This window comes from Lepus europaeus, chromosome 18 (assembly GCF_033115175.1).
Source record: "Lepus europaeus isolate LE1 chromosome 18, mLepTim1.pri, whole genome shotgun sequence".
NCBI lineage: Eukaryota > Metazoa > Chordata > Mammalia > Lagomorpha > Leporidae > Lepus > Lepus europaeus.
Window position 1 is genome coordinate 65599997 of NC_084844.1, and position 60948 is coordinate 65660944.

A 60948-nucleotide genomic window follows, 5' to 3' on the forward strand; every position below is an offset into this window, starting at 1 on the left:
AACGAGATTTCAGGAAAGATCAATATTTTTAAAATCCACTAGATTACCAAGCACTGGCAAGAAACAAATAGAAGATATTAAAGGTCAGTAGGCAGAGTGGAAAACATATAGTGACAGGAGAAAAAAAAAGGATTCAATTATGTGATGCCTTTAAGCGTTCTTCAAATCCATATTAAAACATGATACAAATGGCCCAACAGAAAAATGAGCAGAAATACAAAGCGAAAGCCCCTAAGCCAAGAAGCAGAATTTTAACTCACCTGAAGCAGGTGACCGCAAGCTGCAGCCAGGATCCGCCTGCGAGAAGCACGGGGTGACCCCGGGGCAACCCTAGCAGGTGGCAGGTGCACCGCGGGGAGAGGAGCCCAGGAGGAGGGCAGGAAGCTGCTTCCCACCTCTCCTGATTCACACTAAGCACAGACCAGTTAGGGAGGCACGCCTTGGAAGATGCTGATTGGCTGAGTCTTTTGTGACACTGTGTGCGCCCCCGTCCAATCAGGCATGCTGATGTCATCACGTGGGATCTTGACGTCACAGTGGTCTTAGAGTTCCTCCACGGAGCGAGGTCCTAGGAGAGGGCTGCACTGCTGCAAAGCTAAAGAGCCAAGTGGGGGGTCTGCGCTCTCCACCTTCACAAGCTGGGGGTCGCCGGGTACCTAGGAGCTGAGGACCGTGACATGGTGAGTGTGTGGGCCCGGAGGCCCGACAGGGGGGAAGCAGAACCGGTGGAAGCCGCCTGGAACCCCTGACCCCCTCCCTGGCACCCGGGACCCACGACGCCCGGCCATACCAGGACACCCGGGACCCACGACGCCCAGCCTCTTCCCTGGCACCCGGGAACATCGATGCCCGGTCCCTCCCTGGCACCGGAGAACCCGGACCCGTTCCCTGGTACCCGTGACCCCCGACATCCGGCCCCCTCCATGGCACCCCGGATCCCCAGAGCCCAGCCCCTTCCCAGATGCCCATCCCCTTTCCTAGCACCCATGACCCCAGACGCCCAGCCCCTCCCTGGCACCCGAGACCCCCGACTCCTTCCCTGGAACCTGTGACCCCCGACGCCCCGCCCCTCCCTGGCACTCTGGACCCCAGACACCCAGCCCCCTCCCTGTTACCTGGGACCTCCAACCCCCTCCCTGGCACCCATGACCCCAGACACCCGGCCTCTTCTCAGCGTCCAAGATAACCTGGCTCCCAAGACCCCGAAGCCCGGCCTCTTCCCTGGCAACCGGGACCCTGACGCCCAGACCCTCCCTGGCACCCAGGACCCTGACTCCCAGCCCCTCCCTTGCACCCGGGACACCCGATGTCCGGCCCCTCCTTTTCACTTGGGACCCATGACGCCTGGCCTCCATCCTTGCACCCAGGACCTTGACGCCCGGCCCTTTCCCTGGCACACAGGACCCTCGACGCCCGGCCCCTCCCTCTCTCAAGACCCTAGATGCCCAGCCCCTCCCTGGCACCCAGGACCCCTGATGCCAGGCCCCTCCCTGGCACCCATGACCCCCGACACCCGGACTCTTCTGGCACCCTGGACCCCAGATGCCCAGCCCCTTCCCTGGTACCCGGGACCCAAATCGCCTGGCTCCTTATTGGGCCCCGGGATCCCTGACGCGTGGACCGCTCTTTGAAGCCCCTGACCCCTGAAGCATGGCCATCCCTGGCACCCAGACCCCTGACGCCCGACCCCTCCCTGGCACCCGGGACACCCAACAACCTCCCTGGCACCTGTGGCCCCGAAGCCAGGCCCCTCCCTGTCTCTCAGGACCCCAGATGCTCAGCCCCCTCCCTGGCAACCGAGATGCCTGACCACTTCCCTGTCACTGGGATCCCTGACGCCTGGCCCCTCTCTGGCACCCAAACCTCAATGCCCAACACCTCCCTGGCACCTGGGACACCTAACAACCTTCTGGCACCTGGGACCCTCGACGCCTGGCCGAACCAGGACACCCGGAACCCACGACACTCAGCCTTTTCCCTGGCACCCAGGACCATCGATGCCCGGTCCCTCCCTGGGACCTGACAACCCCGACCCATTCCCTGGAACCTGTGACCCCCGACGTCTGGCCCCCTCCCTGGCACCTCGGATCCCCAGAGCCCGGCACCTCCCTGGCACCTGGGATCCCTGATGCCCGGCCCCTCCCTGGCACCTGAGACACCCCACCCCCTCCCTGGCACCCTGGACCCCTGATGCCCAGCCCCTCCCTGGCACCCGGGACCCAAATCACCTGGCTCACTCCTGAGCCCAGGGATCCCTGGCGCCTGGACCTCTCCTTGACCCATGAACCCTTACGTCCAGCCGCCTCCATGGAACCCATGACACCTGACGCCCGGCCCTCCCTGGCACGCGGACCCCTGAAGTCCGAGCCCTCCCTGGCATCTGGGACCCCCAACTCTCTCGCTGGCACCCGTGATTCCCGACTCCAGGCCCCTCCCTGTCTCAGGACCCTAGACGCCTGTCCCTCCCTGGCACACAGGACACCTAATGACCGACCCCTCCTTGGCACCCGTGAACCCCGATGCCCGGCCCCTACCTGTCAGTGGGACCGAAGATGCCCAGCCCCTTTCTGATACCCCAGACCCCTGATGCCTGGCCCCTTCCCTGGTACCTGGGACCCCTGATGCCGGTCCCCTTTCCAGGTATCCGGGACCCCCATTGCCCAGCTCCTTCTGGGCCATGGGACACCTGAAAACTTCGCTGACACCCATTACCCGCAATGTCCGGCCCCCTCCCTGGCACCCGTGACCCCTGACACCTGCCCCCCTCCTTGACACCCCGGAACCCTGATGCCTGGCCTCCCCCCAGGCACACTGGAACCCCAACACCCAGCCCCTTCCCTGGTACCTGGGACCCCCATTGCCTGGCTCCCTATTGGGCCCCAGGATCCCTGATGCGTGGACCCCTCCTTGAAACCCGAGACCCCCGAAGCCTAGCCATCCCTGGCACCCGGACCCCTGACGCCCAACACCTCCCTGGCACCCGGGATACCCAACCCCATCCCTGACACCAGTGACCCAGGATGTCCAACCCCCCCCCCCCGTCTCTCAGGACCCCAGACGCCCAGCCCCCTCCCTGGAACCCAGAACATTGACTCCCAGCCTCCTCCCTGGTACCCCGGATCATGACCCCTTCCCTGACACAAGATACCCCCGACGCTCAGCCCCCACTCTGGCACACAAGACCCTCGATGCCCGGCCCCTCCCTGGCACCTGGGAACCCCCGAAGCCCGGCCCCTCCCTGGTACCAGGGACCCCTATCATCTGGCTCCCTGCTGGGCTCTAGGATCCCCAACACCTGGCCTCTCATTGACACCAAGGACTCCTGATGCACGGCCTGACCCCCAAAGCCCAGCCCCTCCCTGTTACTTAGGACCACAGACATGCGGCCCCCTCCCTGACACCCATGACCCCCTATGTACAGCCACCTTCCTAGCACCCAGGACTCCTGCTGCCTGGCCCCTTCCCTGGCACCCAGGACCCCCAACACTCGGCCCCCTCCCTGTACCCAGGACTCCGACACCCAGCACCTCCCTGGCACCTGGGACCCTCGACCCCTTCCTTGTCACTCAGGACCCCTGAGGTCTGGCCCCCTCCCTGGCACCCAGACCCCGACATCCAGTCCTTTCTTGGTGCCTGGGACCCTCGAACCCCTCCTTGGCACCCGTGGCCCCAGACATCCGGCATCCTCCCTGATACCCTAGACGTTGAAACCCCGCCTCTTCCCTGCCACTCGGGACCCTCGACACCCAGCTCCTTCCCTGTTACCCAGGACCCCCATTGCCCAGCACCATCCCTGTCTCTCCAGATCCCTGATGCCTGGCCTCCTCCCTTGCACCCTGGACCCCTGATGCCTGGTGCCTTCCCTGGCACCAAGGAACCGTGATGCCCATCCCCTCCCTGGCACCTGGGACCACTGACATCTGCCCCCTCCCTGACGCCTGGGACCCCCAACCCCTTCCTGGCACCTGGGACCCACGTCACCCAGCCACCTCGCTGGCACTCAGGAACACTGGGCCCAGATCCTTCCCTAGCACCCGGGACCCCGACGCCTGGCCCCTCCCTGGCACCAGGGCCCCCAACCCCTTCCCTGACACCCGGGACACCCAATGTCCGGCCCCCTCCCTGGCACCCAGGACCCTCAACACCCAGTCCCCTCCCTGACACTCAGGAACACAGCCACCGGGCCCCTTCCGTGGCACCCAGGACCCACGAGACTCAGCCACCTCCCTGGCACCCAGGACTCCCACTAGCCGGCCCCTTCCATGCAACCAGGACCCTGACACTGGGTGCCTCCCTGGCACCAGGGACCGCTGACCCTCTCTCCGGCACCTATGACCTCAAAGTCTGGCCTCCACCCTGGCTGCTGTGACCCCCGAAGTCTGGCACCCTCCCTGGCACCCCAGACCCCCAACGCCCAGCCCATTCCCCAATGCACAACCCATTCCCTGGTACCAGGACCCACACCATCCAGCCCCTTACCGGGCACCCGGGACTCCTGATGCCGACCCTTCACTGTCACTGGGGACCCCAGACGCCAGGTCCCCTTACTGGCACCAGGGACCCATGACGCCCGGCCCCTTCCCTGGTACCCAGGACCCTTGATGCCCAGCCCTCCCTGGCACCTGTGACTCCTGATGCCTGGCCCTCTATGTCACTTGGGACCCCCAACTTCCGGCCCCCTCCCAGGCACCCAGGATCCCTGACACCCGGCCCCTTCCATGACGCCCAGCCCTTCCCTGGTACCCTGAACCCCCATCGCCTGGCCCTCTCCCTGTCACTTGGGACCCCAGATGCCCGGCCCCCTCCCTTTTTCCCAGGACGCCAGACCCCCTCCCTGGCGCCCATGACCCCGGACGCCCGATCCCTTCCCGACACCCAGCATCTCCCTGGAACCCAAGAATCTGATGCCAGGCCTCTTCCCTGGCAACCGGTACCCTAGACGCCAGGCCCCTCCCTGGCACCCGGGACCCTGACACCCGGCCTTTTCCCTGGCACCCGGGACGCTCGACACCTAGCCCCTAACTGGCACCTTGGACCCCTGATGCCCAAACCCTCACTATCACCTGAGACCCCTGACCCCCTCCCTGGCACCCGTGACCCCCAATGCCCAGCCCCTTCCCTGGTACCCAGGACCGAATTTGCCCAGTTCCCTTCTGGGCCCCGGGATTCCTGATGCCTGGACGCCTCCTTGAAACACGTGACCCTCGACGTCCAGCCGTCCCTGGCACCCAGACCTGATTCCCGACCCCTCCCTGGCACCCGGGACCCTCAACCCCCTCCCTGGCACCTGGGACCCCCAACCCCCTCCCTGGCACCCGTGGCCCCAATGCCAGGCCCCTCACTGTCTCTCAGGACCCCAGATGCTCAGCCCCCTCCCTGGCAACCAAGATGCCTGATCACTTCCCTGTCACCGGGACCCCTGACGCCCGGCCCCTCTCTGGCACCCGGACCTCAATGCCCGACACCTCCCTGACACCTGGGACCCCCAACAACCTCCCTGGCACCCTTGACCCCCAACTCCCGGCCCCTCCCTGTCACTTGGGACCCCAGACGTTCAGCCCCCTCCCTGACACCTGGAAACTCTGACCCCTTCCCTGGTACCCGGGACCACCAATGCCCGGCCCCCTCCCTGGCACCCAGGATCCTCAATGCCCAGCCCCTCCATGGCACCCGGAACCTCTGACCCCTTCCCTGGTACCCGGGACCCCTGACACCCGGTCCCTTCCTTGGCACCAGAGACCCCCATCACCTGGCTCCCTACTGGGCCCCTGAATCTGCAATGCCTGGCCCTCCTTCTACCCAGGACCCCTGACGCCTGGCCTCCTCCTTGACACCCATGACCCCCCGACATCCGGCCCCCTCCATGGCACCCATGAACTCTGGCACCTGGCCCCCTCCTTGTCACCCAGGAGCCCTGCCACTCGGCCTCCCCCAGCACCCTGGGCCCCCAACGCCCAGCCCCTTCCCTGACACCCAGGACCCCCATCGCCCAGCTCCCAAATGGGCCCCAGGATTCCTGATGCCTGGCCCCCTCCTTGACACCCATGAACGCTGAGGCCAGCCCCCTCCCTGGCACCCAGGACACTCCACAACTGGCCCTTCCCTGGCATCTTGGACCCCCGACGCCTTGCCCCTCCTTGTCACTTGGGACCACAGAACCCCGGCTCTCTCCCTGACTCCCATGACTCCCAATGTCTGGCCCCATTCCTGGCACCCAGGACCCTGCTGCCCGGCCCCTTCCATGGCATCCAGGACCCCCAAGGCCCAGTCGCCTTCTTGGCACCCAGGACTCCCACCGCCCAGCTCCTTCCCTGGAACCCATGACCCCCAATGCCCGGCCCCCAGCCTGCACCCAGGACCCCGATGTCCAGATCCATCCCTGGCACCCTGGACGTTGACACCAGCCTCTTCCCCGGCACCAGGGACCCTCGACACCCTCCCTGGCACCAGTGACCCCATCGCCATGCCCTCCCTGTCATTCGAGGCCCCCGACATCTGGCCCCCTCCCTGGCACCCCTGATCCCCAATGCCTGGCCCCTTCCCCAACGCCCAGCCCTTTCCCTGGTACCTGGGATCCCCATCGCCTGGCCCCCTCACTGTCTCTCAGGACCCCTGATGCCCAGTCTCCTCCCTTGCAGCTGCTACCCCTGATGCCGAGCCCACTCCCTGGCACACAGGACCCTCAACACCTGTCCCCTCCCTGGCACCCTGGACCCCTGATGGCCAGCCCCTCCCTTGCACCCGGGACACCCAATGTCCAGCCCCTCCCATTCACTCGGGACCCATGATGCACGGCCTCCACCATTGTACCCAGGACCCCTGATGCCCGGCCCTTTCCCTGACACCCAGGACCCTCGACACCCCGCCCCTCCCTGGCACCCAGGACCCCTGATGCCCAAACCCTCCCTGGCACCCAAGACCCCCGACCCCTTCCCTGACACCCGTGACCCCCGATGCCTGGCCCCCTCCCTGGCACCCTTGACCCCTGACACCTGCACCCCTCCTTGACACCCAGGAACCCAGATGCCCAGCCAACTCCTTGGAACCCTGGACCCCTGACGCCCAGCCCCTTCCCTGGCACCCAGGACCCAAATCACCCAGCTAACTCCTGGGCCCAGGAATCCCTGATGCCTGGACCTTGCCTTGAAACCCATGAACCCTGATGTCCAGCCGCCTCCCTGGCACCCATGACACCTGAAGTCCGACCCCTCCCTGGCACCTGGGACCCACAACCCCCTCCCTGGCACCTGTAACTCCCAACACCAGGCCCCTCCTTGTCTCTCGGCACCCTAGACACCTGGCCCCTACCTGGCACCCGGGACTCCTGAACCCCCCCTGGCAACCGGGAACCCTGATGCCCAGCCCGTTCCTGTCAGTGGGACCGCAGATGCCAGGCCCCTATCTGGTACCCAGAACCCCCATCGCCCAGTTCCCTCTGGGCCCCGTGACACCTGAAAACTTCCCTGACACCGGTTACCCCCAAGTCCTGCCCCCTCCCTGGCACCCATAACCCCTGACACCTGCCCCCCTCCTTGACAACCAGGAACCCTGAGGCCGGCCAACCCCAGGTACACGAAAAAAAAACCAACACCCAGCCCCTTCCCTGGTTCCCGGTACCCCCATCGCCATGCTCCCTATTGGGCCCCAGGATCCCTGACTCATGGACCCCTCCTTGAAACCAGTGACCCCTATAGCCCGGCCATCCCTGGCACCTGGACCCCTGACGCCCGACAACTCCCTGGAACCTGGGAGCCCCAACCCCCTCCCTGGCACCCATGAACCATCATGCCCAGCCTCTCCCTGTCTCTCAGGACCCCAGACGCCCAGCCCTCTCCCTGGCACCCAGAACAACAACTCCCGGCCTCTTCCCTGGTACCCGGGACCATGACCCCTTCCCTGACACATGGTACCCCTGATGCCTGGGCCCTACCTCACACCCGGGACCCCTGACGCCCAGCCCCTTCCCTGGCACCCAGGACCCTGAGGCCAGGCCCCTTTCCTAGTACCCAGAAACCCTATCAGTGAGCTCCCTCCTGGGCTCCAGGATCCCCAACACCTGGCCCCTCCTTGACACCAAGGACCCCTGATGCCCGGCCTCCTCCCTGGCACCCGTGACCCCCGACACCTGGCCCCCTTCTTGTCACCCGGGAATGCTGACGCTCACCCACCCCCAGCACACTGGACTGCTGATGCCAAGCCCCTTTCCTGGTACCCCAGACCCCAATCACCCAGCTCCCTACTGGGCCCCGGGATCCTCGACACCTGGCCCCCTCCTTGACATTTGTGACCCGTGTCACCCAGCCCACTCCCCGGCACCCAGGACCTTCGAGACTTGGGCCCTTCCTGGCACCTGGAACGTCGACTCCCGGCCTCTTCCCTGGTACCCGGGAAACCTGACCCCTTCCCTGACACTCGGGATCCCTGATGCTAGGCCCCCTCCCTGGCACCCAGGACCCTCTACACATGGTCCTTCCCTGGCACTCGGGACCCCTGAAACCTGACCCCTCCCTGGCACCTGGGACCCCTGACACCCGACCCCTCCCTGGCACCCGGGACACCAGATGTGTGGCCCCTTCTCTGGCACCCAGGACCCCCGAAGCCCGGCCCCTCCTTGTTACTTGGGACCACAGACACCCAGCCCCTTCCCTGACACCCGTGACCGCCTATGTCCGGCCCTTTCCTGGCATCCAGGACTCCCACTGCTCGGCCCCTTCCCTTGCACCCAGAACCCCAAACACCTGGCCCCCTCCCTGCACCTGGGACCCTGAAGCCCAGTGCCTCCCTGGCACCTAGGACCCTCGACCCCTTCCCTGTTACTCGGGACCCCCGAGGTCAGGGCCCCTCCCTGGCAGCTGGACCCTGATGCCCAACCCCTCCCTGGCACCCGGGACCCTTGACCCCCTCCCTGGCACCCGGGACCCCAGACATCCGGCCCTCTCCCTGACACCCTAGACATTGATGCCAAGCACCTCCCTGACCCCTGTGACCCCCGACCCCTCCCTAGAACCCATGACTCCCAATGCCCGGCCCACTCCCTGCACCCGGGACCCCGACATCCAGATCCATCCCTGGCACCCTGGACGTTGACACCCGGCCTCTTCCGGGGACCTGGGATCCTCGACACCCTCCCTGGCACCTGTAACCCAGTCGCCTGGCCCTCCCTGTCATTCGAGACCCCCGACATCCAGCCCCTTCCTGGAACCCCTGATCCCCAATGCCCAGCTCCTTCCCTGGTACCCAGGACCCCCATTGCCCAGCACCCTCCTTGTCTCTGCAGACCCCTGATGCCTGACCTCCCTTGCACCCTAGACCCCTGACACACGACGCCTTCCCTGGCACCAAGGACCTCGATGCCCATTCCCTCTCTGGCTCCTGGGATGCCTGATGCCCATCCCCTCCCTGGAACCCCAGATCCCCGACCACTTCCTGGCACCCAGGACCAACATCACCCGGCCCCCTCGCTGGCACTCAGGAACACTGGGCCCAGATCCTTTCCTGGCACCCGAGACCCCAACACCTGGCCCCTCCCTGGCACCCAGGACCCCCGACCCCTTCCCGGGCACCAGGGATACCTGACGTCCGGACCCTCCCTGGCACCAAGGACCCTCAACACCTGGTCCCCTCCCTGGCACCTAGGAACCCTGCTGCCTGGCTCCCTCCCTGGCACCCAGGAACCCTGCCGCCTGGCCCTCTCCTTGGCACCCCAGACCCCCATCACCCAGCTCCCTACTGGGCCCCGGGATCCCTGATGCCTGGCCCCCTCCTTAACACTTGTGACCCTTGTTGCCCAGTCCGGTCCCCAGTACCCAGGACCTTTGAAGCCCAGAGCCGCCCTGGCACCTGGAACATCGACTCCCGGCCTCTTCCCTGGTACCCGGGAAACCTGACCCCTTCCCTGACACTTGGGATCCCTGATGCAGGGCCCCCATCCCTGGCACCTGGGACCACTGACCTCCTTCCTGGCACCCATGACCTCTAAGTCCAGCCTCCACCCTGGCTCCCGTGAACCCCGAAGTTTGGCTCCCTCCCTGGCACCCCATACTCCCAACACCAGGCCACTTCCCTGATACCCAACACATTCCCTGCTACCCAGGACCCACACCATCCAGCACCATTTCAGGCACCTGGGACTTCCGATGCCTGGTCCCTCACTATCACTGGGGACCCCAGATGCCAGGCCCCCTTACTGGCACCAGGGACCCGTGATGTCCGGCCCTTCCCTGGCACCCGAGACCATTGACGCCCGGCCCTACCTGGCACCTGTGACTTCCGATGCCTGGCCCTCCATGTCACTTGGGACCCCCGACTTCCAGTCCCTTTCCAGGCACCCGGGATCCCAGACACCCAGCCCCCTCCTTGTTACCTGGGATGCCTGACCCCCTCCCTGTTTCCGGGGACACCCGATCCCCTCCCTGGCGCCCATGACCCCAGATGCCCGGCCCCTTCCCCGAAACCCAGCATCTCCCTGGAACCCAAGAATCTGACACCAGTCCTCTTCCCTTGCAACTAGGATCCTTGACGCAAGGCTCCTCCCTGGCACCCAGGACCCTGACACCCTCTTTCCTAGCAACTGGGACCCTCGATGACCAGCCCCTACCTGGTACCTGGGACCCCTGATACTTGGCCCCTCCATGGCACCTGGGACCCCCGATGCCTGGCCTCTTTTCTGGCACCCTGGACCCCAGATGCCCAGTCCTTTCCCTGGTACCCAGGCCCCAAATCGCCCAGCTCCCTATTGGGCCCTGGGATCCCTGACGCGTGGACCCCTCCTTGAAACCCATGACCCCTGAAGCCCAGCCGTCCCTGGCACCCAAACCCCTGATGCCCGACGCTTCCTGGCACCCGGGACCCCCAACTCTCTCCCAGGCACCTGTGACTCCCGACGCCTGGCCCCTCCCTGCCTCTTGGGACCCTAGACACCTGGCCCCTCCCTGGCACCCGGGACACCTAATGCCCAACCCCTCCCTGGCACCCAGGACTCCCGACCCCCTCCCTGGCACCCATGAACCCTGATGCCCAGCCCCTCCCTGTCAGTGGGACCACAGACGCCTGGCCCCTTTCTTATACCCCAGACCCCTGACACCCGGCCCCTTCCTTGGCACCCAGGACCTGTGATGCCAGGCCCCTTTCCAGGTACCCAGGACCACCATCACCCGGCTCCCTATTGGGCCGCAGGTTCCCTGACATGTGGATCCCTGAGTATTCGACCTGAAAACTTCCCTGGCACCAGTTACCCCCATCGCCCAGCCCCCTCCCTTGCACCCTGGACCCCTGATACCTGGTGCCTTTCCTGGCACCAAGGACACTCGATGCCCGTCCCCTCCCTGGCACCTGGGATGCCTCATGGCCATCCTCTCCCTGGCACCTGGGACCCCCGATCACTTCCTGGCACCTGGGACGCATATTGCCCGGCCCCATCCCTGGCACTCAGGAACACTGGGCCCAGATCCTTCTCTGGCACCTGGGACCCCTGACGCCAGGCCCCTTTCCAGGTACCCGGGTCCCCCATCATCCACCTCCCTCTGGGCCAGGGGACACCTGAAAACTTCCCTGGCACCAGTTACCCCCAGTGTCTGTAACCCTCCCTGGCACCCATGACCACTGACACCTGCCCCCTCCTTGACACCCCAGAACCCCGATGCCCAGCCTCCCCAAGGCACACTGGAACCACAATGCCCAGCTCCTACCCTAGTACCCGGAACCCCCATTGCCCAGCCCCCTATTGGGCCCCAGGATCCCTGACGCATGGACCCCTCCTTGAAACCCATGACACCCAAAGCCCAGCCATCCCTGGCACCCATACCCCTGACGCCTGACCTTTCCCTGGCACCCAGAAACCCCAACCCCCTCCCTGGCACCCATAACCCACAATGCCCAGCCCCTCAATGTGTCTCAGGACCCCAGACGCCCAGCCCCCTCCCTGGCACCCTGAATATTGACTCCTGGTCTCTTCCCTGACACTCAGGACCCTCAACCCCTTCCTATTACTCAGGATCCCCGAGGTCTGGACCCCTCCCTGGCACCAGGACACCTACGCCCAGCCCCTCCCAGCAGCTGGGACCCTCGACACCCTCCCTGGCACCTGTGATCCCAGACATCCAGTCCCCTCCCTGACACCCTAGAAGTTGATGCTGCACCTCTTCCCTGGCACCCAGGACCCTTGACGCCCATCCCCTCACTGGCACCCAGGACCTCAAAGTCCAGCCTCCACCCTGGCTCCAGTGACCCCTGAAGTCTGGCCCCCTCCCTGGCACCCCAGACCAGTACCTGGCCACTTCCCCGATGCCCAACACATTCCCTGGTACTCGGGACCCACACCATCTGGCCCCTTACCAGGCACCCGGGACTCCCGATGCCCAGCCCCTCACTATCATTGTGGACCCCAGATGCCAGGCCCCCTTACTGGCACCAAGGACCCGTGATGCCCAGCCCCTTCACTGGCACCTGTGACCATTGATGCCTGGCCCTCCCTGGCACCTGTGACTTCCAACACCTGGCCCTCCATGTCACTTGGGACCCCCGACATCCAGCCCCCTCCCAGGAACACGGGATCCCTGACACCCGGCCCCTTCCTTGATGCCCAGCCCTTCCCTGGTACCTGGGACACCCATTGCCTGGCACTCTGTCTCAGGGGACCCCAGAAGCCCGGGCCCCTCCTTGTTACCTGGGACGCCCGACCCCCTCCCTGGTGCCCATGAGCCCAGATGTCTGGCCCCTTCCCCAAAACACAGCATCTCCCTAGAACCCAAGAATCTGATTCCAGGCCTCTTCCCTGGCAACTGGGACCCTCGATGCCCAGCCCCTCCCTGGCACCCATGACCCCCAACGCCCAGCCTCTTTTCTGGCACCCTGGACCCCAGATGCCCAGCCCTTTCCCTGGTACCTGGGACCCAAATCGCCTGGCTCCTTATTGAGCCCCGGGATCCCTGATGCATGGACACCTCCTTGAACACGTGACCCCCGAAGCCCGGCTGTCCCTGGCACTCAGAAACCCTATGCCCAACTCCTCCCTGGCACCCAGGACCCCCAAATACCTCCCTGGCACCCGAGGCCCCAATGCCAGGCCCCTCACTGTCTCTCAGGACCCCAGACGCCCAGCCCCATCCTGGCAACCGAGATGCCTGACCACTTCCCTGTTACCAGGACCCCTGATGCCCGGCCCCTCTCTGGCACCCAAACCTCAATGCCCGACACCTCCCTGGCACCCGGGACACCCAACAACCTTCCTGGCACCTGGGACCCTCGACGCTAGGCCATACCAGGACACCCGGGACCCATGACGCCCAGCCTCTTCCCTGGCACCCGGAACTGTCGACTCCTGGTCCCTCCCTGGCACCCAAGAACCCTAACCCCGTTCCCTGGTACCCGTGACCCCGGACGTTTGGCCCCATCCCTGAAACCCCAGCTCCTCAGAGCCCAGCCCCTTCCCCGATGCCCAGCCCCTCCCTGGCACCTGTGACCTCCAATGCCTGGCCCCTCCCTGGCACCCTGGACTCCTCATGCCCAGCCCCTTCCCTGGTACCCAAGACCCAAATCACCAGGCTCCCTCCTGAGCCCAGGGATCCCTTGACCCCAGATGTTGACCCTCCCTGTCACTTGAGACACCCATCCAGCCCCTACCTGGCACCTCTGATCCTGGATGCCCAGCCCCTTCCCAATGCCCGGCCCTTTCCCTGGTACCTAGTACCCCCATCACCTAGCCCCCTCCCAGTCTCTTGGGACCCCAGAAGCCCGGGCCAATCCTGGGCACCCAGGACCCCCAAAGTCCAGCCCCACCCTGTCACTTGGGACACCTGATGCCTAGCCTATTCCCTTGCACCAGGACCCCTGACACTTGGACCCTTCCCTGGCACTCAGGACCCTTGATGCCTGTCCCCTCCCTGGCACCCAGAACCACTGATGCCCATCCCCCCTGGCACCCAGGACCCCTGATGTCAACCCCTCCCTGGCACCCAGGATCCCTAACCCCCTCCCTGGCACCTGTGACCCCCGATGCCCGGCCCCTTCCTGTCACTTGGGACTCCAGATGCCCAGCCCCCTCCCTGGTACCCAGGACCCCTGATGCCTGGCCCCTTCACTGGCATCCATGACCCTCGATGCCCGGCCCCTCCCTGGCACCTGGGACCCCCGAACCCCTCCCTGGCACCCATGACCACCGACACCCAGCCCCTCCCTGTCACTTGGGACCAATGACACCCTGCCCCCTCCCTGGTACCTGTGACCCCTGATGCATGGCCCCTTCCCTGGTACCCAGGACCCTCGATGCCCAGCCCCTCCATGGCACCCGGGACCCCTGACGCCTGGCCCCTCCCTGGAACCCAAGACCCCCGACCCCCTCCCTGGCACCAGTGACCTCCGACACCCAGCCCCTCCCTGTCATTCGGGACCCCAGATGCCCAGACTCCTCCCTGGCACCCTGGACCCCCGATGCCCAGCCTCTCCCTGGTACCCAGGACTCAATTCGCCTGGCTCCCTCCTGGGCCCAGGGATCCCTGATGCCTGGACACCACCTTGAAACCCGTGACCCCTGATGTCTGGCCTCCTCCAAGGCACCCGTGACCCCCAACACCTGGCTCCTTCCTTTCTCTCGGGACCCCAGACGTCTGGCCCCTCCCTGGCACCCAGAACACCTGACGCCTGACCATTCCCTGGCACCCAGGACCTCCAACCCCCTCCCTGGCAACCGTGACCCCCGACTCCGGCCCCTTCCTGTCTCTCAGGACCCCAGATGCCCAGCCCTCTCCCTGGTACCAGGGACCCCTGACGCCAGGTTCCTTCCCTGGCACCCAGGACCCCTGATGCCCAGCCTCCTTTCCTGGTACTTCGGACCCCCATTGCCTGGCTCCCTAATGGGCCCTGGGATCCCCGATGCCTGGCCTCCTCCTTGACACCCATCACCCTTGACACCTGGCCCCTCCCTGGCACTCAAGTCCCCAGACGCCTGGCCCCCTCCCTGCTTCCTGGGACCCCTGACACCCTACCCCTTCCCTGGCACTTGGGACCCCTGAAAACTGGCCCCCTCCTTGGCACCCCAGACCCCAGACTCCTTCCCTGGCACCTGGGACCCCCATCGCCCAGCTCCCTTTTGGGCACTGGGATCCCCAATGTCTGGCCCCCTCCTTGGCACCCAGGACCCCTGATGCCTGGCCTCCTCCCTGGCACCTGGGACCCTCGACGCCTGGACGGACCCTCCCTGGCACCTGGACCCCAATGCCCAGCCCCTCCCTGGCACCCATGACCCCCGATTTCCCGCCCCCTTCCTGATGCCCAGGACACCCACTGCCTGGCCCCCTCCCTGGCCCCCAGGAATACTGCCACCTGGCCCCTTCTGTGGCACCCAGGACATCCAAGGCCCAGCCACCTCCCTGGCACCAAGGACTCCCACCGCCCAGCCCCTTCCCTGGCAGCTAGGACCCTTGACCTGTACCTCCCTGAACCCGGGACCTCAATGGCCAGCCCCTCCCTAGCACCTGGGACCCCTGACCCCCTCCCTGGCACCTGTGACCCTGATGTCCGGTCTCCACCCTGGCTTCCTTGACCCCCAAAGTCCAGCCCCCTCCCTGGCACCCCGGACCACTGACTCCCAGCTCCTTCCCCGACACCCAGCCCATTCCCTGGTACCTAGGATCCCCACTGCCCGGCCCCTTCCTGGGCACCCGGGACTTCCAAAGCCTAGCCCCTCCCTGTCTCTTGGGACCCCAGATGCTCGGCCCCCTTACTGGCACCCAGGACTCATGACCCGAGGCCCCTTGCCTGACACCTGGGACCCCAAAGCCCGGCCTCTTCCCTGGCACCCAGGACCCTCGACACCTGGACCCTCCCTGTCAACCAGTCCACAATGCCTGACCCCTCCCTGACACTCAAGACCCCCAACCCCCTCCCTGGCACCCATGACCCCCGATGCCTGGCCCCTTCCTGTCATTCAAGACCTCTGATGCAATGTTCCCTCCCTGTTACCCAGGACCCCTGATGCCTGACCCCTTCCCTGGCACCTGGGATCCCAATATCTGGCCTCCTCCTTGGCACCTGGGACCCCTGACAACTGGCCTCCTCCCTGGCACCCCAGACCCCAGACACCCAGCCTCTTCTCTAGTACGTGGGACCCCCATCGCCCAGCTCCCTCCTGGGCCCTGGGATCCCTGATTTCTGGCCCCATCCTTGACACCTGGGACGCCCATCATTCAGCCCTCTCCCTGGCACCCATGACCCCCGATGCCCAGCTCCAACCCTGGCATCGTGACCCTCACTGCCCAGCCCCCTCATGGCACCCAGGAGCCCTGAAGCCCAGCCCCCACCCTGGCACCTGGGACCCCCACCATCTGGTCCCTTACCTGCTTGCAGTGATTTTGTAGCCCTGGAGCCATCCCTGGGCAGCTGTGTGGAGGCAGCCCCGTGTCCTTCTTCCTCGGCTCCTCCTTCCTTCTATGCCAGGACCTGATTCCCCTGAGGTTCTAAATATGTGGGCAGCAGGGTCTCCTCCAGGACACTAACCTCTCAGCACAGATGTTTCTGGAAGGTCTTGCTCTGTTTTCTGTTTCCAGTAACACAGTAACATAGATTGGGTGAGGTAAAAGCAAAACTTTTATCTGATTCAGGGTTTTTGTCCAGGGATTAGACGGGCAGGAGGATACTGTACTTTGGCACTTGGGTATCACCTTAACCCTTACTGTTCCCTCAACCAACTCCCATCTGTCTTTGTACTTTCAAAATAGAAATTTTGGCTATTCAAATTTATGAGTGTTTTAAAAATTAATTATGTTCCATGAAATCCTTCTCAATCCCAAAGATATATCTAGTTTACTAAGTTATTTGGAGATTATATTTTAATATAGGAGCTTGTTTACTTTTGCTTGTTTTAAAATTTTCAAATACTGTTGGAGTTTGGTTGACAAAATTTGTGCATATTCAAGGTATGCAACCTGATATTTTGATATGTGGGGGCTTTTTGAAAAGTTATGGAGAATTCACATTATCTTTTAATCCCTTTTTGTACTGGAATAAACCCAGCATTTTTTAAAAAAAAGATTTATTTATTTATTGAAGGTCAGAGTTACACAGTGAAGAAGAGGCAGAGAGGGAGAGAGGGAGAGGGAGAGGGAGAGGGAGAGGGAGAGGGAGAGAGAGAGAGAGAGGATCATCTGCTGGTTCACTCCCCAGATGGCTGCAATGGCTGGAGCTGCACCAATCAGAAGCCAGGAGCCAGGAGCCAGGAGCTTCTTCCGGGTCTCCCACATGGGTTCAGGGGCCCAGGGACTTGAGCCATCTTCTACTACTTTCCCAGGCCATATAAAAGAGCTGGATCAAAAGTGGAGCAGCCAGGACTCAATCCGGTGCCCATATGGGATGCTGGTGCTGCAGGCGGTGGCTTAACCTGCTACACCACAATGCCGGCTCCTTAATCCCATTTTATTTTCATGACCTTTTTGGAGTCCTCTTTTACATGTACATTATGAAATGATTAGGATAATCTAACATATGCATCTCCTTTCATCGCTAAGTTTTTAAGAGAATACATAAGATATTACCAAGTTGTGAGTATGTAATAGCATATTCATATAGTAACGGTGTTGCGTATTAAGATATGGAGTGGATAATTTATCTCATAACTGCAAATGTGTGCTCAGCTAACATTTTCCCATTTCCTTTACTCTCAGCCCTGACAGCCACCAACCTGTTCTGTGACTAAGTGTGATTTTCTTAAAATCCACATGAGTGAGATTGTGTGGCATTTATCTTTCTGTGCCTTGTTTCAAATAGCCTCATGTCCACATTCATGTTTTTGGATCTATGTTTTTCTGTTTTATTAGGTTATTTGTTTTTATCAACACTCAATAATTGTACATATTTATGGGGTGAAAAGTAATATTTGATACATGCACACATTTTAATGATCAAATTAGGATAATTGGAAAGCATCACTTCATATATTCAAGATTTATTTGCAGTGTGGACATTCAAAAGTCTTTCTTCTAGCTATTTAGAAATATACAATATATTAGAATTGACAATTGTTACCCTACTGTGTAATAGAACACAGGAAAGGGGGCTGATGCTGTGGCACAGTGGGTTAAATCTCCAACCTGCAGTGCCAGCATTCCATATGGGAGCCAGTTTGAGTCCCAGCTGTTCCATTTCCGATCCACCTCTAGGCTATGGCCTGGGAAAGCAGTGGAGGATGGCCCAAGTCCTTGGGCCCCTGCACCCACATGGATGTCCTGGAAGAAGCTCCTGCCTCCTGGCTTCACATCAGCACAGCTCCAGCCATTGCAGCCATCTGGGAAGTGAACCAGTGGATGGAAGTCCTTTCTCTCTGGCTCTACCTCTCTCTCTATAACTCTTTCAAATAAATAAAATAAATCTTTTTTTAAAAAAGGACACAAGAAGGATTATTTTTACAATAAGGAAAAATAATTTTTCAATAAAAGCAAACCTTTTTGAACTTCAATTAATTCAATTTTAATTTTTTTTATTTTAAGCATTTTTTGAGAAACCTAATTAACCTTGAAGAAACCAAAAATGATACATCTGTTGTGAGCACTTATACATAAATACAGCTTATGAAGGATAAGAATATCTTCCTTTTAATGCACTAAAACAAAGTATATCTTTGAGAACAAGTTTTATTATTAACTCTCATAATCCAACTCTTTGAGGACAGGGGTCCTGCATGGGAAATCAGTGCACAGCAACTCCTGTTATTATTTTAACAATTAACGCTCTTATGTATGTGGTCAGTGATCACCCGAGGTGCTTGAGATGCGCTGCCTATGCTGTGAAAGCCTTTTTTAAAAAAGATTTATTTTACTTATTTGAAAGACAGAGTTGCAGAGAGAGGTAGAGACAGAGAGAGAGGTCTTACATCTGGTTGTTCACTCCCCAGATGGCCACAATGGCCAGAGATGTGCCAATCTGAAGGCAGGAATCAGGAGCTTCTTCTGGGCCTCCCACATGGGTACAGGAGCCCAAGGACTTGGGCCATCCTCCACTGCTATCCCAGGCCATAAGCAGAGAACTGGATTGCAAGAGGAGCAGCTGGGACTAGAACCGGCGCCCATATGGGATGCTGGTGTTTCAGGCCAGGGCTTTAACCCACTGCACCACTTCACCAGCCCCAAGTGGAAGCCTTTTGAGTCCACTGGCTCCTTCTATATTTAGACAAGGCCATGAGCAAAGTGGAAGTTCTCCCCTCCTTTTAGAGTAAACTACCTCCTTCTTTGATGACCACTTCTTTCCACCAGAGTCTCACCCAGGTAGGTCCTTCATGTAGGACACTTTTTGCCACAGTGTCTTGGCATTCTATGTCTGAAATGCTCTCATGGGATTTTCAGCCAGACCAGAATGTGTTAAGGGCCACAGTGCTACTTAAAGTGATTGTCATTCTATGAGTCTGCTGTGTGGACTGCTTCCCATGTTGGAGCATTCATTCCTTTTTAATTCTATTATTACCAAACACTTAATCCTATTTATATAATCATTTTAACATTTAATCCTCTCTACATGATCACTTTAACACTTAATCCTATCCATATGTTCACTTTAACACTTAAAGTGTTGTTTTTTTCCACCTAGCTTAAGGGGATTTGGGGCAAGTTTTTAAACTGTACCCTTAAATGTAAGTCCGTAATAATGTATGGAGAACTATACAGCTTTACAGTTATAAACTTCATAATTTCACAATTACAACATTAGGAACCTGGTGAGTCTTCCCACTGTGCCTGCCCTCCCATCCACACTCCCACCCCCTTCCTCCTCCCTCTCTTATTCCTACTCTTATTTTTTACTAACATTTATTTTCAATTAACATCCTATAGATATGATTATCTCTATGTTAAGTAAAAACATCAACATATAGCATGGAAAAAACTGCTACTCTATAGTCAAGACAAGGGCTGTACAAAGTCATTGCTTCTCAAAGTGTCAATTTAACATCTATAGCTTGCCTATCAGGTGTTCTATTAGTTACCACAGGTCAGGGAGAACATATGGCATTTCTCCCTGTGGGACTGAATTATTTTACTAAGTGTGATGATTTCCAGTGTCATCCATTTTGTTGCAAATGACTAGATTTTTTTATCACTGTGTAGTATCCATGGTGTACATATCACATAATTTCTTTATCCAGTCTTCAGTTGATGGGCATTTTTATTGATTCAGTGCCATAGCTGTTGTAATTGAACACAATAAACATAGGGGTGCAAATAACACTTTCATGTGCTGATTTCCTTTCCTTTGGGTAAATTCCCAGGAGTGGGCTGGCTGTGTCATATGGTGGGTCTATATTCAGATTTCTGAGGTATCTCCATACTGTCTTCCATAGTGGTTTTGCCAGTTTACACTCCCACCAACAGTGGATTAGGATGCCTTTTCTCCCACATCCTCACCAACATTTGCTGTTTGTTGATTTCTGTATGAAAGCCATTCTGAAGGGGGTGAGGTGAAACCTCATTGTGGTTTTGATTTGCATTTCCCTGATGGCTAGTGATCCTGTACCTTTTTTCATGTGTCTGTTGGCCATTTGGATTTCCATTTTGAAAAATGTCTGTTTAAACCTTCACACATCCTTTAATTGTGTAGTTTGTTTTGTTGTTGTTGAGCTTCTTGATGTCTATATAGTCTGGTTATTAATCCTTTATCAGTTGTAGAGTATGCAAATTGTTTCTCCCATTCTGTTGGTTGCCTCTTCACTATGCTGAGTATTTCTTTTGCAGTACAGAAATTTCTCAATTTGATGTAATGTTTTAACTGGATGGTTGAGTCCATTTACATGCAAGGTGACTATAAGAAATGATTTGGGGTTGCACACGGCCTTGGTACACAGCCCTGGTGGGCACCCCTCTGTGGGCAGATGAGGAAACTCTGAGAGGAGGGGAGGAAGAGGATGAAGACAAGGAGGAGAAGGTGGGAGGCAGTGAAAGCTGGGGACCCACTCCATGCCTCAGCCTCTCACCCCTCCCCCAGCCTTTCTCTTGCCACCTTCTCACATTATGGCCAGTGCCTCAGCTTTGTGTGAGGAGATGGTGTAGCCCCCAGCATGCTGAAGGAGGAGCTGGACACTTGTTTCATGGCTCCTAGCTGCATCCTCTACCCCTGGAGCAGAAACTCCCTCAGCTCATGCCTCCTGCATCTCCCAGCTGCTGGGGAAGCCTTGGCACTGCCGGCACCATGAGTTAATAGAGCATCTCTCAAGCAATCTCTCAAGTGCTGCTGTGATGGTTTATGATAATTCCAATAAGAAGCTGGTGGCTCTTCTGGGTTTAGCAGATTTCACATCTATCACCATGCAGGCAATAGCACATTCAGAACCATCAAGTTGTGATAAATTGTGCCATTTCTAAAGGGTTGAAATACAATCAAGCTACACAGACCTTCCACCAGTGGTGAGATACTAGACAGGTGTATGATCTCAACTTTGGCAGCAAAGAGGATGCCAATAGCTTCACAAGTGCCATGATGTATGGCTTAGAATCATTAAATGCACAAGAAATAGGGCCAAAATTGCCTAGACAAAATTCACAGCTACCTGCCCAAGTTCAGAATGGCTTATCCCAAGAAGAAATGGAAATTCAAAGAAGGTAACTACAAGAACAGCAAAGACAAAAGGAGCTGGAGTGGGAAAGCCTGTAATTTCTAAGGCCTCATCAACAAGAAACCTGAACCAACAAGAAAACCTCAGGAAAGAACAAATACCATGAATGGCAGCAAGTCACCTGTCATTTCAAGACCAAAATCCACACCCTCATCACATCCCAGTGCCGATGGAGTCCAGACAAAAGGACTTTACTATAACAGACTGAAGCAGGATATTTTAGATGAAATGAGAAAAGAATTAGCAAAGCTAAAAGAAGAACTTATCAATACAATCAGGCAGGAATTGAGCAAGGCAGATACTACATAGAGAAACAACCTATGGAGAGATAGGACTTTAGTCAGGAGAAAAACTATTCCTACAAACAACTGTTAACAACACACCAGCCTACATATTGTGAACTGGAAGAACAAAGTAGAGACAGAAGGAGGGAAAAACCAACATATCCTGAAAGTCTTCAGACATTATGATTGGTAACAAGCTAGTTCCATCCTAGTTTGCTGCTTTTTTTAACATTTACAATAGGATGGAAAAGAGTTGGATGAGAGTTCCACCAAGCAAGATCATCATACATTGAAATATTTTCATGTGAAGATAAAATTGCACATTTTTCCATAATCCATTGGTAAATGAAGAGAAGAATGACTTAAGGAGGTTTTTTTTTTAAGAGAATAATGTTGGGGCCGCTGCTGTGGCACAGCAGGTTAATGCCCTGGCCTGAAGCACTGGCATCCCATATGGGTTCCAGCTCCAGACCCAGCTACTCCACTTCTGATCCTGCTCTCTGAGGTGTCCTGGGAAAGCAGTAGAAGATGGCCCAAGTCCTTGGGCCCCTGCATCCATGTGGGAGACCTGGAAGAAGTGTCTGGCTCCTGGCTTCAGATAGGCACAGCTGTGGCCATGGTGGCTAATTTAGGAGTGAATCATCGGATGGAAGACCTCTCTCTCTCTCTCTCTCTCTCTCTCTCTCTCTCTCTCTCTGCCTCTCCTCTCTCTGTGTGACTCTGACTTTCAAATAAATAAATCTTTTTTAAAAAGAGAATACTGTTACTGATGAATTTAACAAATTATGCTATTGTATTGTAAACGTTTCTCTCAGGTTTGTCTTCCTATCGTGTTTGTTATTCATGAATAATTAAGATCAGCCCTATGTAATTTAACATCATAAAATGCAGAGCAAACAATTAGATGTGCCTTTGAAGGGTGATGTTCATAATGAACTATATTAAAAGTGATTTGCCAAGCTTGAGGAATTTTAGAATGATAGGAGGTCTCTGAAGTAAGCCTTCATGCAATTTTGTAATTAACACACAATTATTCTTAGGTGTTTAAATTTTAACTGAAAAGTGATCCCTGTTAAATCTAAGAGTGGAAAAAGAGAGGGAGGAGATGAACAATTTGGAACATGCTCAATCGGACTGGCCGCAAATGGTGGAGTTAGAAATGTGCCAGGGGATTCCAACACAATCCCATCAAGATGGCATGTACCAATGCCATCGCACTAGTCCAAGTGATCAATTTCAGCTCACAATTGATAGCTCTGATAGGTCTAAGAGTCAAAGAGATCACACAAACAAGACAAGTATCTGCTAATACTAACTGATAGAATCAAAAAGGGAGAGAAAGATCCAACATGGGAAGTGGGATACACAGCAGACTCATAGAATGGCAGATGTCCTAAACAACACTCTGGCCTCAGAATCAGCCCTCAAGGCATTCGGATCTGGCGGAAGAGCCCATGAGAGTATAGCAGGCATGGAAAGCCAAGATATCATGGAAAAAAAAAAAAGACCTAAATGAATGATCTCTGTGAGTGAGATCCCAGTGGAAAGAACGGGGCCATCAAAGAAGGAGGTACCCTTCTCCGAAGGGAGGAGAGAACCTCCACTTTGACTATGACCCTATCGGAATAAGATCAAAGTCAGCGAACCCTAAAGGCTTCCATAGCCCTGGCAACTCATGACTAGAGCCTAGGGGGATTACTGACACCATGAACAGGAGTGTCAAATTGTTAAATCAGCAACGGGAGTCACTGTGTACTTACACCCCATGTGGGATCTGTCCCTAATGTGTCATCTAAAGCCAAGTGATGCTATAACTAGTACTGAAACAGTATTTTTATACTATGTGTTTCTGTGTGGGCACAAACTGATGAGGTCTTTACTAATTATATACTGAATTGATCTTCTGTACATAAAGAGAATTGGAAATGAAAAACAAAACAACCTGGTGTTAAAATGGAAATGGCATAGAAAATTAATTAATTTGAAAAAAAAATTATGTAGGATCTCTGTCTTTAATGTGCTGTACATTGCTATTTAATGCTATAATTAGTAATCCAATGGTAGTTTATTCACTTTACGTTGCTATATGGGCAAAATGTTGAAATCTTTACCTAATATATACTAAACTGATCTTCTGTATATAAAGAGAATTGAAAATGAATCTTTACATGAATGGAAGGGGAGAGGGAGCGGGAAGGGGGAGGGTTGTGGGCGGGAGGGAAGTTATGGGAGGGGGGAAGCCATTGTAACCCATAAGCTATACTTTGGAAATTTATATTCATTAAATAAAAGTTTAATAAAAAAAGTATTATCAATGCCTCGTTCACATTTTATAGGAATTTACTGTAGATTTTCCATAGGTGCCCTTCCTGTGGTGGAGATTCTCATCAGTAATAGTTAGTTTAGGGTTTTATTCACAAGTTGAATTTAGTCAGTTTTTCTATATCAGTGAAATTATCAAATCTTGATATTTTTTATTAGCATAGCTTATTTTATTATATATTTAACCTTAATATTACTATTTTTTAACTTGAGAGGAGAGAAAAAAATCGAGTGAGTGAGCTGCTATCTACTGGTTCACTCGCCAAATGTCTGCAATGACCAGGTCTGGCCTGCAACTGGAATTGGAGCCAGAAGCCAGAGGTGCAAACACAGTCCTTGCCTCCTTGTGGGTTTCAGGGACCCCAGCTACTTGTCCCATCACCACTGCCTCCCATACTCTGTATTGACAGAAAGCTGGGGTCAGGAGCCAGAGCAGAGAATTCAAGCCAAGCACTGTCAAATGGGTTGTCTGCATCGTAACCAGAATCTCGACTGAGAGGCCAAGTGCCCACTCCTAACCTGTCTGTTCCACTCCTTTGGTCTATGGATTTGTTTTCATACTAATATGACACTTCTTGGTTACTTTTCCTTCTGAACTAAGGAAATGTGAATCCTCCAGTTTTGATCTTATTTTCAAGAATATTTTGAGTATTTGGATACTTTGAGATTCCATATGAATTTTCTCTACACTTTTAAAAAGGTAACTATTATGGTGTTATAAGGAAACATTTGAATCTATAGGTCACTTACAATCTTCTGAACTTCATATATATATGTATATATGCTTACATACATACATATATATGTAACAATATATGAACTCAGGACATATTTCCATTCTTTTTTTTAATGGACAGGCAGAGTTAGACAGTTAAAGAGAGACAGAGAGAAAGGTCTACCTTTTCCATTGGTTCACCCCCCAAGTGGCCACCATGGCTGGCACTGTGCCAATCCAAAGCCAGGAGCCAGGTGCCTCCTTCTGGTCTCCCATGCAGGTGCAGGGCCCAAGAACTTGGGCCATCTTCCAATGCATTCCTGGGCCACAGCAGAGAGCTGGACTGGAAGAGGAGCAACCGGGACAGAATCCGGCACCCCAACCAGGACTAGAACCTGGTGTGCCAGTGCCACAGGTGGAGGATTAGCCTAGTGAGCCATGGTGCCGGCCTATTCATTTGCTTTTTAAAAAGTTTTTTTTTTTTATTTGAAAGTTACAGAGAGAGTTAGAGACAGAGAGTGAGATCTTCCGTGCACTGGTTCACTCTCTATATGGCCGCAATGGCCAGAGCTGTGCCCATCTGAAGCCAGGAGCCAGAAGCTTCTTCCAGGTCTCCCTGATGGGTGTAGAGGCCCAAGGACTTGAGTCATCTTCCACTGCCTTCCCAGGCCACAGCAGAGAGCTGGGTTGGAAGTGGAGCAGATGGGACCAGAATCAGCACCCATATGGGATGCCAGTGCTGCAGGCCAGGGCTTTAACGTGCTGTACCACAGCGCTGGCCCCTATTTCCATTTGTTTCATGATCATTTATTTGTAAGTTTCAGTGTTTAGATATTTTATTTCCTTGGTTAATTTTATTCCTAAGTACTTTATTCCTTTTGATACTATTGAAAATTCAATTGTTCTCTATTTCCATTCAATTGATTTTTATTTTTAAAAATATTTTACTTCTATAACGTGAGCAAATTTATGTATTTCATATATACAGATTTAGGAGCTGAGTGATACTTCCCACTCTGCCCTCTCTCCTACCCATATTTCCAACCTCCCTTATTCCTCCTTTCTTATTTTTTCTTTCAAATTTCACAACAACATACTTTCAGTTTATGCTATAATCCCAAGCTTAACCCTCTACTAAGTAAAGAATTCAACAAATACTCAGTCGGAAATACCACTGTTTCTTAAGAGTATAGACAAGGACTATACAAAAAATCAGATCTCAAAATGCCAATTTCATTCATTTATATTACATTTTTGTACTCTGTGTATTAGTTACCATACATCAGCGAAAATACAGGATATCTGTCTATTTGGAGACTGATTTATTTCACTAAATATAATGGTTTCCAGTTCCATTCATTTTTTAAAAATTTTTTGACAGGCAGAGTGGACAGTGAGAGAGAGAGATAGAGAGAAAGGTCTTCCTTTTTGCCGTTGGTTCACCCTCCAATGGCCGCCATGGTAGGCGTGCTGTGGCCGGCGCACCATGCTGATCTGATGGCAGGAGCCAGTGCTTATCCTGGTCTCCCATGGGGTGCAGGGCCCAAGCACTTGGGCCATCCTCCACTGCACTCCCAGGCCACAGCAGAGAGCTGGCCTGGAAGAGGAGCTACCGGGACAGGATCGGTGCCCCGACCGGGACTAGAACCCAGTGTTCCGGTGCCGCAAGGCGGAGGATTAGCCTAGTGAGCTGCGGTGCTGGTGCAGTTCCATTCATTTTATTGCAAGAGACATGATTTCATTATTTTTATGACTGAGTAGTATTCCATACTGTGTGTGTGTGTATTTCCTTTATCCAGTCAACAGACTACTGACATCTGTGTCAATTCAACATTTTAGCTATTTTGAACTGAGCTGCAATAGACATGGAGATAAATATAACATTTTCATATGCTGATTTCATTTCCTTTAGTGAAATTCCCAGGAGTGGGATGTCTGGGTCATGTAGTAGATAAATTGTCAGATTTCTGAGAAATCTCCAGACTGTCTTTTTAAATATTGGTTGTACAGGTTTACATTCCCATTGACAGTGTATTAGAGTACCCTTTGCCACACATCCTAGCCAAAATTTATTTTTTAAATATTGGTTTATAGCTGTTATAACTGGGATGAGATGCCATCCTATTGTGGTTATTTTTTAAGATTTATTTATTTAATTGAAAGGATTACAAAAAGGAGAGGCAGAGGCAGAGAGAGAATCTTCCATCCAGTGGTTCACTCCCCAAATAGCTGCAATCATCAGGGCTTTGCCAGGCCAAGGGCAGGGGCTAGGAGCTTCATCTGGACCTCCCACATGGTGGAGAAGTCCAGGACTTTGGTGATTTTCTATTGCTTTTCCAGTTGCATTAGCAGAGATCTGGATCAGAAGTGGATTATCCAGGACCCAAACTGGCATCCACAGGGATGCTAACAGTGCATACAGTGGCTTTACATGTTACACCACAGCACCAACCTCTCATTGTGGGTGTTTTTTAAAGATTTTGTTTATTTATTTGCAAGTCAGAGTTACACAGAGAGGAGAGGCAGAGGGAGAGGGAGAAAGAGAGAGTAAGAAAGAGGGGGGGAGAGAGAGAGAGAAAGAGAGAGGGAGAGAGAGAGGGAGAGAGAGAGAGAGAGAGAGAGAGAGAGAGAGAGAGAGAGAGAGAGAGATCCTCCATTTGATGGTTAATTCCCCAACTGGCTGCAACAGCCAGAGCTACACCGATCTGAAGCCAGGAGCCAGGAGCTTCTTCCTGGTCTCCCATGTGGGTGCAGGGGCCCAAGGACTTGGACTATCTTCCACTGCTTTCCCAGGTCATAGCAGAGAGCTGGATTGGAAGTGGAGCAGCCGGTTCTCGACTGGCGTCCACATGGGATGCTGACGCTTCAGGCCATGGCTTTAATCCCCTGTGCCATAGTGCCAGGCCCTCATTGTGGTTTTTATTTGCATTTCCCAGATGGCTGTTGACCCCAGCATTTTTTCATTGTTGGCCACCTGAATTCCATCCTTTGAAAAATTCCTGTTCATGTCCTATGCCCATTTTTAACTGAATTGTTTACTTTATTGCTGAATTTCTTGAGCTCTTAATAAATTCTCAATAATATTCCTTCATTCACATATAGTTCACAAATAATTTTTCTCATTCTGTTGATTGCCTCTTCACTTATTTAAGTGTTTCCTTTGCAGTTAAGAAACTTCTTGGCTTAATGTAATCCCACTTGTCTACTTTTTGCTTTTATTGCCTGTGTGTCTGGGTTCTTTTCCAAGAAATCTTTGACTATGCTGATGTCTTGCAGAGTTTCACCAACATTTATTTACCTCTCATGATTTGATTTTATCATGTCATAGATTTAGATCTTTGATCCATTTGGGGTTGATTATTGTTTAAAGTGTAAGGTAGGGATCTTGTGTCATATTTTTGTATGTATAGACCTAATTTTCCCAGCTTCATTCATTGAAGACACTGCCCATTCTCTGAGAATTTATTTTAGCTCATTTGTGAAAGATTAGTTCATTGTATATATGTGCTGATATTAGTTTTTCCAATCCAAGAATATGGAAGATTTTTCCATTTTTTTATTCTACTTTTTTCTTTCTTTCATGCTTCATAATTTTTTTCATAGACACCTTTCACCTGCATAGTTAAATTTATTTCAAGTTGTTTTAAGCGTATTGTGGCTATTGTGATTGGGACTGATCTTACAAGTTCTTTCTCGGGGCCAGTGCTGTGGTGCAGTGGGTTAACACCTTGGCCTGAAGCCCTGGCATCCCATATGGGTGCTGGTTTGAGACTTGGCTGCTCCACTTCCAATCTAGCTCTCTGCTATGGCCTGGGAAAGCAGTAGAAGATGGCCCAGGTCCTTGGGTCCCCACACCCATGTGGGAGACCCAGAGGAAGCTCCTGGTTCCTGGCTTTGGATTGGCACAGCTCCAGCTGTTGTGGCCATCAGGGGAGTGAACCATCATACAGAAGACCGCTCTCTCTCTCTCTGCCTCTCCTCTCTCTGTGTAACTCTGACTTTCAAATAAATAAATAAATCTTAAAAAACAAAACAACAAAAAAAACAAGTTCTTTCTCAATCATGGCATTGTGTCTGTATAGAAAAGCTATTGGTTTTTCTGTGTTAATTTTATATCCTTCAACTTCACCAAACTCTAATGGGTTCCAATAGTCTCTTAGTGGAGTGTTTTGGTTCCCCTATACATAGATACATGCTGTGTGCAAACAGTGATAATTTGACTTCCCACTTTTCAGTTTGTATCCCTTTGATTTTTTTTCCTAATGGCTATGGCTAACATTTCTGAGAGTATTTTGAATGGCAGTGGTGAAAGTGAGTATCTTTGGTTCTGCATCTTAGTGTAAATGCTTTCAACATCTCCACATTCAGTATGACGCTGGCTGTGAGTTTGCTATTATTGTCTTGATTGTTTTGAAGAATGTTTTTCCCTACCCAATTTGCTTAATGATTTCATCATGACAGGATTTTTTAAAAATATATTTTATTTGATAGGCATATTCACAAACAGAGAGAGGGGGAGAGAGAGAGAGTTCTTCCATCTACCATTAAACTCCCAAAATGGCTGCTTTGGTCAGAGCTGAGCCAATAGAAAGTGAGGAGACAGGAGTTTCTTTTGGATCTCCCATGTGAGTGCAGGGGCCCAAACACTTGGGCCATCTTCTTTTGTTTTCCCAGGTGTATTAGCAGATAGCTGGGTCAGATGTGGATCAGCTGGGATCAAACTGGCACCCATATGGAATGTTGGCAACACAGGTTGAGGTTTAACCTGCTACACCATTGTGCTGGCCCCAGGATGTTGTATTTTATCAACTACTTTCTCTGTATCTATTGAGATAATCATATGGTTTTCATTCTTTGTAAATGTGACATATCACATTTATTGATATGAGAATGTTTAGCCACCCCACTTGGTCCAGATGAATGATCTTCGTGATGTGCTATCAGATTAAATTAGCTAGTATTTTGTTGAGAATTTATGCTTCTACGTTCATCAGTGATATTGGTATATAGTTATCTTTCTTTGTTGTGCCTTTTTCTGATTATGAAAGCAAGTTGATGCTGGCCTCATAGAAGGAGATATGCAGGACTCCCTCTCTTTCTTTTTTTTAAATAGTATAAGCACAATGGCAATTAATTCTTCAAAGTCTTTTAAAATTCAGTAGTTAAGCCATCTGGTCCTACTTTTTTGTTGGGAGGTCTTTTATTACTGATTCAATCTGCATCTTGTTTATTTGTCTGTTTAGGTTTTCAAGGTTGTTGTACCTTAATTTTGGTAGATTATATGTATTCAGAAATCTATCCATTCTATATTTTCTTATTTGTTGGCATATAGCTGTTTGTATTCATTCTTGGTGATTCTTTTTAATTCTGTGGTATCTATTGTTACATCTCCTTTTTAAACTCCAATTTTATATATTTGGGACTTCTTCATCTTTTTTTTTACTAGTATGCCAATAATTCATGAATTTTGTTTACTTTTTCAAATTACAAGCTGTTCATTTCACTAACCATTTACATTTATTTGGTTTCAATTTTGTTTGTTCTGTAATTTTAATTACTTGTTTCCTATTACTCATTTGGAGTTTATTTTGCTGTTTTCCTTGGTCCTTGAGATGCACTGAGAGCTCATTTATTTTATGTTTCTTCAGTATCTTGATGTAGACACTAATTGCAATAAACTTCTATCTTAACACTATTTCTGCTATATCCCATAATGTTTGATATATTATGTTGTCATCTTAATTTGTTTACAGATTTTTTATTTCTTCTATCAATCATTGTTCATTCAGGAGTGTGTTATTCAGTCTATCCATGTTGCACATTATCTATAGATTCTTTAGTTACTTCCCAGCTTTATTCTGTTGTGGTCAGAAATGATACATGGTATGATTTAAATTTTCTTGTAATTTTCTGAGATTTGGTTTATAGGATAGGGTATGTTTTTGCCTAGACTAAGTTAAATGCACAGATGAAGAGAATCTGTATTCCATAATTATAGGATGAAAGGTTTTGTAGATATCATTTATGTCCATTTGGTCCACAGAGTAGAGTAGCTCTATTTATGTGTTGATATTTTTGCCTAATTCTTCTCTATTGATGCAAGTAGGGTGCTGCAGTCCCACATTATTATTGTGTTTGAGTCCACATCTCCCTTTAGGTCCATTAATATTTACGTTGGCACCCTGGCACTGAGTGCATGATATATTTACTCCAGTCACATCTTTCTGCTGAATTGACCCTTTAATCACTATGTACTGCAGTTGGTTGTCTCTTTTAACCATTTTTGTGTTAAAGTCAATTTTGTCTGATGTTTTGATGGCTAATCCTGCTCTATTGCTTTCTGTTAGAGCATAATATCTTTACCCATCCTTTCCCTTTCAGTTTGAATCTTTGTTGGTGAGTTGTTTTTCTTGGAGACAGCAAATATATGGGTCTTGTGTGACTTTTTTTATTTGACAGGTAGAGTTGTAGACAGTGAGAGAGAAAGAGACAGAAAGAAAGGCCTTCCTTCCATTGATTCACTCCCCAAATGGCTGCCATGGCCAGTGCTGCACCAATCCAAAGCCAGGAGCCAGGTGATTCCTTCTGGTCTCCCATGTGGGTGCAGTGGCCCAAGCACTTGGGCCATCCTCCACTGCCTTCCAAGGCCACAGCAGAGAGCTGGACTGGAAGAGGAGCAACCAGGATTGAACCAGCACCCATATGGGATGCCAGCACCACAGGTGGAGAATTAACCAAGAACGGGCCATCAAAGAATGAGGTACCTTTCTCTGAAGGGAGGAGAGAACTTCCACTTTGACTATCACCTTGTCTAAATAAGATCGGAGTCAGCAAACTCAAACGGCTTCCATAGCCTTGGCAACTCATGACAAGAGCCTAGGGTGATTACTGATGCCATAAACAAGATTGTCAATTTGTTAAGTCAACAACAGGAGTCACTGTGCACTTACTCCTCATGTAGGATCTCTGTCCTTAATGTGCTGTACATTGTGATTTACTGCTATAACTAGTACTCCAACAGTATTTTTCACTTTGTGTTTCTGTGTGGGTGCAAACTGTTGAAATCTTTATTTAATATATACTAAACTGATCTTCTGTATATAAAGGGAATTGAAAATGAATCTTGATGTGAATGGAAGGGGAGAGGGAGCAGGAAAGGGGAGGGTTGTGGGTGAGAGGGAAGTTATGGGGGGAAGCCATTGTAAAATTTATATTCATTAAATAAAAGTTAAAAAATATAAAAAATAAATAAAAAGCAAGTTGCACAAATATCTACCAAAAAAAAGGACACCCATGGAAAATAGAATGGAAAGAGTATGAAAATATCTTTTAAAATTTGAAAGGACTGCATCTGTGGAATTCAAGTTTAAGAACACTTAGAAGCAGCACAACAGAATTTCTGTATAGGGTAAACAAAGATAAACTAGGTGGAAATCAGCATTAATTTATTTCTCTGAAATGTATAGAAATTTTATTTATTTGGAGTAATCCTGAGCTTATATGGGGCCACTAAATCTCCTATATGTTTATCATGTTGAAAATCGGAATCATGAAGAATGTAGAACAAAAACATCTGAAAACTCCAAAAGACCAAATGCACAGTCAACAAGGACAAAAAATCAAGAACATTGATATCATTATCCAAATATTTATTAACACATTAAGTATGACACTTACACAATATCCTTTTTGATATAAAAATGATCTTTTACTATTTTGCCCAAATTAATTTTTTCTTAATAGGATAATATTTGGGTTAATACATCTCTATTGGTTGAACAATTCCAAGTAAAATTCAGATAGTTAAATCCTAGGTGAGGATTGTTATTCACAACTTATCAATACTTAATACATAGATCACCAACACTTGTCTGTGTAGGTGCTATCTTCTTACCAATGCCTTATCAATATCCTTTATATCCTCAGGGCATCTCCTTTGAAGTAGCAATACCAACCCCAATGAGGAGGTACAAAATATATAGCTTGAAATTTAGGTTTAATGAGAACATCATGTGTAAGAATATCTAGTCATTGTCATGGTGCATACAAGCCTTGAAGGAGTAATTCAACCTAACAGTGTAGCCTCACTTGTCCAGTAGGAAGAATAATTACTGTCCCCTGGCTAACAGGAATATTCAGGAATAACAGGAATAATCACCTCAAACTCTCAGTGATTGAAAAACATAACAGCTTATTTTCTGGGAGGAAAAGTTAGTTATGTTCAGATCACACTCTATGACTACTGCCTTTCTTTGAGGATCTTTATCTGACAGAGTTTACATAAAATGTGTGCAGACCCTAATTTCAATCTCTAGGGAGACCCTGCCACACACACTGCATTGACACACATGATGTTTTCTCAATGTATCTCCAGGAAACTGCCTCCACATTTACCATGACAATAAAAGAGAACACTTAACTTGCAGTTCAGTGTTGGATTAAGAGAGAAAAATGGGCCATCACAAGAAGCATGATAACATAATAAATAGGGGTAAGTACAGTGATATACTATTTGGCTTCAGAGCATACTACCAAGCTATAGTGATCAAATCAACATAATATGGGCATAAAAACAGACACATCCATATACACAAACAGAACAGAACAAAAGCCCTAGAGGTAAACTCATACATCTATAGACAGCTAGTTGACCTTTGACAAAGGTGCTAAGAGCATGAATTGCAGAAAGCATGGTCTCATTAAATGGCACTAGAAAAACTGAAAATCCACTGCAGAAAAATGAAACTAGACCTCCATCTCTCAATATACAAAATTGACTCAGAATGTATTAAATAATTGACTGTGCAACCTGAAACTCTGAAATTCCTCAAGAAAAGAATGCAAATGCTTAAGAACAATGGAATGGGCAAGATTTTTTGGATAAGATCCAAAAATACAGGAAGCAAAAGAAAACCATGTATAAATGGGATTTCATTAAATTAGGAAGCTTCTGTACAACAAAGAAACAATGCCTGAATGATGAGGTGACCCACCGAATGGCAGAATGTATTTATAAACTGTATATTTGATAAGGGGTGGGGATCCAGACTATATAAGGGAAGATAATAATGGTGATGATTTAAAAAGATCCATAGACCTAGATAAACATTTTTCATAAAAGACAAATGTCCAGTATGTGTATGAGAGCAACTTTGGCATCACTAATCATCAGATAAATGCAAATCAAAACACAGTGAGATGTTACACCATTGCAGTTAGGTTGGCTGTTATAAAAAAGACAGACAAAAACAAATGCTACTAAGAATATAGAGAAAAGGGAGTCCTTACACATTGTTACTCCAAACACAAGTTACTATATGGAAAACAATATGGGGTTACTCAAAAATTGAAAGTAGAACTGTCATATGATCTAGTAATACCACTAATGAATGGATGGATAGATAGATCTCCAAAGTAAATAAAAACACTATGTTCAAAAGACATCTAAATTCCCATTTATTGCAGAACACTCACAATAGCCATGAAATTGAAACCATCTACACATTCATCAACTGGTTAATAAATAAAGACAATTGTGGTACATATACATAGTGTAATATTATTCATCCATGAAAAAAGATAAAATGACATTTTCAACAATGAGGATGTGTCTGGGAGGACATTATGTTAAGCAAAATAAGATGCAATCTCCATATTGGTTATCAGTCTGTCTAGGTATTCTATGGCTTCATGATTCAATTTTGGTAGACTGTGTTCAGGAATCTATCCATTTCTTCTAGGTTTCCCAATTTGATGGCATACAGCTCCGTATAGTAATTCCTGATGATTCTTTTGGTTTCTGTGGTATCTGTTGTTACATTTCCTTTTTCATTTCTGATTTTATTGATTTCTATCTTCTCCCTATTTTTTATTGGTTACTTGGGCCAACGGTGTATCAACTTTGTTATTTTTATTCAAAAATCCAGTTCTTCATTTCAATAATTGTTTGTATTATTTTTGTTTAAATTTGGTTTATTCTCTAATTTCAATTATTTCTTTTCTGCTACTTATTTTGGGCTTGGTGTGTTTATCTAGGTCCTCTAGATGAATTGATAGTTCATTTATTTGATGACTTTCCAATTTCTTTAGGTAGACACCAATTGCTATAAACTTCCCTCTTAACACTCCTTTTGTTGTATCCCACAGATTTTGATATGATGTATTGATGTCCTCATTCATTTCCAGAATTTATTTCTATTCTGATCTTTTATGACTCAGTGTTCATTCAGAAGTATGTTGTTCAGTCTCAATGTGTTTGCATGTCATCTACAGATTATTGAGTTGTTAATTTCCAGCTTCATTCCATTGTTGTTAGAGAAGATGCCTGATATGATTTCCATTTTTTGAATGTTCAGAAACTTGCTTTGTGGCCTAGCCTATGGTCTATCCTAGAAAAAGTTCTATGCACTCTTGAGAAGAATGTGTATTCTAAACTGTGAGACGAAAATTCAGTAGATATCAGTTAGGTCCATTTTGTTAAGAGTGTCAAATAGCTCTCTTGTTTCATTGTTGATTTTTCTGTCTAGTTGATCTGTCCATTGTTGAAAGTGGGATGTTGAAGTCCCCTGTTACTGTTGTATTGGAGAATATGTCTCCCTTAGATCTATTAACATTTCTTTAGGTAGAAGCACTTTTTATTATTTGTTTATACATTTCTTGTTATAAATACATTTATTTATTGTTATAAATACATTAATACATGTATAATAAATAATTTTATAATAAAATGTAAATTTATATTATATGTATATATAAATTACATATTATATTTATATATATATATTATATAATTATAATTATATATAAAACTATTTACATTTATTATAGTCACATCTTTATTTGAATTGATCCCTTAATCATTTTACATAGTGCCCTTCTCCATCTCTTCTAAGAGTTTTTGTGTTAAAATATATTTTGTTTGATATGAGCATGGCACCACCTGTCTTTTTTTACTATCCATTAACATGAAATATCTTTTTCCATCCTTTACTTTCAGTGTGTGGGTTCTTTGCTGGTGAGATATGTTTCTTTTAGGGAGTAAGTAAATGGGTTTTGTTTTCTAATCCATTCACCTAGTCTATCTTTCAACTTTACAGTTGAGGTCATTTGCATTCAAGGTTACTATGGATGTGTAAAATGACATGGCTCAATAAGCATTCCTATAAGACATTTAAAAATAATTAATTCCATTTTTTTGACAGGCAGAGTGGACAGTGAGAGAGAGACAGAGAGAAAGGTCTTCCTTTGCCATTGGTTCACCCTCCAATGGCCGCCGCGGCTGGTGCACTGCGGCTGGCGCACTGCATCGATACGATGGCAGGAGCCAGGTGCTTCTCCTGGTCTCCCATGGGGTGCAGGGCCCAAGCACTTGGGCCATCCTCCACTGCACTCCCTGACCACAGCAGAGAGCTGGCCTGGAAGAGGGGCAAGCGGGACAGAATCTGGTGCCCTGACCGGGACTAGAACCCGGTGTTGCGGTGCCGCTAGGCGGAGGACTAGCCTAGTGAGCCACGGTGCCGGCCTCCAATTTTTCTCAAGCTATTCTAACAGTTAAAAGGGAGGGAAACAATTAAAAGGGAGAGAATCCTCCCAAGCTCTTTCTGTGAAGCCTGCATTACCTTAATTCCTAAACATGAAAGAGATACAACAGAAAGTTTACCATAGACCAATATCCCTAATGAACATAGATGCCAAAATCTTCAACAAAATATTAGCTAATCAAATCCAACAACACATCAGAAAGATCATTCACCTGGACCATGTAGGATTTTCCTCTGATATGCAGGGAGGGTTTAGCATTCACAAATCAATAAATGTGATTCATCACATAAACAAACTGAAAAACAAAAACCATGAGATTATCTCAATAGAGAAAAGCATTTGATTAAATACAACATAATTTCATGTTGAAAAATTAAGCAAATTGGGTACAGAAAGAACATTCCTCAACATAACTAAGGCATTTTATGGCAAACCTATGGCCTACATTTTACTGAACTGAGAAAAGTGGGAAGCATTCTCCCTAATATCCAGAACCAACAAGATGCCTTCATTCACCATTGCTATTCAGTATTGTCCTGGAAGTTTTAGCCAGAGCCATTAGGCAATAAATAAACCAGAGGGCTACATATTGAAAAGGAGGATGTCAGATTATCCCTTTTTTAAAAAAATGATGGTTCTATAAATACAAAATCCAAAAAATTCTACTAAAAGTGGAATGTCCTTATGTACTAAAGATGGTGGAGGGGCTATGGACACTCCAACCCTGCGGAGGCTCCTACTCCAGGAGGACCATAAAATGATGCAGCACCAGAAGCTCCGTTCATCCACCACACCTAAATGCCTATGGTATTCATCAGCCTAGGCCTTATGGACAGGCTGGCACCTCTTCTGGTGTGGATCCTGATGCCTACTCATGTTCCAGTTTTGGACTCAGATCATACCAGTTATATTCCCACCAAGGAGCTAAAGCAGGCTCTGTCAATTGTTCCTTGTTCAATGACAAGATATGCCTCATGATGATAAACATGTTTGACAAGACCAAGTCAGGCCACATCAATGTCTCTGATTTCTCAACCTTTGGGAAATTCATTCAGCACTGGAAGAATGTCTTTCCACAGTATCACCAGAACACTCAGGCTCCATCAAGCTGCACAGATTTGTCTCAAATGGGCTACACCCTGAACCCCCAGTTCACACAGCACCTGGTCTCCCTGTTGCCTGCAAATCCCACCATTAAGCTTGATGGTTTCATTCAGGTGTGCACCCACCTGAAGGTGCTGGCTGAGGCCTTCTGGAAGAACGCCACCACTATATAGTTCTTCAGCTTGGCTTCAAGGACTGTCACCAAGATAGCTTCTCAGATGCTATGACCCAGATCATCTGTAGAGTGGAGTGCTGCAGGGGTCTCTTCTAGCTCATTAGAGTGGGAGAAACAAGTGGGCCTCTCTTATTTTCCTGCCCTCTCAGAGATTCTCCTTTGCTTGATGCATCACTGAGAGAAGGGTAGGAGTCTTGTGTCATAGTCACCAAATAGAGGGAAGCTAGGTTGAGGCCACACAGACAGGGACCTGGCTTAGGAGATAAGTGGAAGTTGAAAACCTGACAGACCTGAGAAGTTGAGTGACACAGTCTGGAAACAGGAGCAAGAACTCCAGTCATTACAGTGGGGTTAAGTGTCTGGCCAGCTTGTCCTTGGCTCTGGCTTTTCTTTCTGTGCCATGAAGGCAGTACTAAGTGTTCACTGGTCTCTTACTGTTAGCACTTATGTTTCCTCCCCCAGACTGTCCTGTCAGATGAGCCCAGTTTTACCAAAGTAGAGTTGATTAGGCATGAGAGAGATTTTCCTGTGGGACCAGTATCTTGGATTGCCCCACATCCACAAGCCCTTGAGTTACTTCTCAATACCTGGGGGCTCTCATTGTTCAGGGAGCTCAGACTCCTACCTTTTGGGGATCTTTGGCCAGACTACTGCTCTTAGGTCTTGGATTGCTCACTTCCTTATCACCCTGTGTTCTGCTTTAATCCCCAGGGGACAGTTGTCACATTCCACTGCCAATGTTTTTTTTACTGTTAGTGTATTTCCATTGGTGGCCAAAGGTCCATTGAAACTGAACATTTCAATAAAAGTATAAAACTTAAAAAAAGAAAAATTTTAACAAAGTTAAGAGGCATTTAGAGGGATGAGAACACCCTTATCATATCATTATTTTAGAAGTCAGTGAAGAATCCACAAACACTTTGATCATTGGATCTCTATCTTTCTAGGTTGAAGAGAGAATCATTGACATAGGAAATCTGAGGATAGCTGAAGAAATGAAGGTGACTTTTTTATTTGTCCTGGTTAGTCTTGTTAATGTGGGAATCCGTGGGGTCAGTGGGAAGGATTGAGGCCAGGAGGCTGGGGCACAGTGCAGGGACCCCAGCATCCACAGCTTCACACCACTGTGCCACTTGGGGAGTTGCCTGGTTGGGAGGAGATGTCATCTCAGCTAGCTTCCGGCCCGGCGGCTGGCGCTTCTGGTGAGCTCTGACACAGATGATGGGGAAGTGGCAGGTGGAGAGGAGAAGGGGAAACGGGTCCCCTTCGCCCTGTCCGGCCGGGCCCAAGTGCAGAGGAGGCCCTCCTGGCAGGCGGTGATGATGCAGTCCTCCAGGAAGAGCAGCACCGTGAGCCGCACCTGAGCGAACTTCTTGCACACCAAAGGCTCCACCAGCAGCACCTCGTGGATCCGAGGGCACAGCGTGGTGCCTAGCACCTTGGCAGGGTCCAGGCGGCTGCACGGCGCGGGACCACTGGGCTTGTCCCCCCCGCCGCCGCCACCCCCATGGCTGATGTTGCCCAGGCTGTGGTAGCGCTTGTGCTCTTTCTCGGCCCCCCCCCCCCCCCCCAGTCTCGCCACTCCTGCAGCGTGAGCGTGGAGAAGCGGCCGATGCTGAATGGCGTGTCGGGCTCTGCCGCCACCTTGCCCTGGCCACCTGCCTTGCCACCACCTGCCAGGTGTGGGAGGCTGTTGGAGCGGGACTGTGAGTGGGGCAGGGGCCCTGGGCCATGCCCGCCAGCCTGTGAGCTGCCAGCGGCAGGCGACGTGGTGCCAGGGATGCCAGGGAGGGTGCGGGTACGGCCCAGGCGTGGGTGTGGGTACAGCACGTCTTCGGTGAGGTCCCAGAGGCAGAAGTGCGTGTTCTGGCGGGCCTAGCCGAAGCGGTAGGTGACGGAGCCGGCCTTGGGCAGTGGGAAGAGTGGGATGCGTCCGGCAAAGCCTGGGCGTGCCCAGCCGCGGCCTCCCCCTCCTCCTCGCCCCCCTCCTCCTTGCCGGCCCCCTCCCCAACAACCGCCGGCTGCTGCCTCCTCCACCCGCGTGGTGTAGGGGTTAAAGGCTACAGCGTTGACCCAGGACTTGTGGCCATGGCCACTGGCCACCACGCAGCCCTCGGTGAAGGAACACACGGTGACAAGGTCTGCTTCGCCGCCTGTCACCATGTAGCGGCCATCCGGGCTCCAGCACACACACAGCAGCCCACCCAAGTAGCTCTTCATGAGCCCGCGCAGGGAGCACGGAGTCCAAGTGGAAAACGCGCTGGCAGCCATCCTGGCTGACGCAGGCCAGGTGCCGGCTGTCCGGCGAGAAGGCAAACTTGTTGAGGGGCCCCTCGCCCACCGCCCACTTGGCCAGCGGGTTGCGGGGGCCTTGCTCTCGGCGGCATAGGCGGCGAAGCCCTCGCCCTGCCTCAGCAGGCTGTACCGCCAGCGCCGAGGCACACGATGGCCGACGTGCACAGGTACAGGTGGCCGCTGGCGTGCGAGGCCAGGAACAGGCTCTCCGACTCGGACACCACTTCAGATATGTCACCTTGGTCTTGTCGATCAGCCGCACCCCGTTGAAGAGCTAGCTGGTGTCCTTGAGGTCCAGGCACTGCACCTGGCCGGCTGGGAAGCCCACCAGCAGGGAGATGGCCTCCGTGGCGGCGGCGAACTGGCTGAAGTCCTGGCAGGTGGGCTGCGTGCCCTTGTAGATCCACTTGTCGGTGGGCTTCTTGAGGTCGATAGACCGCTGACTCCCGCGGCGGTGGCCCGGGTAGAAGTTCAGCTCGCCGCCCAGGTTGAAGCAGACGCGGTCGCCCCGGCACCAGCCCCGCGGGCGTGGCCGGCGGCTCCCCGAGGCGAACGAGGCTGAGGCGCTCAGCCGGCAGCGCGGGTGCGGGCCCAGGGCCTGGGGGCGGCGGGGACGACGCGGGGCGCGGCGCCGAGGCTGGAGGCGGAGGCAGGGCCGGAAGGGCGTTGCAGCGGCTGGGGTGGCGCCAGGGTCTGGGCAGAAGCAGGGCCGAACCGCGAGCTGTGCCCCCTCTGCGCTGCCGGCCACCCAAGGCGTCCCCGGCCCGCAGCCCCCCGGCCCTGCCGGAAGCTGCGGGACCGCGCTGGAGGAGTTGGGGTCGTCGCCCCGGCGATGACTCTTCCATTCGAAGTTGAAATATTTTTAAAATTAAGAGATATGTGGCCGGCGCCGTGGCTCGACAGGCTAATCCTCCGCCTTGCGGTGCCGGCACACCGGGTTCTAGTCCCCGTTGGGGCTCCGGATTCTGTCGCAGTTGCCCCTCTTCCAGGCCAGCTCTCTGCTGTAGCCAGGGAGTGCAGTGGAGGATGGCCCAAGTGCTTGGGCCCTGCACCCCATGGGAGACCAGGAGAAGCACCTGGCTCCTGCCATCGGATCAGCGCGGTGCGCTGGCCGCAGCGCTCTGGCCGTGGCGGCCATTGGAGGGTGAACCAACGGCAAAAGGAAGACCTTTCTCTCTCTCTCTCTCACTGTCCACTCTGCCTGTCAAAAATAAAAAAAATAAATAAAAAATAATTAAGAGATATGGAGCACAGAATGAGAAAACCTATCAAACCACACGTCTTAGGAGCATGTAGGAGATACTTTATATGAAAGTATAGTGACTCTGCTTCTCCAATCCCTCTAGCCCAATGCAAGAAACAGCATGTACAATGTGTGCCAAGAAGAGTGAGTGACAAGAAATCTACATACAGAGTATAAGGTATGACTTCTTAATGGAAAACAGATATGATTATAAAACTTCCATGGGAAAAAGATGATTTAATAATGAATAACTGCACTAATAGATGAAAAAGAGAAAACAAAGAGCCTTGAATACCATCTTTGAAGTACTGAACACAATCACTACTGCCCTGCACTTATCCAGAAAGATGAGCTGTCATTATTGACAGTGAAATGAAACCAAGATATCTTCCTAAGAGGCAGGTCATGATTTCAGAAGAATGAGAGGCAAAAATGAATGGTGAGTAGTAAATAAACTGCAAATTGCATCATCATCTGTTTGAAATAATAAACCTTATGGCTAATTTGAGGGGCTGAAAAAAAAAAAGAACTAAAATTCTGAATAAAAGCAACTCCAAATCAGAAAAGCAGTGATTACATTTTAAGTGTTCTAACAATCCCTACAGTCCTGAGGAAAGAAGTACAAATAATTTAAACTTTTACTTTATTTAGAAAAATCTGTATGGTAAATGTTCCATGATAATGACTAGTAATAGAAACAGCAAATATGCATCCCCAAAAAGGAAAGGAGAAAAATTCCATACACTAAGTAACAAAATAATTGCTAAAATAACAATAGGAAAAATGGTCTCAGGCTAAGAAAACTAAAATTCTTAATTAAGTGGGAATAAATCTAAATATATTAATGATCATACTAAATATAAGTAGGTAAAATTTTCTCAAAATCACCCAAATGGGTTCATTAGACAAAACTGAACAGTGTTTTTAAAAAGCCATTAAAATACAAAGTGAAAACAAAAATGGTTGTGAAAATAGTGAAGTAAAGGACTGAAAATATATTTCAGGAAAATATTTTAAAAAGAAACTCACAATCACTATATCAGACAAAACAGACTTTAAGGAAAACAAATATTTTTGGGAAAAAATAACGCATAATGGCAAAACTTTTAGTCACTAGGAAGATAGGATCTCAAATTTATGCTCCAAGTTACCTGAAAATATTTAAATCAATTAAAGAACTAAGCTACTGCAAGAAATAAGTAAATCTATAATGGGAAACTTTATTGCAGATCTCTACTGATAAGCCTTATGCACAACTTAGAACCAAATAAAAAACAAATAAATTCACATAATTACTGTGTACATACACATAAAATACACAGCATTTGAACCATTCAGTAATATTCACATTCTTCTCCAGCACTCCTCAAACCTTTACAAATCCCTATCATGTGTTACACCATAAAGTATGCCCCCTCAACATCACAGAGACCCTGTGTTTTTATTGGTGTTTCAATTTAGTCAAAACAAAAAAGATCATATATACTTCAGAATTACTAAATATTCCAAGTAAAACATAGATCAACATGGCTCCTCAATTATGCTCTTCTAAAAAACAGAGTAAAAGCCTATTATTTCAGTTTAAGAATAAATGCATTAAGATATATTTCATATAAGAAATAGAAGTGGTAGAAATGAAGTAATGTGACCATAGGGGAAGGGATTAGGATGACAAATGAAACTGATAAGGCTGTATTAGCCATTCTCTGCAACTTTCCTTGTCAGTTCTGGGCATATATCCTATTGAGACCTTAAAATGATTTTTAATTTTTTATTTCTTTTTAATTATTATTAATATGAAGAGGGTATATTTCATGTTTTTCATAGGTATAATTCTTTTTATAGAAAGCTTTTATTTAGTCAATATAAATTTCATAAGTACAACTTTGGAATTATAGCAGTTCTTTCCCCAATACCCACTTTCCCACCCCCAAACCATCCCACCTCCTACTACCTCTCCCATCCCATTCTTCATTAAGATTCATTTTTTGCCAGCGCCGCAGCTCAATAGGCTAATCCTCCGCCTTGCAGCGCCAGCACACTGGGTTCTAGTCCCGGTCAGGGCACTGATCCTGTCCCGGTTGCCCCTCTTCCAGGCCAGCTCTCTGCTGTGGCCAGGGAGTGCAGTGGAGGATGGTCCAAGTGCTTGGGCCCTGCACCCCATGGGAGACCAGGAGAAGCACCTGGCTCCTGCCTCCGGATCAGCGCGGTGCGCTGGCAGCAGCGCCCCTACCGCGGCGGCCATTGGAGGGTGAACCAATGGCAAAAAGGAAGACCTTTCTCTCTATCTCTCTCACTGTCCACTCTGCCTGTCAAAAAATAAAAAAAATTCATTTTTAAATGATCATTATATATAGAAGTTCAACTCAATACTAAGTAAAGATTTCAACAGTTTGCACTCACACAGACACACGAAGTATAAGGAACCCTTTGAAGACTAGTTTTACCATTAATTCTCATAGTACAACACATTAAGGACAGAGGTCCTACATGGGGAGCAAGTGCACAGTGATTCCCGTTGTTGATTTAACAACTGACACTCTTATTTATGACATCAGTGATCATAATAGGTATAATTCTAAGAAGATAACCATACTTCCCTCCCTCCCTCTTTTTACTCCATCATTCTCCCTCCTCCATTACTTCTTCTCCTTTAACTTTCACAAAAACATAATTTCAGTGCACTCTATAATTGTAGGGCTAAGGCACCACTAACCATAATATTGAAGAAGTCAAAAGTATAAAGATCACAGTTCCACAGGAGTATAAACAAGAGCTAAAAACTACAATCAAATCATAAGATGTCCATTTTGATCCTATACAATTTCTTCGTATTTTAACTGGTAAGTTAAAAAATTGAAAAGTACATATTGTTCTTCTATAGAAACCAAATGTAAGCCCCAAATTTTTTTAATATTCTAATAAATTTAATTAGATTCACTCCAATTCATTTGCTTAATGACAAGTGTCATTTTATTGTGGATGATTGAGCAGAGTTGCAAAACCATACAATAAAACTTATAGATTGAGTTGATTATTTTGTGGAATAGTGAATCATGAATGAAAATTGTTAATATCAGGCCGGCGCCGTGGCTCAACAGGCTAATCCTCCGCCTTGCGGCGCCGGCACACCGGGTTCTAGTCCCGGTCGGGGCACCGATCCTGTCCCGGTTGCCTTTCTTCCAGGCCAGCTCTCTGCTGTGGCCAGGGAGTGCAGTGGAGGATGACCCAAGTGCTTGGGCTCTGCACCCCATGGGAGACCAGGAGAAGCACCTGGCTCCTGCCATCGGATCAGCGCAGTGCACCGGCCGCAGTGTGCTACCGCGGCGGCCATTGGAGGGTGAACCAACAGCAAAAGGAAGACCTTTCTCTCTGTCTCTCTCACTGTCCACTCTGCCTGTCAAAAAAAAATTAAAAAAAAAAAAAAGAAAATTGTTAATATCAGATGACACAATTTTTTTTATTTTTTTATTTTTGACAGGCGGAGTGGACAGTAGAGGGAGACAGAGAGAAAGGTCTTACTTTTTGCCGTTGGTTCACCCTCCAATGGCCGCCATGGTAGGCGTGCTGTGGCTGGCTCGCTGCGCTCTTCCGATGGCAGGAGCCAGGTGCTTCTCCTGGTCTCCCATGGGGTGCAGGGCCCAAGCACTTGGGCCATCCTCCACTGCACTCCCTGGCCACAGCAGAGAGCTGGCCTGGAAGAGGGGCAACCGGGACAGGATCGGTGCCCCGACTGGGACTAGAACCCAGTGTGCTGGCACCGCAAGGTGGAGGATTAGCCTAGTGAGCCGCGGTGCAGGCCTAGATGACACAATTTTTTAGCTCACTTAATATCTGCCTTCCAGAACATTCTCCCCTCTCTCAGAGGGTTTGTTAGTATCTGAAACTTCTAACTGGAGAGCAAATATCTTCTTGGATTAAGAATGCTCTGTTTATTGACTCAGCTTCTTGCCTCCTTTTTCTAATCATCACTGGGTGGATCCTGGATTACTTGGGGACCTTTGGTTCTGATTCTTATACAAATTTTGTATCTATAGAATTTCTTTAAAATGTCTCCCATGTCTCTCTCACCTGAAGACATCCTCAATCGATTGGTTCTTTCTGCCTTTTCCAGTATCCATTCTAGACAAACCTATTGTTTCTAGTATGTATGTCACTAAAGGCATTTCAGTTTCATCCAATGTACCCAATACACTGTTACATTAAACCTTTGATAATCTCCCAAAATTTCTGTTCCTTTTGGTTTTATCAAAACAACATTCTTGTGACTTTATTGAGGCATCAAATGTTGATAAGTTTGAAACCAATCAAATTAGCTTCTACCCATGAAAATAAAAGGTCAAATATGATACCGAAAGGGGGTATTTTTACCTACATGAATGATTTTAGTTAATCACCTCTCTTTTTCTTAGAAACAGGAAAGAAATGTATAACAGATATAGGTGGACATTCAAAGTTGAATTATTTTTCAAAAGAAGTTAGAATTAAACAGCCAAGGGGGGGGGGGCGGAGCCAAGATGGCAGAAGAGTGAGGGCACACACAACAGTTCGGGAAAAGAAAGTTTAACAAAAGTGGAGTTACTGTACCCTCAGAAAGAGACTCAGAAAAAAAAAACTGCAGAGGAAACTTCCGGATCTAGTGGATGTGACACAGAGGACCTACGGGGAGAGCAAGGTGGCCCACTGCCCTGCCGAGCTGCGCCGAGCTGCGCCAAGCCGCACCGAGCCACGTCTAGCAGCGCCGAGCCATGCCGACCCGCACTGAGCCGCGCCGCGGACACGGGAGCTGCGAGAGTGGGGAAAAGAGCGAGCCCAGCCACAGAAGGGCAGCTGCAGAATTTGAGCCCCGGCACTGGAAGGAAAGGTAACCCAAGACATTGTCTGGGAAGGTTAGAGTGTGGTCTGAGCTCATGCGGGGTGGGGGAGGAACTACAACAGGCTGACTGGAGGAGAAAAAAAAAAGGGGGAACCAGCAGGGACACTAGCCTCTCTCTGCACTCTCCTTACAAAACCCAGCAAGACAAAGAGCAGGGGCCGCTTTACATATGTAAAACAAACTCCTTAGCCTAGGCAACCCTGAAGAACCAAACAGAGCTCTTTGGCCACACTTCCAAGATACCAAACAAATGTAGAAACCAAGGTAACAAGAGCAAGGAAGACACTATAATGCCCCCAAATGAAAAAGACACCCCAATTCAAGATTATGAAGATGATGAGATAGAAGAAATGCAAGAAGCAGATCTCAAAAAATTGATAAGATCATTAAGAAGCTCTCAAAAACAAATTCTTGAACTACAGAAATCCTTAATGGACAAGATAGAAAATCTCTCTTGTGAAAATGTAATATTAAGGAGGAATCAAAATGAAATGAAACAACTAGTAAAACAAGAAACTGTGATAGTGACGAGAAACCATAATGAAATGAAGAATTCAATAGATCAAATGACAAACACATTAGAACGCCTTAAAAACAGAATGGGTGAAGCAGAAGAGAGAATATTGGAATTAGAAGACAGAGAACATGAAAGGAAACAGGCAAACCAAAGAAAAGAAGAGGAAATCAGAAATCTAAAAAATATTGTCGGGAATCTACAGGATACTATTAAAAAACTGAACATTCAGGTCCTAGGAGTTCCTGAAGGCATGGAGAGGGAGAAAGGATTAGAAGGCCTTTTTAGTGAGATACTAGTAGAAAATTTCCCAGGTTTGGAGAAGGACAGAGACATCTTAGTACAGGATCTCATAGAACCCCTAATAAACATGACCAAAAGAGATCCTCGCCACGACACATTGTAATTAACTCACCACAGTGAAACATAAAGAAAAGATCTTCAAATGTGCAAGAGAGAAACGTCAGATTACTCTCAGGGGATCTCCAATTAGACTCACAGCTGACTTCTCATCAGAAACCCTACAAGCCAGAAGGGAATGGCGAGACATAGCCCAGGTACTAAGAGAGAAAAACTACCAGCCCAGAATATTATATCCTGCAAAGCTCTCATTTGTGAATGAAGGTGAAAGAAAGACCTTTCACAGCAAACAGAAATTGAAAGAATTTGTCGCCACTCGTCCAGCCCTGCAAAAGATGCTTAAAGATGTGATACACGCAGAAACACAGAAACACGGTCACCGATAAGAAAGAAGGTAAAGGAAGGAAACCTCACAGCAAAAGATCACAGGGAACACAAAAATGATAGGACAAAGTTACTACTTATCGATAGTCACATTAAATGTTAAAGGCTTGAACTGTCCAGTTAAAAGACACCGATTGGCTGATTGGGTTAAGGAACAAAACCCATCTATCTGCTGCTTACAAGAAACACATCTTTCTAACAAAGATGCATACAGACTGAAAGTGAAAGGCTGGAAAAATATATACCATGCCAAAAGAAATGAAAAAAGAATGGGCGTAGCCATCTTAATATCAGATAACATAAATTTTACCACAAAAACTGTTAGGAGAGACAAAGAGGGGCACTATTTAATGATTAAGGGATCCATTCAACAGGAAGATATAACGATTATCAATGTATATGCACCTAATTACAGGGCACCGGTTTATTTAAAAGACTTGTTAAGGGACTTAAAGGGAGACTTAGACCCCAATACAATAGTACTGGGGGACTTCAATACTCTACTCTCAGAGGTAGACAGATCATCAGGACAGAAGACCAACAAGGAGACAGTAGACTTAAATGATACTATAGCTCAAATGGACCTAACAGATATCTACAGAACTTTTTATCCTACACAGAAAGAATTTACATTCTTCTTAGCAGTACATGGAACCTTCTCTAGGATTGACCACATACTAGGCCATAAAGCAAGTCTCAGCAAATTCAAAAGAATTAGAATCATACCATGCAGCTTCTCAGACCATAAAGGAATGAAGTTGGAAATTAGCAACTTGGTAATCCCTAGAGCACGTGCAAACACATAGAGACTGAATAACATGCTCCTAATGAACAATGGGTCATAGAGGAAATCAAAAGAGAAATCAAAAATTTTCTGGAAGAAAATGAGGATAACAGCACATCATACCAAAACCTATGGGATACAGCAAAATCAGTGTTAAGAGGAAAATTTATATCAATAGGTGCCTACATGAAGAAATTGAAAAAGGCACCAAATAGATGAGCTTTGCAGTCATCTCAAGAATCTAGAAAATCAGCAGCAAACCAGACCCAAATCAATACAATCAGAGATGAAAAAGGAAATGTAACAACAGACACCACAGAAATAAAAAGAGTCATCAGAAATTACTACAAGGACTTGTATGTCAGCAAACAGGGAAATCTATCAGAAATGGATAGATTCCTGGACACATATAACCTACCTACATTGAACCAGGAAGACATAGAAAACCTAAACAGACCCATAACTGACACAGAAATTGAAACAGTAATAAAGCCCCCCCAAACAAAGAAAAGCCCAGGACCAGATGGATTCATGGCTTAATTCTACCAGACATTTAAAGAAGAATTAACCCCAATTCTCTTCAAACTATTCAGAACAATCAAAAAAGAGGGAATCCTCCCAAATTCTTTCTATGAAGCCACCATCACCTTTATTCCTAAGCCAGAAAAAGGTGCAGCATTGAAAGAGAATTACAGACCAATATCCCTGATGAACATAGATGCAAAAATACTCAATAAAATTCTGGCCAATAGAATGCAACAACACATCAGAAAGATCATCCACCCAGACCAAGTGGGATTTATCCCTGGTATGCAGGGATGGTTCAACATTCACAAAACAATCAACATGATACACCACATTAACAGACTGCAGAAGAAAAACCATATGATTCTCTCAATAGACACAGAGAAATCATTTGATAAAATACAACACCCTTTCATTATGAAAACTCTAAGCAAATTGGGTATGGAAGGAACATTCCTCAATACAATCAGTATCCTATTGAACGGGGATAAATTGGAAGCATTTCCACTGAGATCTGGTACCAGACAGGGATGCCCACTCTCACCACTGCTATTCAATATAGTTCTGGAAGTCTTAGCCTGAGCTATTAGGCAAGAAAAAGAAATAAAAGGGATACAAATTGGGAAGGAAGAACTCAAACTATCCCTCTTTACAGATGATATGATTCTTTATTCAGGGGACCCAAAGAACTTGACTAAGAGACTATTGGAAGTCATAGAAGAGTTTGTCAAAGTAGCAGGATATAAAATCAATAAGCAAAAATCAACAGCCTTTGTATACACAGGAAATGCCATGGCTGAGAAAAAAAAACTTCTAAGATCAATCCCATTCTCAATAGCTACAAAAACAATCAAATACCTTGGAATAAACTTAACCAAGGACATTAAAGATCTCTACGATGAAAATTACAAAACCTTAAAGAAAGAAATAGAAGAGCATACCAAACAATGGAGAAATCTTCCATGCTCATGGATTGGAAGAATCAATATCATCAAAATGTCTATTCTCCCAAAAGCAATTTATACATTCAATGCAATACCAGTCAAGATACCAAAGGCATTCTTCTCATATCTGGAAAAAATGATGCTGAAATTCATATGGAGACACAGGAGACCTCGAATAGCCAAAGCAATCTTATACAACAAAAACAAAGCCGGAGGCATCACAATACCAGATTTCAGGACATACTACAGGGCAGTAGTTATCAAAACAGCATGGTACTGGTACAGAAACAGGTGGATAGACCAATGGAGCAGAGTAGAAATACCAGAAATCAACCCAAACATCTATACCCAACTCATATTTGATCAAGGATCCAAAACCAAGCCCTGGAATAAGGACAGTCTATTCAATAAATGGTGCTGGGAAAACTGGATTTCCATGTGCAGAATCATGAAGCAAGATCCCGTCCTTTCACCTTACACAAAAATTCACTCAACATGGATAAAAAACTTAAATCTACGACCAGGCACTGTCAAATTATTAGAGAGCATTGGAAAAACCCTGCAAGATATAGGTACAGGCAAAGACTTCTTGGAAAATACCCCAGGAGCACAGGCAGTCAAAGCCAAAATTAACTATTGGGATTGCATCAAATTGAGAAGTTTCTGTACTTCAAAAGAAACAGTCAGCAAAGTGAAGAGAAACCAACAGAATGGGAAAAAATATTTGCAAACTATGCAACAGATAAAGGGTTGATAACCAGAATCTACAAAGAAATCAAGAAACTCCACAAAATCAAAATAAACAATCCACCTAAGAGATGGGCCAAGGACCTCAATAGACATCTTTCCAAAGAGGAAATCCAAATGGCCAACAGAAACATGAAAAAATGTTCAAGATCACTAGCAATCAGAGAAATGCAAATCAAAACCACAATGAGGTTTCACCTCACCCCGGTTAGAATGGCCCACATTCAGAAATCAACCAACAACAGATGCTGGAGAGGATGTGGGGAAAAAGGGACACTAACCCACTGTTGGTGGGAATGCAAACTGGTTAAGCCACTCTGGAAGTCAGTCTGGAGATTCCTCAGAAACCTGAATATAACCCTACCATTCAACCCAGCCATCCCACTCCTTGGAATTTACCCAAAGGAAATTAAATTGGCAAACAAAAAACCCATCTGCACATTAATGTTTATTGCAGCTCAATTCACAATAGCTAAGACCTGGAACCAACCCTAATGCCCATCACCAGTAGACTGGATAAAAAAACTATGAGACATGTACTCTATGGAATACTATACAGCAGTCAAAAACATTGAAACCTAGTCATTTGCAACAAGATGGAGAATCTGGAAAACATCATGCTGAGTGAATTAAGCCAGTCCCAAAGAGACAAATATCATTTGTTTTCCCTGATCGGCGACAACTAACTGAGCACCAAAGGGAAACCTGTGGAAGTGTAATGGACACTATGAGAAATAGTGACTTGATCAGCTATGGTGCTGACTGTTGATGTACAATGTAATACTTTATCCATTTTAGTATTTTTTGTGAACTGTGTAATTAACACACAATTATTCTTAGGTGTCTAAATCTTAACTGAAAAGTGATCCCGGTTAAATATAAGAATGAGAAAAAGAGAGGGAGAAGATGTACAATTGGGGACATGTTCAATCAAACTTGCCTCAAATGATGGAGTTAGAAAAGTGCCAGGGGATTCCAATACAATCCCATCAAGGTGGCATGTACCAATGCCATCTCACCAGTTCAGGTGATCAATTTCAGTTCACAACTGATCACACTGATAGATCTAAGAATCAAAGGGATCACACAAACAAGATTAATGTCTAATACTAACTGATAAAAAAAGGGAGAGAAGGATCCAACATGGGAAGGGGGAGACACAGTAGACTCATAGAATGACAGATGTCCTAAATAGCACTCTGACCTCAGAATCAGCCCTTAAGGCATTTGGATCTGGCTGAAGGGCCCATGAGAGTATTTTAGGCATGGAAAGCCAAGACACTCTGGGACAAAAAAAGATGAAGAAGAAGAAGACCTAAATGAAGGATCTCAGCGAGTGTGATCCCAGTGGAAAGAACAGGGCCATCAAAGAAGGAGGTACCTTTCTCTGAAGGGAGGAGAGAACTTCCACTTTGACTATGGCCCTGTCGGAATAGGATCGAAGTTGGTGAACCCTAAAGGCTTCCATAGCCTTGGCAACTCATGGCTAGAACCTAGGGAGATTACTGACACCATAAACAAGAGTGTTAAATTGTAAAATCAACATCAGGAGTCACTGTGTACTTACATCCCATGTAGGATCTGTCCTTAATAGGTTGTCCAAAGTGAAGTAATGATATAGCTAGTACTGAAACAGTATTTTTACACTTTGTGGTTATGTGTGGGTGCAAACTGATGAAATCTTTACTTAGTATATACTGAATCGATCTTCTGTATATAAAGATAATTGAAAATGAAAAAAAAAAAACCTTGGTGTTAAATTGGAAATTACATAGAAAAAAAATCAATCTTTTTAAAAAAATATCTTGCAGGATCTCTGTCATTAATGTGATGTACACTGTTATTTAATGCTATAACTAGTACTCCAACAGTATTTTTTCACTTTGTGTTGCTATGTGAGGGCAAACTGTTAAAATCTTTATATATACTAAACTGATCTTCTGTATATAAAGAGAATTGAAAATGAATCTTGATGAGAATGGAAGAGGAGAGGGAGTGGGAAAGAGGAGGGTTGTGGGTGGGGGGAAGTTGTCAGGGGGCAAGCCTTTGTAATCCATAAACTGTACTTTGGAAATTTATATTCATTAAATTAAAAAAATAAAATTCCAGACTTTAAAAAAAAAGAATTAAGCAGCCAAGATACACAACTCAGAGTCTTCCATATCAACATCATTGTGATAAGCACTGAATGTGTAGGGGGAGGGTGGAGAGTGAAGACATCAGCCATTTATACTTCATATGTTACCTTGTAAAAGCTACAGTGGATGAACCTCTCCTAGAACATTTTTATGAGTATGTTTACTTGTAATCATGACAAGATGATTTCCTGTATGTAAATTGAATTACAGAGACAGAGCAACAGACAGATCTTCCGTTTTCTGATTTACTCCCCTAGTACCCAAAATGGCCAGGACTGGTCTCCTACAGGGCGGCAAGGATCCAAGTACATGGACCATCTGCCACTGCTTTCCTGGATGCATAAGCAGGATCTCTAAATTCTCATGAATTAACTTTGCTGTAGAGGTAGTACCAGCTCCTCTAAAAGTACTGACTCACAAAGGGGAGCACAGATAAGGCAGCACAGTAACATAAGGATAATGGTGCCATACAAAAACTTTCTCTCTACTGATTGTTCCTCTACTACAGATCCATACCCAGAACAAGATTGTTCACATTTAAGGAAGCTCATTTCTGTGCACATAAGCTTAGGCCAAAGAAGTGTTCTTCTGTTCAAGAAAACATCTTTATCATCAAGACATTACCATTGTCTGGAAGAGAATTCAGAGGTCAACCTAGATAGCCTTGTAGGCGACAGAGATTGCCACTGAACTGTTTACTGTTTAAGAATGATGGAGTGCCTTCCATTTCAAAGGGCTTAGAAAGAGGGAGAATAGTTCAAACATGCCAATAGAAACTAGTCAAAAAATAGTCATTGAAATATTTTTGATACAATTTTCCACATCAGAACAATATACATAGTCTGTCTTCTTTGAACTGTTGTTTTACTTTTTACAACCATCATTACTTAATAACAGCTATATTAGTATTTCAAGATCACATAATTGTCCAAAATAATTATGACTCCTTTTGTATTGATAGCAAGTTTTGGGTGACACTGTTTAGCAGTGGTTTTATAAGAAATGCATTCTTTTTTTATTTGTTTATTTTTTCTTTTTTTAATTTGACAGAGTTAGACAGTGAGAGAGAGAAACCAGGAAAAAGGTCTTCCTTCTGTTGGTTTACCCCCCAAAATGGCCACTACAGCTGGAGCTATGCTGATCTGAAGCCAGGAGCTGGGTGCTTCCTTCCAGTCTCCCATGCAGGTACAGGGGCCCAAGCACTTGGGCCATCCTCCACTGCCCTCCTGGGCCACAGAAGAGAGCTGGATTGGAAGAGGAGCAACTGGGACTAGAACCTGGTGCCCATATGGGATGCTGGCACTGCAGGTGGAGGATTAACCAAGTGAGCCACAGTGCCGGCCCTGCATTCTTTTTTTTTTTAAGATTTATTTGTTTATCTGAAAGTCAAAGTTACACAGAGAGAGGAGAGGCAGGGAGAGAGAGAGAGAGAGAGAGAGAGAGAGAGAGAGAGAGAGATGTCTTCCTTTTGATGGTTCACTCCCCAGTTGGCTGCAATAGCCAGAGCTGTGCCTATCTGAAGCCAGGAGCCAGGAGCTTCCTCTGGGTATCCCATGCAGGTGCAGGGGCTCAAGCACCTGGACCATCTTCTACTGCTTTCCTTTTTCAGGCCATAACAGAGTGCTGACTCAGAAGTGGAACAGCCTGGTTTTGAACCAGTGCCCATATGGGATGCCGGTGCTTAGACCAGGATATTAATCTTCTGTGCCACAGCATTGTCCCCTAAAGAAATATATTCTACTCCTGGCCCAGGGGTGAGCAATTGAAAAACACATTTTTTATATGTTGGCATTTTTCTTTGCAACCATCTTTGCATGTTATCATCTCTCTTCCTCCATACTATATTCAAAGATCGCTTTTTAACAGAGGAAGCCTAAGCTACTTTTAGGGTCAAAATATTTAGAAAAAGCAAGCACAGGGGCCAACATTTTGGTGTACTAGGTAACTCCCCACTTGCAATTCTGGCATGCCAAATGGACACTGGTTCCAGACCTGGCTGCTTCACTTAAGACCTAGCTCCCTACTAATGCACCTGAAAAAGCAGAAGGGTATGTCTTAAGTGCTTGTGCCCCTGCACCCATGTGGGAGAACCAGAAGTAGATTCAGGATGCTGGCTTCACCCTGGTCAGCCCGGGCTTTTGTGGCCATTTGTGGAATGAACCAGTGAATGGAAGATCTCTCTCTCTCTCTTTCCCTCTCTCTCCCTTCTCCTCTCTCTGTAACTCTGCATTTCAAATAATAAAGAGAATCTTTGTAAAAATAGTAAAAAAGAAATCAACCACAGAAAAAAATATTTGCCTGTTGTCAGGGGGTTTTCTTTCAGGAATCTATAGTTGTAATTACTTGGGTTTATGTCTTCTGATCACAAAGAATTAGGAATATGGACAAAGAATGTGTAAACCATAAGTTAAGTTATTGTAAAAAAAGAGAAAATGATAGAGAATGAGAGATAGAGAGAGAGAGAGAGAGAGAGAGAGAGAGAAAGCAAAACAAAAAATCTTCATGAAGAAGATATCCATTTATGCATTTATGGGTGATTTTCTAGGGTTTCTATATGCTGTAAAGGGGAAATTCTTGACTGGGCAAGAGGGAGGGACAGCTTTCATTGGTTAATTGTGAAAAAGTTGCAATGGAGACTCAACAGACACAATGGAAAATGCATGAAACTTTCCACAAGATGTGTAAAATTCTCATTATCTAAATCAGTCACAACAGCACAGAAACACCTTGATTACAAGGACTAGTACATGACATCAACATCCTTCACAGCACCCAGCTATTGACTTTTTAAAAAAAAATAGTTGTTCTGAGCTTTTTAAAAATTACTTACTTATTTGAAAGAGTTAGAAAAAGAGGGAGAGACAGAAAGAAAGAAAATCCATCTGCTAGTTCAAGCCCAAGATGGCCAAAATGGCCAAGGCTGAGCCAGGCCCAAGCCACAAGCCAGGTGCTGCTGTGGCAGGTGGCAGGTTTACCTGCTATGCCACAATAGTGGTCCTCATCCTTCTTGACTTTTCTCACATCCTCAGACTCATCTCTAGATTGGGGAGGTGGGGAACAGGAGGCTAGCCATGATTCTTTCAGTTTCTGGTGCTATATCACCACCCTGGTATAAGAACATTTTGCATATCAAGGGTGAGACTCATCCAAATTTTGGGCTAGTATTTAACTTGTTGAATGTAGCACTCCAGAATGGTAGACTTAACCTCAAAACAATTCACCAATACATAGACTTTCTATTTATTTGAGATCAAAGAGAGAGAGAGAGAAAAAAACTCCTTTCCATTCGTTCTCTCACCAAATCCCCACAATTGCCATGACTGGCTGGGCCAAAACCAGGAGCCACAAACTCAAGGAAGGTCTCACAGCTAGGTGGCAGAGACCTAAATGCATAAGTCACAGGAAGCTGGAATCAAGAGCTTTTGCTGGGTGTCAATCCCAGCGAATCCCATATGAGATGCAGACATCTTAAAAGCTAGGCTAAATACTTACTCCTTTGTAGGGTTTTGATATTTTTATTTTTTAAAAAAATTAAAAAAAAAGAATCATTGTATTTCTACTGTGGTAGAATTATGATTTATTCAAGAACAATCTTTAATTAAGATTAATAGCTACTGCATCTTTTATATTAACTAAACATAATTTTCACATTACCAGTTGTTCTTATATAATTGTTCTCATATAATTGTTATTTTATAATTGTGAAACAATTTTCCAAAATCATTTGAAATGACTGGAATGCAAAGGTCTAAAACATCTGACACAAGCAAACTTAGATCAGTTTGAATCCATCTCCATCTTTTTCCAAGAAAAAATTCACTGATTTGATCATTATTGTCTAATCAAAGATAAGAAACTGAATTCATTTGGAATTTGCTTCTCTAACCCCCATCTTTCTTGTAGTTGTGGTACATGGAAGCTACTAACATCCCGAAAGCTTCCTCTCATGGTTGAGGGTTTCCCAGCCTGACACCAGGAAACAGATTTTCCCCAAGGCTGCTGATCAGCTCATGAGCATCTGCTCCAATGTTGGCTGAGGTTACAGATCAGCCCCATTCTACTGCAGCTTCATCCTGATTTGCAACAATAACAAGAGGAGGTCTGGGGGTAATGGTCATACAGTCTTATGGCCTAAAATGGTTACAGTCTGCCTTCAACAGAGATAGAACACATAGCCTCAGTTCCTCCATGCAGTCCTTGCTTCCTGCAGGTTTATTTTTAGATGTAAAAGAAAAGATTATTGCACTGAAAACTGACATTGACCTCTGGAGAATAATACATTTGGATAATGCATTGAGAAACTGTATGATTTGGTTCCATTTCTGGGACTGTTTCCTCATTCTGTTTTTTTTGGAATGGAATTGACAAATTATAATAATTAAGGACATTCTCATCTGAAGGTTTCAGGATTTTTTTACATGTGATATTTACCACCAATCCAAGGGCACAATGAAATAAAATCTTGAATCCTTGAATCATTTGGCGTGCTGAACCGTTAGAAGAGTTCGTCTTTAGTGATATCCATTAAAATACATTGATTCTTCCTGGTGAGTTCAAGTCTTGCTTTAGGAAAGTCGGCAGGATCTGCCAGGTAACCGTGGTGCTAAGGCAGTAGTGCTTCAGGTGGAAGCATCCATTTGGAAAGGGCACACAGAAAGAATGGAACAGGGTTGCATAGAATTTCTAAAAAAGAATAAAAAGGACCGGTGCCACAGCTCAATAGGCTAATCCTCCACCTGTGGTGCTGGCACCCTGGGTTCTAGTCCCGGTCAGGGCACTGGATTCTGTCCTGGTTGCTCCTCTTCCAGTACAGCTCTCTGCTGTGGCCAGGGAGTGCAGTGGAGGATGGCCCAAAGACTTGGGCCCTGCACCCGCATGGGATACCAGAAGCACCTGGCTCATGCTTCGGATCAACACAGTGTGCCAGTTGCAGCGCGCTGGCCACAGTGGCCACTGGGGAGGGGGTGAACCAATGGAAAAAGAAAGACCTTTCTCTCTGTCTCTTTCTCACTGTCCACTCTGTCTGTCAAAAAAAAATAATAAAAATATTAAAAAGGAAAATAAAAACAAAAATGCAAATATTGGCTTATACAGAATGACTGTCATGATTTTTTAATATTTATTTTCATTTATCACAAATGCAGAGCATCAGAGAGACAGATCTTCAATTCACTTGCTTACTTCTGAAATACCCGTGACATCCAATGTTGGGCCATGATGAAGACAGGAGCCAAGAACTCTATCATTGTGTGTCCTACATGGGTGGCAGGGCCTCAGACACTTCCAATGCTGCCTTCCCACAAACATTAGAGGTAGCTAGATCTAAAAAGAGTGGCCAAGACTGAACTTGGTGATCGGATATGGGATGCTGGCATCACAAGGAGAAGTTTAACCTGCTATGTAATGACACTGCACTACAAGAACACTTTTAAATCTTGATGTGTATCTTACCACTTTAAAAATTAGTAACAAGGACTTCACTGTGGTGCAGTAGGCTAAGCATCGACATCCCATATGGGTGCCAGTCTAAGTTCTGGCTGCTTTACTTTCAATCTGTCTCCCTGCTGAAGACCTGGGAAAGCAGCAGATGACCTAAGTGCTTGGGCCCATGCACCCATGGAGCAGAGCTGGAAGAAGCTCCTGGCTCCTGGCTTCAGATTGTCCTGGCCCTGGCAATTGGGGCCATTTTCTGAGTGAACCAGTGGATGGAAGACCTCTCTCAATGTCATCTATAACTATGCCTCCCAAGTAAGTAAAAAAAAAAAAAACTTAAAAAAAAGAAATTAGGAATCAGCATTATGATTTCTGAGAATTCCAATGTTATTAAAATGAATTCTCTAAAGAGCAAGCAAAGATATCTTAGTGACAGCAACCAAAAGAGGGATGCTTATCAATCCAGGTCTGACTTTTAAACTTTTTAAAGTACCTGAAAGTGTTCTGAAGGGGAAGTAGTTAGAAAAATCTTATTTACACAATGCCACAAATGTCACATGGCCATTAATTGGTTTAGAACATGAATAGGTAACTATGAATACTCCTTATGCTTTACGCAATGCAACTTTATTCACATCTGGAAACAAACAACACACACAAATCAAAATAATATTAAAGAGCATCTTAATATAACAGCACATACCTTCAAAGGGCTACTGTGAAATCTACCTGCTTTAAACCACATTAACCATTCATGCATTCACATTACCCAGTATTCAGTAAGGTAAATGTTAACGCTCACCCACCAAAATATAAGTTCTGTGCTGGAAAGGCCTCTCGACTATAACTAGCCTCCCCCCTCACAGGAGAATGTCTGGCAAAAGCTTCCCACTGACTAAATATCTGTGAAGTGCAAGCATGTGAGAGTCACCCTAACACCTGTCATATTCTAGCAGTATCCCAACACAGGGCAAATGAGAAGTGATCACCCCAAGAGATCAGAACTGGAAGCCACCTGCTGGGGTCAAGACCTGGAATTACAGAAGCAAAACGATCCAAAGGCAACTGATGATCAGAATTTTAAAAAATCCTAGAGTCTACCCTTGTAACAGAGCTACTCCGGCCATAGCAGAGAGCTAGAGCAGCCAGAACTTTCACCAATGCCCATATGGAATGCTGGGACTGCAGGTGGTGGCTTTACCCACTACACCACAATGCTGGCTCCAACAAATCTTTTTTAAAATATATTTCTGTGTGCCTGATAGTGCATATATATGTGAGGGAGTATTAGAGTTCTCTGGAGAAACACTATGAATAGGATACATATAGAAAGATTTGTTATAAGGAATTGACTCATACAACTATGGAATCCAAGACATCCCACATCTGCTATCAGAAGCTGGAGACCCAAGACAGCTGATAATCTGAAATCAAAGCCTGAGAACCAGAGGGCCAGTGGTGTTAATCCCAGCCCAAAGGGAGAGGGAAATTACCTCTCAGCTCAGACAAGAAGGCAAGAAGCAAAAGGGATGAATTTCTCCTTCCTCTGCATTTTATCTATTCAGAACCTCCATGGGTTGGATCATGCCCAACCACTCTGAGCAATGTACTTTGAATTCTGCTGCTTTAGTCTAATCTCACCCAGGAACAACCTCACAGACACGCCAAGAAATAACACTTAATCTGGATACTCTATGACCTATGATGTCAAAACAGCAGTTTTCTAAAATCTGTAAAATGGTAAAGTTGTTAGGGCTTAACTGTGCATATTAGCAACTTCACATGACATTCCCAAATTGTTGGTCAGAGTTTTTCAATTTACTACTCTCATTCGCACTACATACAATTTTGTTGTGTTCCAGTCTTTCTAATATCATGAATGGAAAGTGCAGAATTGTTTTAATGTGTATTACCTTAACTATTCCAAATGTTGGGCACTTTCCCTTTGAGAAATCCCTAATATTTTATGGGAGGAAATCTAATTTTGTGGGTGGAAATCTGAAAGAACCAACCAAATATTCTCAAACAGCCAGTTACTTCAGTATCTTTTGTTGAAAAATTGATTTTAACTGATATGTCATATAACCCTTTTTATATATCTGTTTCTCTCATGTAGTTGTGGGGATTCTATCCCTTTTAGAGTTTAATTCTGTTCTAAAAATAAATCCAAATAATTAAGGATATGTATTACTGTACTTTCCATTACTTTAACTACAATACCTGAGATGCTTCTTTGGGAAAGAAAATGTTGGATGCAGCTCATAGTTGGAGGTAACAGGTTTTGGAGGTCCCATACTCTCACAGAGATGGATGTTGCTCATGGTTGATGTGGAGGCAACAACAATTAGGCAGAACCTGAACTCAAATGATCAAACCTCTCTTGAGAACCACCCTCAAAGTGTGCTCCCACAATGACCCAAAGACTGGCCCCTCCTCCTATCGACCACAATTGGATTAGTCTCCATCCTTAACCCATCACCTTTAACATGAAAACATCACAGTGTAAACAATTCCTGCGGCACCCTTCTCAGGGTATTCGGCAAATGACATGATTTGCTTGTTCTTTCCTGTGGTGACAATTTACTGTTGTAGCTTTTGTAGTTCTAGATGATGTCATACATAGGCAGGATGATTATGAATCACTATTCTGTTTCCTTTTAATAGTCATGAATGTTCTGCAGGTGTATTATCCCATGTTTTTGAACGCTGTGTTTTAAATTTTTGAAGTATTATTAGGATATTTAAACATTTTTATTAAAGTGTAAATTATTGGGACTTAAATGGGGACTATATTCCATTCATAGACTAATTCAGACAAAAGTGATAATCTTACAATATTGGGTATCCTTGTCCAATTATTTGCCCTTTCTGCATCTTGGTTGTTTTATAATTTCATGGTACAGCCCATATACAGCCTTTCCATGTGTAAAGTAAAATTGTTTCTTTCTACAGGTGTATCCATTTAGTGTGTAGAAAAT

General features: G+C 47.6%; 1 pseudogene; it reads right to left on the bottom strand.

Annotated features, from left to right (window-relative positions):
• Positions 1–34052: 34052 nt before the first annotated feature.
• Positions 34053–60291, bottom strand: LOC133746920 (dystrophia myotonica WD repeat-containing protein-like; annotated as a pseudogene).
• Between the last annotated feature and the right edge of the window lie 657 nt (positions 60292–60948).